This window comes from Chenopodium quinoa, unplaced genomic scaffold (assembly GCF_001683475.1).
Source record: "Chenopodium quinoa cultivar QQ74 unplaced genomic scaffold, ASM168347v1, whole genome shotgun sequence".
In the NCBI taxonomy this organism is placed as follows: Eukaryota; Viridiplantae; Streptophyta; class Magnoliopsida; order Caryophyllales; family Amaranthaceae; genus Chenopodium; species Chenopodium quinoa.
Genome location: NW_018744093.1, coordinates 2,167,685 through 2,239,773, shown reverse-complemented (window position 1 = coordinate 2,239,773; position 72,089 = coordinate 2,167,685). Strand labels below are relative to the sequence as shown.

Below are 72,089 nucleotides of genomic sequence, written 5' to 3'. Positions count from 1 at the left end.
TAATAAATCATTCAAGCAATCAAACATACCAATTTAATTCTTAAATAATTAGTGACCACATTTAATTTAATGTTGAACCCTTTTTAGACTACCTCGGCGTTAAATAACACCTTAAGCGCATAAAACACCACAAATCCTATCCCTCGGTGTTTAGAACACCTTAAGTGCACTAGGCACCGCAATATATTTTATTCCTGTGTACTAAGACACTTAATAGCTCAATTCCCATGCTTAAAGCATCAATAAAATTATATGAACCATCATAAAACTCCCTTTCAACATTCCAAACTCAATTAAACATTTAGTTTAATTAAACATGGTCTCAAACATGCCAATAATAAAAGTGTGGTTCATATTAAACATTCCAACATAATTAATTCCAATCATTTATTCACCTCAGATAATCCATACTTCACAAATCGATCACCAACATCAAATCAACCAACAATTCCAACCAATACCTATCATGATACTACCTTGGAATTAATTAAACAAAGCCTAGCATGCTACTACACACTTAAATAAATACCGAGTACGCGAACGTACCTCGAATATGATCTCAAAAACGCCATGACTACACGAAATCACTCACTTGGAAGTCTCCTACAACCAAAAATTACAAAGAGACATTAATACCTATTCATAATAAATTTCCAGCAATATATACACTCTTTAAATCACTTTTAAACCCTCTAAAACATACTGGAAATTAATTTAAACCACCTACTGTTATTCCCAATTAATGGGTAATTAAAAATCCTTTCAATAAACATAATTCTAATCTTTATATAAAAATTCCAACATTATAAAAACATATAAACTTGCTGTAATTTTGATTAAAAACATAAACTTCAATAGTTTTAATCAACTACAATCAAATTCCATCAATAAACATAAATTTAGAAACCTAGGGTTTTCAATTTGGGGCTTTTTAATTCAAAAACTAAATCTGAAAATTATATGCGTACTAATCATAATTAAAAATCATAAATCATCACACAACTCAAAAACAATAATTAAATCAAGGCTAGATTAAATTAAAACAAAGAAGAGTTTTTTTTTTTTGGTTGTTGTTATTGGAGTTGCGCACGCACACACCTCGGCAGGGCTGCTATCGCACGCCTACCGGTGCTGCTGCTACTGGCGCTCGCTGGTGGCAGTGGGCGTCCGGTGGGTGGCTGTGGTGGTGGACGTCCACGTGTGGGTGGCGTGGAGGTGAGAAAATAAAAGGGAAGGGGAAAAATTAAAGGGAAAAGAAAAATAAGAGGAGAGAGAGAGAGATTTTACCTTTGGGTATTCTCCACCTTGGGCAAAGTTTAATTTGCTCATATGATGGGTATTTATACCCTCTCTCAAAAGCCTCCTAACTTAAATTCTTTTCCTACCCTTAATGATTCCTAAATGACATTTGACTTTCTTTAAAACACTATTGACTTTAAAATTTCCTTTTATAAAATAAATATGCCCCAAAGTTTTTTAAATAAAAAAATAAAATATTTCCAAAGCAATTAAATAAATAAAAATGGACTTTCAATTAAAATAAACCTTTTTAAATTATTAAAATAGCATAAATAATTCATTTCGAATTATTTAAATACTTCATAAAATAATGTTTTAAATTAATATATGTCTAAAACTATGGGGTATTACATCAAATATTAACTCTCACACATTTTAAACTACTACTTATAATATTAAAAGCTTTTAGTGTATAATAATTTTAGTCACAATAATATGTACCCATCTAATCATCTATCACGGCATTTCGTATCATATTTTGAATTCAATGTTGAATGAAATGGTTTAGAAATAGTTATATGATAAAGGTTTACAACCTTTACAAATATCTTGGTCATGTTTTACCTATTTAAATCTAGTCATGCACTCTACATATCTTAATATAGTCACAGACTTTTTATAATTAAAATTTCGGTGTACAACATTAAATGTATTGGTTGAAACTTCGCCCTAAAATGATAGATCAAAATTTATCCAAAATAAATCAAGGTCATTCTCACATAGAAGTATATAAAAGTTATATATGCTTTACTAGTTTTGTGCCCCGGGCAATGCCCAGGTTGTATATTGAATTTTAAGATAATGTTTTTTTTTTTTAATCTTTATGCTAAATTTTAAAACAAATCATTGATACCAACAGTCTTATGTATTGGATTTAGGATATTTTGACATATGATACCTTTGATTTATATGTATTATAGAAATATACACTCTTTATAAGAAAAATATCTATGTTACTCAAATTTTTTGCTCATGGAATAATAATCACTTATAATCATACTTGTAATATATTAAAAAAATTACTACCGCTCAATAAAGCTGTGGGTGGTTTTGGGAAAGAGTTAGGGCTATCTGGTAGCTCTTGAAAGTGATGCAAGTAGCATAGCTAGAGCAATTAAAAGAAATCAGTTCGGAGTTGCAACTATTTGTATGTTATTGGATGATATTTCTAGGATAAACTGTCTTTAATGGTACATTTTGATAGACGGGTAATACGACTGCCGGCCATATGGTAGCTAATTGGGAGATTGATTTGAATTTGGAACACTTATGTATGACTAATTTTCCTCAAAAAATTTCAAACTTTGGCGAATTTGATTTAATTTAATAATATTTGCAACTTCTTTACAAAAAATTATAAAATACAATATAACAATTGCTTGTGAACTTTATACTCTTAGTACCATTGCAACGTATGTAGCTTCCTCCAACTCTCAAATTATACCCAGCTTTGCTACGAAAAAACCCAACATTTAAATTATAAATCCTCTCTGCATGAAATCTCCTTTTTGCATGAAATCTCCTTTTTGCCTCAAATCTCTCGGAGCTAAGCACTCCAATATCCTCCACCTATTGCCACTTCGTTAGTTATCTTTATCTTAGTAACTTACCTTTTTTTTTTTTTTTAATTTTGTTTGAAATTATATTTTGTTGACTTAACATTTTATACATAATAAGGTGTCACATTAATGCTTATTTGTCTTGTGCGACATGGTGAGAAGTTAAAGAATTTATAAAAGATTTATTGAAATTTATAATTTAATTTATACATATGAAATATTGGAATTTTATCGAAAATAAAACTTTAAACCAACCATTTTATCCTAAAAATCTATCCAATTTTATCGAAAATAAAACTCTGAACTAACTTTCTTATCTTATAAAATCTATCCAACATTTTTATCCTACATGTCAAACTAATAATTAATTATTTCCTACATGGCGCTACACTTGGCGATAAGTTGAAATGCCAAGTGTTGCTGTCTAGTGACTTGACTAAAGTGCCTCGTGAGATGCCTGAGTTGTATATGTAATTTTATGATAAACTATTTATCTATGTACCAAGTTTAAAATGTACTATTGATACAAAATTAGTTAGGAATTGATGTGATTTTGTGATGATTTAAATTATGTAGTAGGCAATGTAATAATTAAATATAATATTGGTGAAAGTGTTCGATTTAAAAAATTATAAAAAAATAGCAAAGTATCGTTGTCTCAGGGTCTGGCTAAACTTATAATTTATTTTGTACATATGAAATATTGGTATTTTATCAGAAATAACTAAACCAACAATTTTATCGTATAAATCTATCTTAATTTTATTGAAAATAAAACTCTAATCTAACTTTCTATCTTACATAATCTATCCATGATTTTATCCTAATAAAAAAATACAACTTTTTAATTAATAAAAAATTTATCCAAATAAATCCTACATGTCATATGAATATTTAATTGTTTCCTACATGGTGCGACACTTGGCGAAAAGTTGAAATGCCTTGTGTCTCTATTTCGTGGCATGGCTAAAAGTTTAGCTTTATATATATTAGTTATATGATTGATAAGGATACAATATTTAAATTATTGAAAACAAAATATGAGTGAGTAAAAGTAACTGCATTACCCTTATAAAACTTATTATCCCATTGTCTATTTACTTCAAAATCCTCAGGTTAAACATTACCCAAATAAACTTAAAAGTACATTATCCTATCATTGTTTTTTAAAGTGTTTCAAGAGCCACATTTGATGTACACTACTATTATTGTAAATCGAATGTACACAAAAGTGTATATAATATAGTTGACTTATTTATTGATAAATTTTATCAGGTCAAAGAAAGCATACAAAAAACTATTTTTAAATAATTATACATCTATAAACCTAGACCTGGCGATCCTGACCCAGATCCGATGACCCAACTTGTGACTCAAAATCGACCCAAAAACATCGCCCGAAATCGATCCGAAACCCGAAATTAACCCTACCCGACTCATACCAGACTCGAAAATGGAGTTGACCCAACACCCGAATTGACCGACCTAATTGTACTAGACTTGAAGTTGACCCTGTAACACCTCAATAATTCTCCCTTTTCCAAACCACTTACTTTGAATAAAATAGAGGAGAACTATTGACATGTTACTGCCACGTGTTAAAACGTTAAGGCTCTATCAAAGTACCGCATCGGAAAAACCAACTTAAGTCTTAATAATAATATTATAGTAAAGAAAACCAATAAGTCAAAGCTTGCAAACTGGAACCATAAAGGCCCTTATTTGAAACCAAACCAATATTTAAAACCCAAATCATAAATGAATAACAAAACATAAATAAATTCAACACAAAGAACGAATACTCTCAATCACACTAATCCCTTGACAACGTATGCCAAATCCCTAAACTTCACATCATCAACCTAACCTGTGCAATACTGCTCCCCAATAATACAAGTGTAATAATTGGATCATCACAGGATCATTGAAAGGTGAAGGCCATGACCAAAAGAAAACACACACAAAAATACGCAATCAACACAGCTGAGTACATACAAGCTACAACGCACCAACCTAGCAATGCTCAACTAATTAAAGTAAATAAACATACATCACGAATTCATAATCAAGACTCCTCACTTAATTAGTTCAATGAACTCTACATACTTACTAACCAATTCCAACCACTTGACTCTTCAAAATTAATTTAATTAATTTGGAGTAAGCAATAGACGAGGTTGTCCAATCAACCAAACAATTTTGGTCCCAAATGACCATTTAAAATAAAAATATAGCGCAATGTAAGAATAGGCGCGACTCCGTTCTCACAAAGTTAGTCTAGGATCCCATCTAACTTTCATTATAAAATAAAAATGTAAATACCAAAAGAAAAGATGACATGTTGATCAAACAAGCCTCAAAAGCCACGGGCTACTACCGTGTACCCCAACCCATATTTTCAATACTCTAAAAGTGCACCTTTTCCTGAGTTTTATTGCTCATCCACGTTTCACTTTACGTGATTACAAGTTTAATTAACAACCAACTCATTCAAGTAGACCCTACATAACAATCATACATACAATTCACTTTTAATCTTATTTAGGACAATGATGATCACATCACAAATTGACCTTTAATTCCTTTAAATTCCAAAATATCCAAAATTTGTTGAACATAGTCAACCCACCTAGCCATTTCGGCTTAATTAACCTTTACTCAACATATTAACAAGTCATGTTTGAGTAATAAATAAAATAATAATAATCTCATGGAATAATTAATAAATTCATTCCACTTAAACCATTCAATTCCATTCCTTCAATAAACCAAATGTGGTTAATAAACCAATCCAATAAAAATATGCTTGTATCAACATTCCATACAAATAATTAATCCAATTCAACATGCTTGCATCCATAATTCCATACAAACATAATCAATTCAGCAAAACATATCTCATAAACATAACTACATGAATTAATTCAATGTATAACCAACAATTTCCATCCAAGTGTTCTCTAAACATGAAACTAAGTTATTTCCTTTTGGTACCTAAACATGATACTACTTACAACGAAGTAGACATGTACGTATCTCATGTAAACAATTCTTTGTGCCAATTTTAATCACTTAAAAGTCTCCTAGGGAATAATCACCTTCTAGAAAATAATCAACAATCATAAATTAATTCCCAAACTAATTTCCAGCAATATAATTATATTTAAAACTCCTTAAAACTTCCTTTAAAACATGTTTTATGCTTAATTAATGATTAAAAATACATTAGGAATAAAAGCCCCAATTTAATTGTTCATAAGTACCCTAAAATCCCAATTTCAATAAAATTAAAACCCTAGGTTTATAAATTATAAAATATGAAAATTATACCAACACTAATAATCTGAAAATATGAATTTAAACTACCAAAATATAATTTTTCATACTAATAAAACTAATTTCAAACAATTAAAAACCAAAACCCTAAAATCAATTACATAAACATTATGAAAATAATAAGAAACAAAGGAGGAAGAAGAGGGAGCCACAGTGGGTGGCTAGTGGTGTTCGCCGGCGAGCAGGGAACGGCGACCAACAGGCGACGCCGGTAAGTCTGGGCGGTAGCAAGGGTAGGCAGTAGTAGTGAGTAGGAGGAAGGCTCACGTAGGAAGGAGGACAGAAAAAGAAAGAAAAGAGAAAAAAAGAAAAGGAAAAGAAAAAAAAGAAAAGGAAAAAGAAAAGAAAAAGGAAGGAAAGAAAAATAAAAGGGAAAAGAAAATAATACTAACCTTTTTGTGTGGAAAAAATTTGGGGATTCATAGGGTATTTATAGGAGAGAGTTGTAGGGTAAAATTAGGCCTCATGAAAATAGTGGGCCAATTAAATAAATAACAATGGACTAGCCAATCTCCAACGTGTCTGATTCCCATTGCCTTAACATGCTTGTTGTGTTTCACTTAAGGCAAAGGTTTAGTGAGTGGATCGGCTACATTGTCGTCCGTTCCAATCTTACAAATTCTGATTTCACCCTCGGACTTTCATTCCCTAATCATGTGAAATCGCCTCTTGACATGTTTGACCTTCTAATGTTCCATTAGATCCCTGGCCTGAGCAATAGCTCCATTGTTATGACATTAGAGGTCCATTAAACCCTTGATTGAGGGTACAACATCAAGTTCACCAATGAACTTAAGAATCCAAACTGCCTCCTTAATTAGCTGCTTCTGAAGTTGCCAAGTATTTGGCTTCAGTTGTAGAATCTGTAGTTTCACTTTGCTTAGCACTCTTCAAACTAAATGCTCCTTCATTTAGACAGAATATGTACCCTGATTGCAACTTGGAGTCATCTCTGTTAGTCTGGAAGCTTACGTCGGTATAACCTTCAACAACCGAATCATTATTTCCACAATAGTTCAGGGATTTATCCTTGTTTCTTTTCAGGTACTTTAGGATATTCTTTGCCGCAGTCCAATGCGCCTCTCCTGGGTTGATTGGTATCGGCTCGTACAACTCAAGGCATACGATACATTCGGCCCAGTATATCATGGCATACATGATCGATCCAATAAGCGAAGCATATAAAATTTGATTCATCCTCTCTCGCTCATCAGGTGTATGTGGACACTGCTTCTTGCTGAGAGTTATGCCATGTGACATGGGTAGGTGCCTTCTCTTGGCCCTTTCCATGTTGAATCGTGCCAGTACCTTATCAATATAAGTACTTTGGCTCAATCCAATAATCTTTTTAGATCTATCCCGATATATCTTGATGCCCAATATGTGCCGTGCCTCTCCCAAGTCCTTCATTGAAAAGCTTTTTCCAAGCCAGGCTTTTACGGACTCTAACATTGGAATTCTATTTCTAATGAGAAATATGTCATCGACATATAAGATGAGGAATGCGATGTCACTCCCACTGACCTTCTTGTAAACACAAGACTCATTTGGATTCTTGATAAAACTAAACTTACTAATGGCTTTATCGAATCGCAGATTCCAACTTCTGCTTACTTGCTTTAATCCATAAATGGACTTCTTAACTCAGCATTTCTTGGATCAACAAAACCTTCTGGCTATGTCATGTACACAATTTCTTCCAAAATTCCATTTAACATCCATTTGCCATATTTCATAATCATAATATGCAGCAATTGCTAGGATAATCCGAACGGACTTAAGCATGGCAACTGGCGAAAAGGTTTCATCATAATCAACGCCGTGAATTTTCCTGTAACCTTTTGCCACCAATCTAGCTTTGTATATAGATACATTTCCATCTTTGTTGGTTTTCAACTTGAAAATCCATTTGCAACCGATAGGTGTATAACCTTCGGGCAAATCAACCAAGTCCCAGACTTAATTTTCAAACATGGAGTTCATCTCGGATTTCATGGCCTCTTGCAATTTTGCAGAGTCGGGGCTCGTCATAGCTACGTTGCTGGCTCTTCTCCATCCATAATTAGGATGTCTTTTCTTCGGTTAAGACAACATCAAGGTATCTGTTTGGTTGAGATCTTGGCCGTTGCGACCTACGCAGGGTAATAGGTTGAGCATTTGCGTTGTCGGTTTGACTTTGACCAATGTCAACAGCTGCTTCTAAAGCACTTTGATTGTTAGTTTTGTCATGTTGACTTTGTTGCCCGTCCTTGTCATTTTGGAAAGGTGTTCCTTCTCCAAAAAGACACCATCACGAGCAACAAACACTTTGTTCTCGGATTTTTTGTAGAAGTAATACCCCTTAATTTCTTTTAGGTATCTCACAAAGAAACACTTGTCTGATTTTGGGTGAAGTTTGTCAGAAATTAATCTCTTGACATATACTTCGCAACCCCAAATCTTAAGAAAAGACAACCATGGAGGATTCTTCGTCCATAATTCATATGGAGTCTTTTCGACAGCTTTTGACGAAGCTCGGTTCAGGGTTAGTGCCGCGGTTAGAAGTGCGTGTCCCCAGAAAGAGATAGGAAGATCACTAAGACCCATCATTTATTGGACCATGTCTAACAAGGTTCGATTCCTCCTCTTGGACACTCCGTTCCATTATGGAGTTCCGGGAGGTGTTAATTATGAGAGAGTACCATTTTCTTTCATATGATTGTCGAATTCGTGGCTCAAATACTCGCCACCTAGATCAGATAGAAGCGCTTTGATTTTCTTGCCTAGCTGATTTTCCACGTCACTCTGAAACTCTTTGAATTTCTCAAAAGATTCAGATTTGTTCGACATAAGGTAGACATATCCATATCTACTATAGTCGTCCGTGAAGGTGATGAAATATCGATAACCATGCCTTGTGTGTGTACTCATTGGTCCACATACATCCGTATGTATAAGGCCCAATAAGTCACTAGCCCTTTCTCCTAACTTGGATAATGGTTACTTTATCATCTTTCCTAATAAACATCCTTCGCAATTTTCAAATGACTCTAAGTTGAATGAGACAAGAATACCTTCTTGAAGAAGTTTCTTGATGCATTTGATTAAATGTGGCCAAGATGATAATGCCACAAGTAGGTTTGATTCGACTCAACGGTCTTAGCTCTTTTGGCGGTATCATTAACATTTGTCTAATCATATATAAAATGTGTAATCTCGTAGAACATATAAACAAGACATTCAAAAAACAACCATTATTATAGTCTTGTGATCAAATAGCCCGGCGTTTAACGCCATAGATCAAAATATGTTCAAAAGCATGATCAACTAGAATTAGTTCATTACAAGCCAAAGACAAATAATGTGCCTACAAACACGACGGAAAGACCATCTTCATTGTCCGCTCGTAGTTGCACATCCACTTGTGAGACCCTCTCATCACTTGGTCCCTGAAAATGGGAGCATAAAGTGAGTCAACCATGGTATCCAATACCTATGAATAGCTTTATACATAAGTGTTAATGAAGATACCTGAGGTAGATGAAACATTTCTCTCCTCCTCATCCCTTTTGGAAGATCTTGCATTCCCTCTCTTGCCCACCACAATAGAAGCATCGCATCTTCGCTTTGTTCTTGAACTTCTTCTTCTTTGCTCTCAAGGGCCTTTTGGTTACTCCATAGTAACTGCACCACATCTCTTAAAGAGTGTGACTCCTTTCCCGCAGCTATATGCATCCTAAGTGCATCATAGCCTAAGTGGAGTGAGGCAAGCAAGATATGACCCGCCATCTCATTCTCCAACGGGATTCCGAGAAGCTCCATGTGCTTGAAGAGCCTAGTCATTCTAACCACATGAGGTTGGAGGGGTATACCGGGTCTCAATTTGGTATTGTAGAACCTTGACCAAAGCCGGTACCTCTCCTTAGCAAGGCAACCCTCTTCTGATGGCTTTATCTTCATATTTGAGAGTGACCTAGTCACATCAAACACGAGTCCATCATAGTTGCCATTGAGACTCTTGGTGACTCTCACATTGACAATGTCCTCAAGTGCTTTGAGGAACATGTTCGGAAAATAGGAGGAGAACTTTTCCTTCCATTCTTCCGGGATGGAATTAGCCATTACTCGTGAGACTTTCTTGCAATCGAAAGACCATGCATCATGAGCCTCATCACTCATGATTCCCTTAGAGAAGAAGCTTGGAATGGGATTATCAAGAATGTACTCCATGGAACAATTCTGAAGAGTTTTCCGAAGTTCCTCTTCCTATTCCTTGAAGTCGACCAAGCTTAGGCTAAAAGCCAACTTGTCGGGGAGTTCCGGGCACATAAGGTTGTTGTTCTTATTAGCAGATATGATTCTATAATTGAAAGATTTCGAAATGAAAAACCATTCATAAAACCAATAAGTTTGATATTTAAAGCATACATGCAAATTTTCAATCTTATTGAGCGTTTCATCCACGCATTAATATTTGTCCCTTTTAGGCGAGAATAAAACGACTCCAAGATCTAAAAATCAAAAAGTGATTAAGCATGCTTTGGCTTGTCTTAACACTTAATATTTAAGGGTAAGCAATCCAATTGCTAATAGCTCTAAGCTACTCTTGGTTCGATAAAACTTAACGTCGCATTTAATGCTTCCTTGACTCCTTACTAATATCGCTGAGCTTAACCAAGATTAACTTGTACCTTGTATACCTTACGTTGCTAGGGAAATAGTGATGCCTTGCTTTGGCATAGCCCATCACTATGCACATTAGTTCGGTAAGTGTTGTTCTTGGAATGACAAATTTTGCTCAATTTTATAGGGACCTAGGGTTTCTATGTTGGTTGATTTAAGTGAACTTAATAAATCATCGCAACATTTGAAATCCTAAACATGCATCTAACATACCATTCATTCATATATAAACATAATTATATATATAGAAAACATAAGTAAAATATGCATTTGGCAACTAGCATGACCCCTTAAGTCTTCAAGTCTTCAAGGGTCTTTGTTGCATCCTCTTGGCTTGTCTTCTTAGAAACGCTGTCTTCGAGACATCTCCACCAATTATGCAACTACTAGTATATTTACTAGGACTAATCTAAATATTAAGGTTAAAAAATACGCAACGGTACGCAGACCGTATTTAGATTTACAAAAATACATAACGGATAGCAGTTTGTATTTACTATCCTAATCGGGCCCCACTAGTTACCATTTTCACAAAACCTGTGAGATAATATACATTCCATTCATCCATTCACTATATGTGAATGACCCATGCATTTCACAACGTAAAACAAGTAATTAAAAATACTCATTATAATTTTTTATAAAACTCCCATAATAATAATATAATTAGTTAAGAGAAGAAAAGAAGAAGTAGAAAACCAAGGAAGAGGAGAATAAGAGGTGGCGGCAAGGGGCGGTATCCATCCGGCAGGTGGCTGGTGTCGGCGGCTGGCCGGGGAAGGTGGCAACCGGCGGTGGAGGTGGTGTTTGGTGGTGGCAGCCATGCAAGAACAAGAGAAAGAGAGGAGAGAATTAGAGAGAGATTAAGAGAAAAATTAGAGAGTTTTGGTGTGAGTGTTTAGCTATGATTCAAGGGGTATTTATCGGTTAGCTTATGCAAGAATTATGGTAGGAGAATATAAGAAGAATTATGGTAATTTTGGTTTAAGGAATTACTTGGAAAGGTGAGGTAAAAAATTAAGGAAAGTTTAGTTTTATGGTGATTAAGGAATAATTAATTATGGAAAGTATATTGTCATGAAAATAATATGGTAAATGGCTTTACTTGTGGAATAATCAAGAATGACTTAAGGTAGGAAAATAAGATGATCAAATATTTAGGGAGATGGAAAATAAGAATTAAGGAAAAATTATAGAATTAAGGAAGATAATTAAAAATACAAACTACCAAAAGAAATTGCACAAAATTAATCCAAAGTGGCCGAAAATTTTGAGCTTTCCTAAGCTCAAATTTTCGGACCTCTTGTCCAGATTTTAGGAAGTTATTTTGCTAGATTTTAAGGATTAAAAATGATTGTGTAAATAATATATATTGTATAAAATAATTAATTAAGAAAATACCAATTATTCACTAAATAAATTAACTAAGAAAATTAGATTTCCACACTAGGAAAATCCGAATTTCATATCTTATCAATTAGGAATTTTCAGAACTTTTTAATACATAATAAAATATAATTTTGTTTAATTATATATATATATATATATATATATATATATATATATATATATATATATATATATATATATATATATATATATATATAAGAGAGAGAGAGTGTAAAATGCATTTTTGGGGATTCATCTTCCGTACTTTTCTACGTTTAGGGACTCACCTTTCACTTTTCATCGTTTGGGGGTTATCGGTCAGCGGAATTCAAAAACCCAGTCACCTAATAAAAAATTCTCCCTAAATTTGTTGATTACACTGTCAAAGAGATAAAATCCTTAATATAAAAATAGTCCTTGACTCTATAAAAAAATATATTGCAGAAGAAAACCCTAAAATGTTATAAGATTTTGCAAAGCCCAAAATGTTAAAAATTGTAACTGGATAACCCCAAAATGTTATAAATTTCTCCAAAAAAAAAATAAAAAAAAAAATAAAAATGCATATGAGTAATGAGAATTTTTAAAAACAATGATATTTTGATTAAGGAAAAAAAAAACCATAGCATATTGTACAGAGCCGATGAGTTTACCTCATATTTGATTTATTTGAAACTTCTCATATCATTGATTGAGATTATGGTTGTAAGGTCCAATATTTTTGTTAGCCATATCCTTGCATTAAGAGAACAGATTATTAATTAGCATATAGTCTAGCTATTTATTTTACTTGAACTTTATACTGAATTGACATGAGTGGAGCAAAAAATAAGAAAATAGTACCTGTAGTGCTTGAGTTGTTATGTAATTTCTGCCATTGAGAGAAATGAAGCTACGGTTTGATGATGAAATGCTACCTTGAGTTGATTGTGATTGCTAGGTATTGTCATGTATTACTGTAGTTGACTCCACCATAATCAGTTCAGTAAGCAGCTTGCCTCCTTGGTTCACTAATCTGGGAAGAAAGACATAAATACAAGAACCATCAACATATTGTACATATACTTACAATTGAGTGGATTTATGAAGAAAACAAGCATATGAACTTACTGAGATTAACAACTAAATTTTTTTTAAAAAAAACTTACTGAGAATCCAGCAGCAGTTTGTAAGGGTTTTTGTTTCTTTCCTTTCTGTTGAAGTTGCGTGAGTGGTTGAGTTGAACTTGGTAATTCATCTCTCAAGCTTCAACTTATTTTGTTATGCCCTTGCTCTCCACATACACTACATTTCATAATCATGCCAGTCTTCCTCATTTTACCATTGCTAGTAACTTCTCCAACCTGTTTTTTCCTTGCCTTTATTTTGCGATCTACCTCTAACCTTTTTTAATGGAGGGGATGAAATTGATTCAATTTGTGAAATTGGCCATTCATTAGGTCCATTCAAAGGCTCCATAGGAAAATCATAAGCCTTCAAATATTCAGGTTTGGTAAAAGAGCTTGCAACATACTGCTTGGGATGTTCCACAGACTTCCAAATGGCAGAAATTGCATGTTTACATGGGATCCCACTAAGCTGACATGTATTGCAACTGCAAGTTCTATCTCTTAGATCAACGACATATTTCGTCTGAGTTATCCCATCTCTCACACCAAACTTAAACCTTCCATCCCTAAATGCAGACCACCCCCTTGACTTTAACTTATTATCTTCCAATTTTTGTTGAATTCTTGGACAAATGAAACACTCTTTCTTTTCAATAAAATCTCTTTTCTTAAATAATCTCTCCATTAAAGTCTCGCTTATGTCCTCCAACATAGTAATTATTGGTTTATGCCTAGAGTTAAGTGTATATGCATTGAAAACCTCACTCATATTATTGTCGATGCTATCAAAACAAGATTGTGGTGTGTAAAATGCTTTACACCATTTCTTGTAGTTCCTATTCAATAAGTCGTTTGCAGCAGCCTCTGAAACTTTTCTAAATGCTTCAATGTATGCTTGGAAAAAAATTTCAGTTGTGCTTTTGTCAATCCTCCAAAACCATTTCCTAAGTTCCTGCCCCCCACCAAATACATCCCTAAAATTACAATAAACGTGTCTAGCATAACACCTAACTTCTGCTTGATTCCATATCTCACTTACAGCTTGAATCAAACCTTTTTGTTGATCTGACATTATGGTATACCTAGCTCCACTAGTCGTACCTAGGTCTTGAGATATTAATTCCAAAAACCAACCCTAATTATCACCACTTTCAACCTCCACAATAGCCCATGCAATTGGAAACATTTGATTGTTTCCATCCCTCCCCACGACCACTAAAAGTTGTCCACCCAATGGACCTTTCAAAAACAACCGTCTAATGAAATAAATGGTCTACATCCAATAAGAAATCCCTTTCTCAGTGCTTCAAAACAAAAGTACAGACGTTAAAATTCTTGGTTTTTCAATTTCAAAATAACCGTGTTGTTAGAGTTTGCTCTTAAAATCTCTAGTGCATATCTATGTAATAACCCATATTGCTCTCTATACTCACCAAGAATTAAAGCATGTCCCTTTTTTCCAGCTCTTACTGCTAGCCACAATGAAATCTTTATCCCCCAATCACACCATACATGCTCTACAATTTCTCGTAATCTCATGTAAGGGTTAATCTTAAACTTACTTGCATAAGTTGAAGCAACCCATGAAGAGAAAATCAATGTCACCTTGTTCTTTCTACCGCAAATGTGCTCATCTAGATGTGTCTTTATCTGAAATGTTCTTTTACTAGCAGCGCCCAAAGTCTCCATTTGCAACCCTGTGATTTACATTCATCCCCAATCTTATCTTTTTTATTTTTACTGAAATGCACATCTCTCCCATGGAAAATACAGTAGTCTGTAATTGATTTTTTCAAATGTTGAGCGTTGTCAAACTCTTGTCCAATGTAAAACTTAGTATCTTGAGGTGTTGTCCCTTGTTTGTACATCTTGAAAGTAGAAGATTTTTTTATTTTAGTCGGAATAGGTATTATATACCGACAATCTTCCTCATCAGATGCATCATCAAGACTATCCAAGTCAGTAGAATCCTCATATTCACTATCTATTTCTTTAGGCTGCTTTCGTTTGTTCTCTACCACTCTTTTAATTTGTTTAAGTTCTTCTTCATAATCCTTATCAATATTCTTAGCCTTCTCCTACTTTTTCTATAGCATCAACAACCTCTTCCTCATCCATATCATTGCCATTTTCATCATAATCAATTGCATCATCTATTGTAGGCATGACATGACTCTTAAAAGTATCCTCATCATCATGTTGTAACAACACTGTAAAGCTCATTTTGCTTCCCACATATAACTCCTCATCAAAAATATAGTCAGCAACACAATTTGGTTCTAGAATAGCAGTTACTTCACGTTCACAATAAATATGAATCATACCATACTGAACCAAGAGACTGATGAAAGGATCAAAGGTAGTTTCATCATATCCAAGGTACCTAATACCATCAACCAAAGATTTTCTAGGAACCAAATAATGCAACTTGCTTAGATTAGTGTACCCAAATTTGATATTAACATCTTAAGATGTGATGCATTCAAATCTTCAGCCACATCGTTAAATATATTTGTAAACCCACCCTCGTATTCCATAACACCATGAACTAGCTTCCAACATCCACCATGATGAACAACAATGCAAGGTGTCAATCAGTATCTATTATTTACATAAGATAAATATAGTATATAGTTATGAATTAATTAAAACTTATAGATTATCAATATTGACATACGGAACAATTTTAGACCAAAGAAGCCCCTTTTAGAATAAAATTACTTTGTCAAGTATTTCAAAAAAAAGAAAAAAACCTAAATAAAAAATTCATAGCATAAACATTTTTAATTATACAAATTGCATATTCTAAGCCTATAAATTCATCTCTCCTTACTCTGTTTTGTTTTCAATTTTCTTTATCTAATACCATATTCAAGCAAACCACAGAACCCTATCCCACAAAAATTAGGGGATAAGCATATTAACTATCTTCAATCTATCATAATATCACACATGATCACTTATACATTGAACAATTTTGCCTAAAAAATTTCAAACATCTGAAAAAATACCCTAAACCCTTATCAATTGCATACACAATCAAAGATAAGAAAAAAGTCATCTAATTCCAAAAATAAATATCATTTAGATATAATACTTGTACTGAAGAGTAATGGATGTGTTGAAGAAGCCTTTTTGTCTACTATGGAAGCGTTGCTCATTTGAGAAATACAGGACTACAAGTTACAAGTTGCTTGACTTTAGTCTAATCTAGGTTATTTTAATTAGCAGTGTTTTATTTTACTAGGAGGATGAGTATGTGTCATTATTTTTATTTAGCTGTACAAGAAAAAAAAAATATTTACTTCACTGGAAAACTTTTAATACCTACCGGCAATCCCCAAATGATGAAAAGTGAAAGGTGAGTCCCCAAACGATGAAAAGTACAATAGGTGAATCCCCTAAAATGCATTTTACTTTATATATATATATATATATATATATATATATATATATATTATTCGGTTTTTAAATAAAATAAGTGGATAATAAATCTTATCCAAAATTCGAAAATAATAATCAAGTTTTAAAATGCTTTTGGCGCCAAAATTCAAATATCATTTTGGCCCCAAAATTTCAAATAGTAAAATAATTTACTAAAATAACCTTTTAAGAAAATATTAATTAATTAATTAGAAAATACATTTCAAAATACGGGGTATTACATTTTTTTTCATTTGTAGGGGTGTATGGAATTTGGAAGTAGTGGGTGGAAGACTCATCGGCTACAAGTCAAGCTCCTCCAATTCCAATTCCTCCTCCCGAGCCTTGGGAGTATGACCCTTGTCCAATGACGAAAAATAATGACCCCTTTGAGTGACAAAATCAATCAAACCAACCTTCTACAGATGCTGATGTTGTTGCCCTTTCTAGTGAAACTTTAAAAAAAAACACTAAAAAAAGGTGCTCTACTCATTGGGAGCATGTTATAAGGAAGGATGGAGAAAATAAGGCTGAATGTATCTATTGTCATACATTTATTGGTTGTGCATCACTTCAAGGTACCTCCGACATGAAGAACAACATAAAGCGGTGTAAGGACTACCCCCCAAATAATGATCAAAATCAGAAACTATTGTCCCTTAGTTAACAAACTCTTGATGGGAATCTTGTAGATCAAAAGAAAGGTAGACTTGAGTTATGGAAATTCAATCAAGAAGATAGTAGGAAAACTCTGGCAAAGATGGTGATTATGGATGAAATGTCTTTTAGAATGGTGGAGCATGAAGGTTTTTACAACTTTATGAAGGTAACACAACCCTTTTTCATCATTCCTTCTCGATGGACAGTGACTAGAGTTTGTTTTAGGATTTATTTGGTTGAGAAAAAAAGTTTGAAGAGTTTTTTTTAGCAAGCGCACTTCACGTATAAGTCTTACCACTGATACTTGGACTTCTTGCCAAAATAGGAATTACATGTGTTTAACCGCTCAGTTTATTGACCAAAATTGGAAATTGCACAAGAAAATAATAAACTTTTGTATAATTTCTGGTCATTCTGGTGAAACAATTGGTAAATCTATCCAAAAGTGTCTACTTGAATGGGGTATTTCTAGAGTAATGACTGTCACTGTAGATAATGCTGTTCAAATGATGTTGGCATTCAATATTTGAAAAGAAGGTTTTACAGTTGGAAGACTTTAGTTTTGGGCGGTCGGTTTTTACACATGAGATGTTGTGCTCACATATTAAGTTTAATCGTTAAAGAAGGATTGAAAGAAAGTGAGTGTCAATTAAAAAAATTCGTTGTGCTGTTAGGTATGTAAGATCATCGGGTGCTAGATTGCAAAAGTTTATGAGTTGTGTTAAACAAGAAAAGTTGGAGTCAAAACGTATTCTTTGTTTAGATGTGGATACTAGGTGCAATTCCACTTATTTAATGTTGGAAGGTGCTTTGGCATAACATAGGGCTTTTAATTTTCTTGAATGCTCTGATGGTGGTAAATTCAGGTATGAGTTAAATAAGTCAGATGGTGTGCCTGATTCTAGTGATTGGGATCATGTTGCCTCTTTTCTTCCTTTACTTAAAATATTTTATGACGCTGCTCTACGAGTGTATTTACAAGAACTTGTTGGGATTAGTGTGTTAATCAGAAAAAAAAGTGTTGAGTAATGATGTGGGGGTGAGTTTAATGGCTAGTGGATTGAAGAAAAAGCATGACAAGTATTGGGAGAATGTTGATGATGTGAATCTATTGTTGTATATTGCTTTCATTCTTGATCCTAGGCGGAAAATGGGATATACTAAATGGGCAATTAATCAATAATATGATTATGAAAAAGCTAAGTACTTGTGTGCTAAAGTGATGCAAACTCTGAACGACATGTATGAACTTTATGTTTCTGAGAACCCTCCAAAGGAGTCCATTCCCCAAAAAACTTCTGATTTTCCGGAGGAAGTAGAAGATATGGACTCTGATGTGGATGTTGCGGAATTAGAGTTTGATTGGGTTCAAGTGTTGGAGTACGAGGGAAAAATAAGTTAGCTAAGTATTTATAAGATGATAGATAAGTTAATTCTGTCAAAACTGTCAAAAAAAGTTTTGATTGTTTAGGGTGGTGGAAAAAATATGGTGAAAGGTAACCAACAATAGCTCTCATGGCTAGAGATGTACTTGCCATTCCCGTGTCAACAGTTGCTTTCGAATCAGCTTTTAGCACCGGTGGTCGAGTGCTTGATTCATTTCGCAGTTCACTTTCAACTAAGATGGTTGAAGCCTTGATTTGTGCACAAGATTGGTTACGTACATCTCAATATCCTCTTATACTTGAGGAGAGACTTGAAGATATGGAAAAAATTGAATCAGGTAACATTTAAATATTCTCTCTCTCTCTCTTTTTTTTTCTTAATCTGATTATATTCTTGTTAATTATTCCTTACCTTTTTTTTTAAAGAAATGTTGCTGCTTAGTGAGGAACAATCCCTCTTTGTTGATGATGATTAGAGGCAGGAGCTGTTATAAGCATGAAGGTTGATGTTGATGGTGATTGAACTATTGAAGGCTGAAGTCATTGAAGACTTAAGGCAGCAACTGTTATAAGAATCATAGACTTTTTTTTAAAAGGTTATGTATTAGGTTGTTATTTTTAAAAGTATGGACTTTTTTTAGGAGAAAACTGTATGTTTGTATCAGGTATTCAAGTTCTTTATCAGCCTATCAGGTTGTTATTTTTTAAATTCATGGACTATTTTTTTAGGTTCATTATCAGGTGGTTATATTTAAAATTATGGATTTTTGTAAGGTACTGTTCAGGTATTCAGGTTGAATTTTTATAGTTAAAAAAAAGAAGTTAAAAAAACTAAAAAAAATCAAGTAAAAGTCAATTGTAAAGCAGGTGTTAAATAAAAAGACCCAAAAAAAGAGTCAGCTTATTGGTTCGGTTCAGATATTTGGTTCGGGTACCCGTATTTTCGGGTATTCGAATTTTCGGGTACCCGAACCTTATCGGATTGGTTTCGGGTATCGGTTTTAGCCTTAATGGTTATCGGGTAACCGAACCGATAACGTTATTGGTACAGGTACCCGTCCCATGCTCTCTCCAATATACATACTACTCTTCCCTAACTTCTTTCTCCTTTATTCTCACTCTTCACTAACATTGTATCATTCACTCTCTCTACTTCTCTCTCTTCTATTTCTCCTTCTTCTCATCCTCTCATTTTTCCATCAAGATTTTCAGCTTCAAATACAAAAGAAATATGAGAGCGAAGTAAAGAGAGTTTGAGGCCATGATAGAGCTGCCTTCTTTGCGGATTTTTGGGACTAGCTTCCACAAAATTGTCTTTTTCCGGAATTCTAACCGTTGGATCGTTTTGAAACTTGGCCAACCTCTTGAGGGCACTTACAGCTTCAAATTCAATGGTTGGATTGTTCAATTGAGCTCATAGTTGTTCGAAATTTTAGCTGCACAGAACCTTACGTTTTGGAGTTTTGGGATCCAATTTGATGGGTTGTTGATTGTTTGTTTTCAAGTTGTTATTTTGGTTTTTAATTGTATTTTGATGTGTTTTATTTTGTCAAATTGTACATAATCGTTTAGATCTGGTTTAGTTAAGATCTAGTTTTTTCATTTTAGCTTTTAACATTGTTTTTTTTTTTTTTTTGTGATATCCATATTTTAAATTTATATAATTTAAATTCTTATTTTGATCTAATATTCATAATGTTTAACTATATGATTTATTTTTTCAATTGGTTTTTTGAATGAGAAATTGAAATCAAATATCATTCTCTGTTTCAGTTTATAAAAAAACAAAAAAATATAAATAAAATCAGAATTTTCTATAATTCTATTAAAAAATCGTCGGATACTATCCAGTATCCGATCCAAAAATTTCGGATATCCGTATATCAGATATCCGAAATTTTTGGATAGGATATCGAATATCAAATTTTCTAACTTTCGGATCAGATATTCGATCCATGCTCATCCCTAACACACACGAAAGCATGTAATCAGCGAAGCTGAGTACATATAAGCTACAATACACCAAACCTAGCCTGCTCAACTAATTAATTAAAATAAATTAACATTCAATATGAATTCAATAATCAAGATTCTTCACTTAAATAGTTTAATTAATTCAACATATCACCAACCAATCCAAATCACTTGACTCTCTATGTTTAATTCAATTTAATTTAATTTGGAATAAGCAACAGACAAGATTGTCCAACCCACCAAATCATTTTGGTCCCAATTGACCATTTAAAATAAAAATAGCATGGCTGTAAGAATGGGGGCGACTCAATTCTCACAAAGTTAGATTAGGATCCCATCTAACTCTTTTTATAAAATAAATTGTAAATACCAAAAGAAAAGAGGACATGTTGATCAAACAAGTCTTGAAAAGTTACGTGCTACCACCGTTAGTGATGGCAATCCAGTCCGGATCCGACCCTACTCCGCCCCAATCCGAGGAAAAAAAATTTGCTCCGAGTCCGAATCCATTAAAATAATCCGACTCCGAGTTGGAGAAGGGTAGTAGTCGGATTCCACAAAAAATCTGAGGAAAAAATCCGACTCCGATATAATCTGACCTGTAATCAGACTTCAACTCCGACTTATATATAGTTTTTTTTATTTTTCTTATTTTATTGGGGTTATGATGGGGCGTTAGAACGGTCGCACATTCCACACTCAATCAAATAAATTTATAAATCCTAAAACTAACCCCTAAACAAGTCTAGTGGTAAGTTCGGAGTCGAACCACAAGGAACGGTAATGCTAGATTGTTCTTAATCTAATGCCTAAGCTATGCCGAAGTCGGTTTATGGATAGTGGACACTACAACTACACTAACACACATATAAAGATCAAGATATTACAAAGTCTACTAGGGGCAAAGATCCACTTTGAACAATTAACAAGTTAATGGGAATCGATCTGATAATCAATCATGCAAAGAAAGAATTAAAATGGGAATTAATTACCATCAAGAGAAATCTCTCAAATTCCTAGCCTAGATCCCTCATTGACTAGGTGCATAGAAGAAATTTACCCAAAATGCAATCAAATATAAAAATTCTAATTCACAATCCCTTGTCAAACTAGAACTAACATGCAATTAAGTTTGCTATCTTGGGAGATCAATCCAATTTAAAACAAACAACATGCCATCATCAATTCAATCAATTTAATCACACAATTATCATCAAATTTATCTCAAATAACTCAATTAACCATAACAAAGCTTCACTCAACACCTAGTAGAAGGAAATCTACTCAAACATGATTAACAAAGAAATTAATAAAGCATAAAGAGAGAAGAGAGTAAGAAATGCTCATTGATATAAAATGGAGATCTTCAAATCATCAAATTCCTCCTTTGATTATCCAAAATCCATGAAAACCATTGTTTCTCTCACTTTCTCTCTCTAAAATTTTGAGAGTTTCTCTCTCTAAAACCTAAAACTAACCTAAAATCTATTCTAAACTGAATTAATCCTCCTTCTTTAATGAGCAAAAAAAACTATTTATACCCCTTACAAAATTGCTTAGGAAGCTCCGCAAAAAGTCAGCTGAAACGGGAAAAGGTCCGACCGAACTCTGGATAGGTTCGGTCGGACTCAGAGTAGGTTCGGCCGAACTCAGGGTAGGTTCGGTCGAACCTCCCTGATCCTTGTTTGGTCGAACTTTCCTGGTTCGACCCCTCCTGTAAACATGCTGAAAACTTGGTTGAAACTGCCTTGGAGGTTCGGTCGAACTTTTCAAAAGTTTGACCACACCTTGGTTCGACCGAACCTCTTAGAGGTTCGGCCACACCTCCTCTTGAACTTCCTCTTCTTGCTTCCTCTTCTTCCCTTTTGCTCCTCTTGTCTTTGTCCATGCCTCCATACTTGGCCAAGGGGCCTCCTACCGTGCTTAGGACCGTCATGGAACCTGCAAAAGATAGCAAAGATCACGAGAGCATGGGGATGATAAAATTATGCATAAAGATTATCAAAACAAGCGCAATTAAGCATACTTTTCATCCATAAAAGAAAAGGAAGCCATAAGAGGAGAAAAGAGGTAGAAAACCTAAGAAAAACAGGAGAAAAGAGACCAATACACTACCCCTAAGGGTAACATAAATGTCACTCATCAGGTTATGTGTAATTTTATACTTCAATTGTGGAGTCAATTAGTGTTTTATTTTTATGATCCGTAGTGTGGGTTGTAAAGGCCCAAATAACCCAATTTCTAAAAATACATTGATTAACCGAAAAAACTCGGAGTCGGGTCGGATCGGAGTCGGAGGACGGATATTGAAGTCGGTGTCGGAGTCTTGGAGTCGGATGTCGGAGTCGGAGTCAGATTTAAACTTCGACTTCCTGCATGATCGGAGTCGGATTTAGCATAATCCGCTTCGAGTCTGACATGTTGACATCCCTAACCATCGTGCACCCCAACCCATAATTGTCAATACTCTAGAAGTGCACACTTTCTAGTGTTTTATTGCTCATCCATGTTTCACTTACGTGATAACAAATTTAATTAATAGTTGACTCAATCAATTAAATCATACACAATAATCATATATATAAATCCACTTTTAATCTTATTTAAGACAATAATGATCACCTTACAAATTGGTCTTCAATCCATTTTAAATTCCAAAATATCCATAATTATTGAACATAGTCAATCCACCTAGCCATTTCGGCTTAAACTACCTTTACTCAACATACGAACAAGTCATGCTTGAGTAATAAATAAAATAATAATATTCTCATGGAATAATTAATAAATTCATTCCACTTAAACCATTCAATTTCAATCCTTCAATTAATCCAAGTATGGTCAATAAACCAATCCAATTAAAATATGTTTGTATCAACATTCCATACAAACAATTAATCTAATCCAATATGCTTGCATCCATAAATCTATATGAACATAATCAATAATTCACCAAGATATGTCTCATAAACATAAGCAATGCATTAAATTAAATAATGTATAACCAAACAATTTCCATTTAAGAGTTCTCTAAACATGAAACTAAGTTCTTCTCATTCGATACTTAAACTGATACTACTTACAACGAAATAGACATGTACGTACCTCGTATAAATTAATTGATTCTTTGTGCCACTTTTAACCACTTAAAACTCTCCTAGCAAAAAATCTCCTTCTATAACCAAGAATTTAATATTAATAACCAAACTAATTTCCAGCAATGTAATATAATTAAAACCCTCTTAAAATTTCATTAAAACATATATATTTATGCTTAATTAAGAATTAAAAATACAATAGGTACAAAAGCCCCGATTTGATTGCTCATAATTAAAAACCTTAAATCCCAATTTCAATAATTAAAACCCTAGGTTTTAACATTTACAAATTCTGAAAATTAAAATCGACAATAATAATTTGAAATTATAAGTTTTCGGATAAATTATCAAGAATAATATGACCTTTTACCAGTCTTCCAAAAATAGAACAACTTTTTAATTATTCCGGAATAAAACGACCTTTGACACGGATCTGCTCTAAATAGAACGTGACCGGTTGGTAACCCGTTTAATAAGTTAATTGTGACACATGTCAAATTGTAATTAGTAGTTTTTTTTAACATTTTTCTTTTTTAAAAATTTGATTTTATAATTTACAAAATAAAAATACCCAAACAATCTCCCACCCCATCAATAGACCCCCAACCTCGTTAACTAACACTATTACCACCTCATCCCCCACCCTCACTCCCACCAGGTCTTTCTCATCGAGTCTTTCACCAAAAACCGTCATTGTCTCCCCTTCCAACTCCCTATACTTATGAAGATAAACCTTCAATGGCTCAACGTACTCCTCCAATCCAAGCGTCTTCATCGCCCATAAAAGATCGTCGCCATTAATCGTCTTCCTCTTCTCTTTTTGACACTTATCAGAAGTTTCTCCGGTGATGAAACTGATAAACTCTAACACACACTCTTGAATAGTTGCCACCAGCGCTTTCTTCATGATTCCACTGACGTTTGCAATTGGGAGAAAACAGTCTTGTTCTCGAGAGGAGTGTTCGCGGTTTCATCTGCCGCCGAATTTGTGGTCGGAATCCGTCACTGGAAAACGTTGAATGGTTTAAGAGGAGAAAGAGTTGTGTTGCCGGTGTTTTTGCTGTGTTGCATGGAGGAAGATGGTTGGAGATGGCTGACTTAGTGGTGGTGGTGCTGCTGGGACGGGTTGAAGGGGGGTCTGAACATAAGGTTGAATGGGAAGGGGAGTAGGAAGGGAAAGGGAAAGGATTCTTTTTAAAAAAAATTACATTTTCTTAAAAAAATAAAATCATTTTCTTAAAAAGAAAAATGTTAAAATTAAAAATAAAAATCCTAACCAATTAAATTGTGACACGTGTCCGGTTTAACCTGTAAAATAGGTTACCGATTATTTATTCTATTTATAGAATATGCATGTTAAAAGTTGTTTTATTTTGGAATAATCAAAAGACCGTTTTATTTTTGGAAGACTAGTGAAAGGTCGTATTATTCCTAATTATTTTCCCTAAGTTTAAAAAAGTCAAAATGTAGTTTTGATAATAAATAAATAAACTTTAAACAATAAAAATCAAAACCAAATAATTACATATATAATTAAAATAAGATAATAAAAAAACAAAGGAGGAAAAAGAGGGTAGCCACGGTGACCGCGGTTGGGCCGATTGGTGGGTCGCCAGTGGTCTGGGCGGTGACCGGTGACTGGCGGGAGTGGTGGCAGCAACAAATAGTGGGCGGCAACAGGGGGTTCACGCAAGGGAAGAAGGAAGAAGAAAGGAAAAAGAAAGAAAAAGCAAAGGAAAATAAAGAAAAGAAAAATAAAGGCCATGAAAAAGTAAAGATCTGACCTTTGACTATAGGAGAAGGAATTGTAGGGTTAGAAGAAATAGTTTAAGTTGGGCCTCATGGATGAAATAATGGGCTTAATTGATTGTTAAATTGGGTTGAACTTGGGTTTTATGGGCATAATTTGTAAAATAGGAGTACCTAAAATTCTTTGTAACATGTCCACCCAAATTATAATTTAAAACTCTTTTAAATAAAAATATGAAATATACAAACAAATATTATAAATAAAATAAAATTTCTGTTATAAAATATTTTAAAATACGGAGGATTTCATCCTCTCCAACAACTTTAAGACATTGTATATAGTTTCAAATTCTTCTTCCAATATTATGTGTTCCCTTATTATCTCTTGATTATCACTTGTAGGTTGCAACTTATCACAGGAGGAAGGGATCTTGAAACAATCATTATGCAACAACACCTGAAATATATGACAACATAGTATACCCTAAAATTCAAAAATTTTGCAACTACATTACATTGTCGTTCCATCCCAAAAAATTCTATGATATATACTCTTTTTCCCTTCAAAACATCTTACAATGCATATATTACCTATTGTAGGCGTCGAATTGACATTGTACGATAAGAGACATTAAAAGTAGGGAGCCGCCAACAAGTTTTTTTAAGGAACTTGTAAACCGTTCACAAATCATTAAAAAGCAACCACAATAAGGGACAACGAAAGGCAACAAATAACGATTGACACGTGAAGGTTACACCCCATTCATAATCCATGAGATTACTAACTCCATATGGTCTAGAACCACGAAAGGAGGATCATAATGATGGTACGAAGTGAGTCATGGAAGCCACTGTGCCCGTATTGGCCTCTACTCGATTCTTATTGTGAAAAGTATTTCCTACGATCTCAAAGGCACACAAACAAAGATTAATTTACTCCAAACTAAATTAGGTTAAATTGGTTGAATATTAATGCACACATAATTTAAATATTTGTGACCACTTCGATAAAACAACAAGATTTAAAAGGAACCTAAACCGGTTGTCCAAATTCGTTATTTTAATAACATATTCCCTTTAAACATGCAATATGGTGATCAACAAAACAATAGAATAGAAATAATATTGGAAGCAATTTAATCATAACATCGTTAGTCAAATCATTAAAAGTATAATGATAAACCTAAACATGATACTAGCAATAAAATAAAAGTAATAAATTACTCACATTGCGCGCTTCTTTAAATTGCTACATCATGAATAAAGCGTTAGTAACTTCAACGAATAATAAATCAAATTGAAATCAAATTAAATTAAAGTAGATTTGATTTGGTCCAAACTCTCAGACAGGTTTACCTTTCACGCCTTGATTTAAGTATGGAACTTTGGGTATAGGACGGACTCCTTGGAGTGCTTAGGGGAATGTATGGTGAAAGTATAATAATTGTTTAATGTGAGGGAGGGAAGAGAGAATTCGTGTTTGTTGCCCCAAAACTCGTAAATGAGCCTCGTATTTATAGAGAAAATGATGGAGTGAGGTCCGGAACCCTAGAAACAAGGCGGCGTTGAGGGGAAAAGGTATCATCACACGGTGTACTGTGTCGCGGCATAGGTGCCATGACACGGTACTTGTGACGTGGCACGGTACCAAATGTTATCATTTTTAAAAGAGAAAACGCGTGTAAAGATGAAGATCGGGAATTTGAGGTATCGTGTCACAGCATACCGTGTCATGGCACTTTTTACCGTGTCACGGTACATGTGACAGTTTTTACGCATTTTTAAAACTTTCATAACTTTTGATCCGTAACTCGGAATAATTCATATAATATATCGTTGGAAAGATCTTTAAGTTAACTTTAAAACCCAATTAGAATTAGGTGAATCTTATTGGTAGATGTTAAAATATGGCCGTTTTAGTGCAAGGGTGTTAGTTTTGGGCCGAATTTTAGTGATTTGCTCATATCTTTTTCGTTTTAAATTGGAATTGGGCTTATGATATATCATTGGAAAGCTTTATCAAGGCTTCTCCAACTAAATAATATTTAGATCAAAGTTATGGGGCCAAAAAAATTAATTTTGCTCGATTTTAGGTTGTAGTCACGAAAAGAGAAAAATAAGTCATGGTTTACGGATATGGGCTAGGAATTGGGTTGGTTTAGGAAAATTAAATGGAAATGTGTTGGGCTATGGCTATAGTTTTAAGCACTCCACGAATTCAATACGCAATCGGACCAATAACGGCGATAAAAGGTTGTTCATAATTGGGTTTTGTTTTGGAGAGATATTTTTAGGTGTCTACACCTTCTAGTTGGATTATAGAATATTGACTTGCTCTTAATCACCTTGAAACTTTTTGAAAGCAAATAGAGTAAAGACTTCAAAATCCTGAACTTCCAATGGTGACTTTGTTTTCACAATAATTGGTCTGAGAGTAGCAAGTACGCTCTATCCTTGGCAAATTTCTTGAATAGCTAGCAAAGGCTACCTGAAAATGACTAGTTGTAACATGTACTATTAGAAAGAGTTAAAATACTATTGAAATAGTTTGAAGAAGAAGAATATGAATCTTTTTCACAAAGTATGTCAAATATACATGAGAGGAAACAAATCTCTTTATAAAGGCGTTTATACTCTTTGATCTTCCGGTAGTCACCATGCCTCCGAAAAAATAATCCCTATGATGAAATTTTTTGTCATAGTCATCTTATACAAATAAATTGTAAAAATCAGCACACCATTTTTTATAATCCTTTCATAAAAGTGTTGCAAACAAACAACTATATTTTGATGTGATATGTCATATACAATAACTATGTTTTGTAATTGGTATTTCGATTGTAATTGCACATCTAAGGATCTTGATCAATGATGATAGTCTTTGGGAAACTCTTCATTATTCCATCAAAAGTCTATTTTACAAATGATAAAATAGATAATGAAGTCAATAAGTAATACACTTTGTTAATATGAGCTTCTTTCCTACGTCAAGTGTTAAACTACATTGGCAAAATTATACACGAATAGTCATTATTATCTATAAGCAATTATACATACAAATAATATATAAAAATAAATCCAAGTTATTATACCAACTTAACAATATTAATTAACGTTGTAAGCAAAAAAAAAAAAAAAAAAAAAACCTACATATATTAAGTTCATACCTTCATTAACCATGAAAAAGTAGGAGTTGTTTCATTGCAGAGGAGTGCACAGCCAAATAAAATAGTCTTCCCATGATTGTCAACTGTACTCCAACAAAAAATCCACGTAGCATGTCATATGCATTAACTTTGTAAGTAGTGTTAAACACAACTACATCACCATACTTTTGATATCAATCAAAACTTTGAGCCGAACACCAAAATGTATTTTCTAACCTCCTTTCTTCATCAACTGTAAAAGCATATTGAAACTTATTATTCTCATCACAGGTAGATTTCATATACTCTAAAAGACTCTTCGAATCATGTCTCCAAGCAACCTCTTAACTTGATCAAACAAATTTCGAACACCTTTCTACATAATTGGTAGTTCACCATGTCCAACATTTTTTTCTAGCTCCAAGACTCGTATTATTTATCTAACGGATAGTCTTGTTTCCTTAAAAACAAAATTTTCTTCTCATCTTCAAGGCTAATGTTTCTATTTGACGGGAGAAAACACATCGCTACGAGAGGTAACATTATATGATTGTGTTGCTTGGAAAACTTAGTGACATGTCATTCTTCTGAAAATATATCGAAACTTCTTTTTAATGTAATTCGCACATGAGCCTTGCAATCACATTTTAATGATTCTTTATTTCTTTGAGGTTGAGACAATTCAACTACCTACAAAGGCTTTTTCCCTCCGCAATGACAATAAAAATCACGTCTGGTAGTCTTCCCGTGTCTAATGTCCAAACGATCTTTACGAACAACAAAACAATGTTGTTTAATATACTTGTTATAAAAGACGAATGCCACTTCTTGAATATGAAAGGTTTGGCCAATAAAAGATTCATCATCATTATTTTCCTCCTAAATCAAAGGATCATTCAACTCAAAATCAAGCATTGTGAATTCTGTAAACAAAGTCATTCAAGCAAGCAATAAACATGAAAAGAATTAGCCTTTTATAAAAAAATAAAAATAAAACATACCTTACTTCATATTAATTAGAAATATCTCAAACAAAAGCTGTAGCATCTACTTTGGAACTAAGAAAATGACCACAATGGCATATATATATTACTAAGATAAACTAAAAAATATTTCAGCCTAAACTAATAAACCTAAGAAATTTTGTCCAAATTTCCATGTTAAATATCATGTGGGTGTTATTTGTTATACTATAAGAAATAAAACAGTAATTACTTTTCTCGATGTTGCGTGAACAAAACAGACAATAGTCGTGTCGTGGTGAACCATTGACCTAAAAGACGATTTTGTGCTACCTCTCGATGCAATAGACATGAAGGGGTCGCCCTCTAGGATAAGCGTGGGCGCCGGAATTTATGTGCACTCACAAACCCGACTAGAACTCGAAATACTTGCCCAGAAAATAGAACGAAAATTAGTAGTGTTTTGTGTTCAGAGAAGAGGGAAAATACGAGAGTTGTGTATTTTCTGAAGAAGAGAAGGATGGTATATATATATGTATATATAACAAAACAGAAGGCAACGACTAGCATAAAAAGGGAGAAAAAACGGCTAGAAAATAAGGCCGAAGCTTAAGCGATTAAGGAGAAAACGATCATTCAAAATAACGGAAAACGCTTGCAACAGTAAGCTATTTAAACCTCCACAATTAAGGAGTAATAGTATAGTAAAAAAAAAAATAGGGCCCACAGCCCACCCACGCTCACGCATTTCATTCCCCAATACCCAAGTCCCGAGTCCCGACCCGGCTTGGTGCACGCGTGTGGAATTAAAAACCCACCTCCCACTCACTCAACTAAGTAGTACTAAAGTACTATTATACATAAACAAGGGAGAACATTTATATTCTTCCAATGTGGGACTATTTCCTTTCCTTCGTTTCTCTCTCTTTTCTTTATTTTGTATCATCAAGAACTTCCAACATTATTTAATTTGGCAAAAAAGCTAATTAAATGTCCCAATTCGTCCAAATTTTAACTTCATCTCTTACCCTCCAAATCAATCACTTTTCATCCCAATTTCATGTGGGTGTCATTTAATTGGGATTTAACTTCAGTGCTTTTCTCCAGCTTTTTTATTTTAATTGTTTTGTTTTAATGTTAAAAATTTTTGTTTTTAGTTTTTTTTTTGGCATTATTTTCTACTAGTAGAGTACCTTTAGCATGGTTGTTATATAATAATTCGTATAGTACTAGATACATCATATATGTGATATTCAAATACTACTTTGTAGTATGTGATAAGGATGAAGTAACAAACTTTATGGATTCCTACGTATTACAAGTATATTGGAATTTTTCAACCCTTTTTTTTCAAAAGTAATAGATTTTTTCAACTTTATCAATTATAGTACACATTTTTTCAACTTTATCGACTATAATACACATTTCTTCAAAAGTAGTGGATTTTTTTTTTTCATTTTTTCAATTATAATGGATTTTAAAAGTAATGGACTTTTTCAACTCTATCAATTATATCAAAAGTATGGGATTTGAGCTGAGCTATTAAACAATAAATATATGTACATATTAATAACACAGTACATCTTCCCACATACATTTTATTTTCGTTATAGTGCTTGATATTGAGAATTGTACGTTTTTGATGTAATAGTGTATTTAATCTAATAGATTTAAGATTTTCAAATGGATTATGACTATATTCACCCCATATTACAATTGATTAGGGGATTTTGCTCCCACCAATCGGAATGCGCCACGTGGGCAAATCAGGTCCTGCCAAGTGTCCCCCAGTTGGAACTGTCAGGGCTTGCCACGTGGCACGCGCTTATTCGTCCACCTTGGACCTATTATGTCATGACATGTGGCATACTCCATGCCTAATGGAGAAACCGGCCACCCAGACCCAACTTCCGAGGGAAGCCCAATCAGCCCTAGGTTAACCTAAACCTAGGATGGGCACGTTTCCCAAGGTTATAAATACCTCCCTTAATCCTCATTAAGGGGGATTACGAAAAAACACATTAATTACACACAGTAATAACCGGCTGATCTCGCTAACAAAGCAGATTACCTACATTAAACACTCTCACCTAGAGAGACCCAATCACTTTAATTTCCGCATTAATTACTCCTTAATCAAGTACTAACTTGACCGTTGGAGGCGGAGCTCCCACCACCAGGAGTCTCCGTTATTTTGCAGGTACAGGCGTCCGGTTCCAGTCTCGGAATTGTAACTCTCCCGCAGGACATCAGAAAACCCCGAAACATTTGGCGCCGTCTGTGGGAAGAGTACTTCTGAGATGGCATCCAAGTTTGTACCGACTCCTGAAGAGAGGCGTCCCCTAGACGACCCTCAAGTTCAGTCGGACCATGATACCGAGAGTGAATTTGAAGTTGAAGCTCACACAGCTTCAGACGGGACCCTAAGGGCCCGACGTACCCGTCATACCGAAAGGAGGGAACGGGAATATCTTCAAACTAGAAGTGAGCCAGCAGGCGCACCGCCTGTTCGGCAACAGCCGACTGATGGGTCTGCTCCCATCACAAGGAACGAACTCATGACCTTCATGAGGAACTTCAAGGGAGAGATTCAAGAGTTGATCAACAAGAAGCCGCCTGCTCCAGTCAAGGAGCAGTCGGCTAAGAAACCCTCCACTTCACTGAAGAGGAAGCCAGTTCAAGGGCGAGAGGCGACTCCTCATCCTAAATCTAGGAAGCGGGAGCCACCTGCCCTTGATTTCACAAAATTCCGTTTTCCTACAGGAAATAGGAAACCTGTTCGTCATATTCAGGCGGACGGGTCGAAGCAAACATTCACAGACGCTCGGCTACTGCTAGAGCAGAAGAAGAGTGACCGATTGTCAGAGTCGGCCTCTACTTCAAACTTTCTGGTACCTCTACTACTCAATCTAGAGTGTGACGGAGACTAAGTAACTCCTATGGTAACTTATAGTCACTCCCTCAAACTTAGTATGGAGCCTAAAAGGTATGAGTCGTCCGCCTGTTTTTAGCAAACAGGGGCTCTCAACCACTACTCCTGCTAGGTTAACAAATTATGAGTTAAAAGCCAACAAACATTGGCGAATAAAGGGAAACAACCGGTACCCGCCGCTTGTTATCTCTATTACTCAGTTCCTTGGCGACTAGGTAATACTCATGTTTACTTGGTCAGACACTTTCCTACTTGGTTAAATTTACAAATGACAGGACCGCCTGCCTAAAAAGGATCCAGACCTTAAAATAGTTCGAATACCGATTGGATAAATGGCCGACTGATCGTCTATCCTGGAAACAGACAACCAGTCGTCCAGGGGCATAGGCGGCGTGACTAACTATCCGTACCTGTCTGCAACTATCGGTTATGTAAAACAGTCGGTCTAGTGAACAATTGGATATTAGAATATGGAATACTTAGACAAATTTGAGGCAAAACAAAAATTCATTAAAAAGAAGCCGGTCATTAAAGACCGGCAAAATATTCAAAGCCCCGGCCCCCTGGCCGGGTAAATACAAAACAAACGGCACGCAGGCCGTGGAAAGAATACATAAAGCTTAAGAAGGGGGCAGATCTTCAATATTAGCAGCTGCCGCCTGGTCAGCACTCTTCTTGCTGGACTCGGCTTCAACTGCATCCTTTTTTGATGCATTACCCCAAGCGGCACAAGCGCCACTACCGGCTCCTCCTCCTCCAACGCTTCCTCCAACGCCTCTTCCTCAGCAGCCGCCAGGATCTCTTGATTATATGTATCAGAACACTGGCGGTACATTTTTTCCCAAGAGGCAAAGTCGGCATTGGGGAAGAGGCGGCCCCAAGTCATGCGCTGGATTTGAGCGGAGTCTTCCATCATCTCCCGGACCAGCTCTTTCTTCTCTTGCTCGGCCTTTTCCGAGAGCTCCTGAGTAAGACTCTTCTCCTGGGTCACCAGGCGTTCCTTTACGTTGGCCAAGGATTTCTCCAAGGCTTCGTATGAGTACATTTTTAGGCGAAGAGGTTTCAGCTCGGCCTTGAGATTGGTGATGGTCGCCTCCAGCTCGCCATTCCTCTTCTGGGCCGCCTCTAACTAAGCCCGAACAGCGGCGGTAGCCTGCGCCTGATAATAAAGAATATCAATGGTCAGAACTTCATTTTGGGCAATTTGAAACATTGCCTTATCACAGTCAGAGGCAGCCATAGCTTTTGCAGCCTTTACCTCTTTGTTCTTCCGGTCAAGCGGCTTGCGAAGGCCGTTCACTCGGAGCAGGGCCTAAGTACAAAGGAACAGGCGTCAGTTTCCAAACAAAAAGAAAACAGGCGTCCAGAAATTCAAATACTCAAAAATATGCTAAGTATACCTCAGCAAGGACCCCTGCAATCCCGTCTAGGTCAAGGGTGCCAACACCCCTGACCGCCTCCCTTTCAGCTGGAGGAACTGCCCCGATCATAGACTTGGCCATCTCTACCAAGTTAGGCTCCTGAGGGCCGGCTGCATCAAGCATAAACAAACGGATTAGACCTAGTAAAAAAGGGAGCAAGTCTAAAATTTACAAGGACAACTTCATACTTCTAGGCGGCCGAGTTGGAGTTTTAGAAGAAGTGGCCGGCTGTTTCTCAGCCGCCACCTGTTTCCTGGCAGAACCAGGAGAGCTCGCAACAGTCGTCCTCCGGGCCTTGGGGTCTGGCTGTTGGGAAGATGAAGCTCTTGGAGCACCCGTCTAAAAAAAAAAAAAAAAAAAAAAAAAGTCAGTATATGCATAAACTCAACTCCAAAAAGAGGGTGAAAGGTTCGGAGCTCACCAAGGGTGCCCCCTTCTTGGGGGAGTCGGTTGAAGCTTGTTGCATGATGGAGGCCCGCAACATGGCCGCCGCAGTCTTGGAGGCGGTGATTTTGCTCATGGCGTCAGCTGCAAAAACAAAGCAAAGTTAATAAAAGTCATAACAAGAAATGTATGGAACAACAGAGTATTCGACAGGCCGACTACCTCTTGAGCACCGACTGCTGAGGCCACAGGCGGCCAAAAAGTACTCGTCGTAGAGCCATTTGAAGCTCGGGACGCAGTGCAGGGGTACTTGCTCTCGTACCCCTGAAGTAGAGTCGACCCTCGACTCTACTTTAAAGAGTCCTTTATCAAGGATCTCTTTCTTAGCCTTGGGGGGAACAGGCGGCATGCTACGGCCGCCTGCAAGAAGGGGCGGATTCATGTTCCACCTATTGAAGCGCTTGTTCAGCTCAGTGTCTGAACTCTCAATGATGAGGAAGGTTCTCCGCCAGTCCTTCCACTTGTTTGCTTTACCTCTCGTCATGAGGTAGCCCCTGTGGCTTGTCAATTGATACCAGCCGGTACCGCCTGCCTTAGGGGTCCGGCTGAGATAGTTCATATGGGCGAAAGCCTCAAAGCTCGGCTCCACCCCGTGCAGTTCGCACCCGGCCACATAGCCGAGTACGTTGACCCAGGAGTTTGGGGCTAACTGCCATAACCCCAACTCATACCCATCCAAGATCCGCTGAACAGCCGGATGTAATGGGAAGCGCAGCTCTGCCTTGATGGCCGCCTCGTAGCAGCCAAAGCAGGCGCTATCATAACTGGTACCAGCCGGCCAGACGACTGTGTCTTCTGGATCCGGCACAAACACTAGAAAGTCGGGGCCCATGGTGTGGTTTGCAATAAAGCTCTCCACTTTCTCTTGCATGGATGTGATCCGGCCCCGAGGTACCGTGCAGTAATAGGGGGTATTTAGCTCTCGGTAAGAGGCGGATGGCTCCGCCCAATTGTCCCCCTTCTCAACTGCGTGAGAAAGTCTCGCCTCTTGCAGGCGGCTGTTTTTCTCTTCTATGTCCAAAGAAGCATGGCCAGAAGAGCTTGACTCGGAATCGTCCTCTGACGAGTCCGAAGAGGACGACTCCTCCCCTCTCCCGGAGGGGCCCGCCTCCTCTCTTTGAAAAGGAGCAGAATTGTTAACTGTTAAATGGGAAGGGGTCACTATGACTCCTCCCTCAGAATTGTCGGCTTTCAGGCCGCCTTGTTTCATTTCCACATCTGGCGCCTGGTCAGATGTTTCACTAAGCGACACCCTGTGGGAGGAGCCGTCTGAATTTGAGATCCTAGCAGTCTTTTTCGTTCTGGCCATCCTGCTCTGCATAGACACAGATACAGTCGGACTTTGTATAAAGGGCAAAGATGGGTTCGGAAAAGGGCAGGCGGCACTCCTAGTCCTAGATTCAGCCGTCCCCGGTGACCGGCTGATCACTAACCTAGGTCGTGTCGTGTGCTTCCGTGGTGCCATTTCAAAAAATAAAAAGAAAATTAAGAGTAAGAGAACCGACAGTTACCTGAACGAGTGATGATTGATGAAGTGCTGAAAATCCTGTGCAGTCGGCTTGTCAGAACAGGCGGTAGGCAGAAAAGGTCCAAAATGTCAGAGCAAGTTCAGGGGTCCGAATGTTCTCTCTCAAAGTTCTCAAGTGTGAAAATGACTCAAGACAATCCTCCCTTATATAGGCGAAGTGAGAAGGCAAAGGGTCACTTTCAGAATTCAAAATTTGGGCGGGAAAATCTCTCGGCCTTTCGCCGACTGACACCTGTAGAAGGTCGTCGCCTGTTACAGTGCGACACCTGTCACAGGTAACACGTGACCAGTCACGTGCCACCTGTGAGGGGCAAATGATTAGGGGATTTTGCTCCCACCAATCGTAATGCGCCACGTGGGCCAATCAGGTCCTGCCAAGTGTCCCCCAGTTGGAACTGTCAGGGCTTGCCATGTGGCACGCGCTTATTCGTCCACCTTGGACCTATTATGTCATGACATGTGGCATACTCCATGCCTAATGGAGAAACCGGCCACCCAGGCCCAACTTCCGAGGGAAGCCCAATCAGCCCTAGGTTAACCTAAACCTAGGATGGGCACGTTTCCCAAGGTTATAAATACCTCCCTTAATCCTCATTAAGGGGGATTACGAAAAAACACATTAATTACACACAGTAATAACCGGCTGATCTCGCTAACAAAGCAGATTACCTACATTAAACACTCTCACCTAGAGAGACCCAATCACTTTAATTTCCGCATTAATTACTCCTTAATCAAGTACTAACTTGACCGTTGGAGGCGGAGCTCCCACCACCAGGAGTCTCCGTTATTTTGCAGGTACAGGCGTCCGGTTCCAGTCTCGGAATTGTAACTCTCCCGCAGGACATCAGAAAACCCCGAAACAACAATTGTTTAAGAAATTCTCAAGACATTGGAATTCAAAACCATCAATCAACACCTTCAAATTCATCAAATCCTGAGACTTCTCCAATCCGACCAGCTCACCCTAATAATACAATAAATTTTAATCAACACAATGACATTCCTTACAACTAGAGGTGGGCATGGGTCGTGCGGGCCCGCGGGCGGCACGAAGGTGACACGGCCCGGCACGAGCCCGCCTGACACGGCACGGTGACCGAGGAGTAGGCCGTGGCTGTGCCATGAACACAATTTTGAAAAATTGGCACGAGTACGGCACGGGCACGGTTGGCGGCACGGTAATTTGGCCCGCCGGCACGACCCTCCAGCACTGCACGCGACACGCCAGGCACGGCACGGCACGACCCGTGCAAAACGACTATATTTCGCTGCTTTCAACAGGCATAAAACGGCTATAATAATAAATTAATAATAAAATTAACATAAATAATAATAAAGAGTAAAAGAATTATAATAATAAAAATAAGAATAGTAAAAAGAACAATAATAATATAATAATACAAAAATATAAATATAAATTAATAAAATTATTTAAATATACTCATTTTAAAAGTTGCTAAAAAAAATATATATCGATTTTTTTAAAAAAAAAAAAAAAATTAAAAATTCTGGGCGGCCCGCTACCCGGCCTGGCATAGCACGCCACGCACGTGGGATGTGCCGTGGGCTTGGGTGTGCAAAATGGTGGCCCGACACAGCACGACCCGCCAAGTTGCAGGCACGGCACAACCCGGCACGAGCCACCACCAGGCACGGCCCGCGGTGGCTTGGTACGGCATGCTGCCCACCTCTACTTACAACCCAAGCTTTTAAATGAATTATCATTTTAACTGTTACGGTTCTCTAAGGCCGGGTATTCATCCAACTCATCCAATTTATACTTCTTGTCCGTTACATTTAAGTGAGTCTTTTATTACTTATGAAAATTTAAGAAGGGATAACATAGGGGGGTTGAGCACACAAGAAGAGTCTCTTACTTCTAGGTTGGGTGCTGAATCTCAATCTTCTCAAAATGAAGTAGACTCGAAAGAGACCAATAATCAATCCAAGTACAAAATTGGTAAGTTGAAGTGGACCCAAGTAAAAGATGTTGATTTATGCAGAAGTTGGATAGCAATTTCGAAAGATTCGGTGAAGGGAAACGATCATAATATTGGTAAATACTATAACAATTGGAGAAGAGAAGATCTAGAGATACCCATTGAAAAAGCTGCTAAACATTGGTTCAAAATGAGTGGTGATGTTAATAAGTTTAATGGGTGCTACATACAAATAAAGGACAGTCACCCGTGTGGTCATAACGAAGAAGAAATTACAAACAAGGCCATGGGACTATTCTCAAATGTTAAGGAAAATAGAAAATTTCCTTATTTACATGTTTGGCAAATCCTTCGGAATGATCCAAAGTGGCAAGAATTTGCTCGAAAACAAGGTAGTCCGTCCATGAAATCTAAAGTTGTTAGATCATGTGCTAGTATATCTTCCTTCACTCACCATGATAAAAACAACCACTGAAGATGTAGAAGTGCTCGATGGACGCTGAATTGGTCAAAAGGCTGCTAAAGAAGAAGCAAGAAGGAAGAAAAATAAGAAAAAGGTAAATGAAAATATTGACCATAATTGGACAAAATTTGAAGATCTACTGAAGAAGAGACTATCACTAATTGAAAATCACATTCGTTAAAGTGATTTTAAGATACTGTGTAGATATACTTCGAATATGGATGAAAGAACAAGGAAAAATCAAGAACAAGTATGGAAAGTCTTAATAATAACTAACAAAGTAGTTTATATATTTTTAGTGTGGGTTAATAATCTCATTTAGAAAATTTAAATTTATTGATATTTTAGAGAATAATTATAGAGATTTGTCTATGTAGTCAGAGGCGGATGTAGTGTGCAACGAGGGTATTCAAGTGCATATCCCTCGCAAAAAAAAAAATTAACGCATCTTATAAAAAAAAAGTTTAACAACTCATTATGTGAAATTTGGTAAAAGGAATTTGAAACAAATTAAATATTAAGTACGATAAATGCTTTTGGACTTTTTCCCTAAGAACACAATACCCTAGGTTAGGCTAGGTTTTAGTTTTTTAAAACCTATCAAATTCCTTTTACTTCCTAATAATAAAAAACAACCATTGATTTTAATAGTAATTGAATTATTCTTGGACAATACGGAGTAGTTACATTATGAGCTAGACGATCAGTTGCAGCTGAATTTTATACTTCGTATCATTCAAGTGCGAGTATGATTCGTACGAAGTATTTTTTATTTTATTTTTTTATTGCTTGAATTGTATAATTTGGGATTTGGAAATTTGTTAATTAGTAGGAGCAATTGTTAATTATTTATCTGCTTTCGATGTATGGCCTATCATTACAGACTATTTCTCACCAAAATTCAATTGAAATTTTAAAAATTATAATGTCGACACAAAAACTTATATGCGAAATTAACGTGTTATTTTATGAAAGCACTAATTGAATACCAATTTAAGTTCCTTATAAATCTATTAGAGTGAAAATTTATATTAGATTATCTTTTTACAAAAAAAAACTTAATATTGAAAATTTACAGTTGCTATAATGAATGAGAATAATCAATTAATGAAGAAAAAAGTGAGGATTAGTACTTTGGAGTCGTACTTTCAGAAGAAAACAAGGACTCAAGAAGGTTCTACTTCATCCCCGATTGCACCACAAGTACATACGGAGGATGAGTCTCCTCCTCAAAATACAGTCCCTCCAACTCGGGAAAGAGTAAACTTAATTTGATGTTAATTCTCTTCCACATGATCCGAGAAGAAGGAGAAGGATTCTTGACTATCATCAATCAGACCAAGAAACTGTTAGGAGAGAGTATATTCTTAAAGGGCCTTTCCAACCATATGAGCACAATTTTCCTCAAACATCTATTGGAGGTAAAATGCGTCGCTTTAATTTTGAATTGTTTGATACACACAAAAAAGGGCTTGAATATAGTATTACAAAAGATGTTACTTTTTGTTTTGTTTGTTACTTATTCAAACATGATGTTGATGTGCTCAATGCTGCTAGCCAAGGTCATAATGCTTTCACTAACAATGGGTTTAGGAGTTGGAATAGACCAGGTGCTCTAGTTAAGCATGTTGGTCAAGTTAGTAGTGTCCACAATAAATGGCTAGAGAAGTTTGAGGCTAAAACTAATCCAAAAACTTGCATTCAAAATGTACTTAACCCACTTACTTCCCAAGCCATGAAGGAATATGGAATTTGTTTAATGACTTCACTTTATTGTTTGAAGTTTCTTTTACTTCAAGGTCTGGCAATTCAGGGTCATGATGAGAGTGAAAAACCTAATAATTAAGGAAATTTTCGTGAACTTTTAAAGTGGTTTGCTCAAAGAAAAGAAAAGGTATGAAATGTTGTTTTCAAAAATGCTCCAGGAAATAGTCAAGTTTGATTCAGAAAGATCTCATCAATGCTTGCTCAAGAGAAACAATCAAGTTTATTATTGACGAATTAGGGGATGACAACTTTAGTATATTGGCCAATGAATCAAGAGATGGGTTTTTTAAAGAACAAATGGAATTTTGTTTGCGTTATGTTACTAACAGGGGAGTAGTGGTAGAACGATTTCTTGGTGTTGTGCGTGTTATGGACACTACTGCTATGACTCTTAAGAATGCCCTTTATTCTATACTTGCTGAGTACTCAAGTCCCTCTAGAATTTGTAGGCAAGGCTATGATGGGGCTAGCAATATAAAGCTAAGGGTGACATAAATGGGCTTAAAACTTTAATAAAGAATGAAAATCAATGGGCATACTACATTCATTGTTTTGCACATCAACTACAATTGCACTTGTTCTTTCCGTAAAAAAATGTTGATTGCGGTTGGCTTTTTGATATTCTTTCTATTATAATGAATGTGATTAGTGGTTTGTGTAAGAGACAAGAAATTTTAAAGGAGTCTCACGCTAAAAAATTGGCCAAAGCATTTGATAATGATGAGCTAAATACAGGGGAAGGATTGATTCAAGAGTTGGGTTTGGGGAGACCTGGTGATACTCGTTGGGTTCCCACTTATTTCGAGGCTTTTTGGAGTCCCTCGGAATACAAGTTGTGAATATGTCCAGACGACTGCAGACACCTGCAAAATAACGAATATTCCGATTGACGGAATACTTGCCTCCAACGGTCAAGTTAGTAACCGAAAAACGAAAATATTTAGATAGAGAAAGTAAAGAGAAGTTAGAGCACTTTGTATGCCTTTTCTATGCTATGTATCAATCCACCCCTCCCATCATTAATGATTAAGGTATTTATAGGGGTGAAAAGGTGTGCATTCTAAGGTAGGTGCCCTAAAAAGGAGTGCACTGATTGGCGGCGCAATCAGGTAAGTATACGTGCCCGTTGGGGGCGCCGTTTTGGCGCTTCTCTCGAGAATTAGGCCTCCTAATGTAATGGAGGTCTTTTCTCATTCAGGTGCTCTTATGTTTTTTCAACGTGTTATCTTCTTATTGGGACACGTGTCGCCTCTTCATTGAGCCACGTGTCACCATAGGATTGGACCACGTGGTGGGGGTTTTTTACCCTAAACATTTGCCCCTCATAGGGGGTGGCTCGTACCATATGTTCCGCCTCCTCTGAATTTCATGCGTACACTAATGTCCGAGTGCTCAAATGCTTTTGGCAGTCAGGTGGAAGGGGCTGACTTTATTGTCTGTCTGAATTCAGGAAGCACCCCTTTTGGGGCAGTTGTCAATGATTGTTTAACTGATTTCTATTTTGGCTTGAGCCTTGAAATCCGATGGACAGAGGGTGCTGCTTGATATCAGGTAAGACACCTGTGCTCCGTATTCTTCGACCCAATGGTTTAAGTTCGTGACCTGCCCGTTTCTTTTAACGTGTCGTTATGTTAACCGTACGCCTTTGGTCTTTATTGACGGAACGGTTTAATAACTGTTTGGGCTTCTTAGGTTAATTTTTGAAAAAAGAGACGCTTAGTCTCTTGCGCGGGAAAGGTAATCTTACCATTTTGCCCCCCATAAATTTTTCCTATAAATAGGACTTGTTTGACTTCACAAAATCACATTAGATATTGTGTTTTCTAGAGAGAAGTTAGAGATTTTAGAGAGAGAAAGTGGTTTTCCCCCTTAATCTTCGAGAGCTCCGCCGCGTAGTTTGAAGATTTTGTACGATAGTTTGAGTTTTCTGGTCAAGTTCTTGGTGTTGAAAATTTGACCTTTCAAGACCTTCAAACTTCAAATTTTTCTCCATTTTTTCACTCGTACAAAGGTAACCGCCTGTTTTTTCTTTTACTTCTTTCCTTTTTCCTTTCATATACTTGTTTTATTTTTAAAACACGAACTAGCACAACATTCGGATTCGTCCGTCTCTCCTCACGAGGTCAGTCGTTCGTCTGGGACTGAGGAGTCTACAATGGACGGGGCCGACTCCTCTTATTTGTGGAGTGGGTCCATTTCTAGAGCATACCAACTCACCCCCCTATTCTTCTCTGTCCCTGCAGTCGAATATGGCACGTAAACGAGCTACGTATGACCGTTATGCGGCAAGGAATCCGGACGACACCCCCGTCAACCCCTTAGTGCCCATCAACCCAAATAACACGGACGTGGATGACACGGACGTGGACTTCAACGGGAATGCCTGCTCGGTCATGGAGGTAATTGCCTCCTTGTCCGGGAAAAATGTACAACAAAATCCCTCCTCTCGGTCTTCCACTAGAGAGACTAGGGAAAGAGAAATGAGGGCGTCCAACTAAAATCTGGAACAACACCCTCCACGACACCATCTAAGCTACAATCTTCTCGTTTCACGATTCGGGCGAACGCTAGGTCTAGTAGGGGAAGGTCGTCCAACCAGAATCCAAGACAACACTCAACCCAACACATCAGCTCGACTAGGCCGTCCGGGCTGCGTATCTCTAACAGGCCTTCTTTTTATAATCGGGCGGACGCTGCTGTTGATGTGACCACCAAAAATACTGACGGAGGGTCCTCCCTTCATACCAATTCAACAGCTGCGGTCGAGCTGATTTTTCGTGATGGTCCTCCTTCGGGAGTTCAGGCGGACCTAGAGACGAGAAGAAAACAGGGGAAGGGACCCTTGGTGCCAAAGGGCACCGTACTTTCTAAGCTTGGCCAAGGGTAAAAAAAAGGTAGCTCGGCCGAGGCTGGTGAGCTCGACACTATTCTTTCCTCCGAATTTGGCTTGGATAGGAACCTCGAGCCACAAGATGTAAAGGAGGTGGCGGATGTTGTGGTGCAGGCGCCCAAGGGGGCCAAGGTTCATATTAAGGCGGTCGATTTTAACGACCTGTTTTATTGCCCGATCGGTGACATCACCCTCGGCTTCCTACATTCAAACTTTGAGGAATTCAAAAAAATTCCTCATGGTGGGAAGGGTTTTCCATATCCAACCTCCTAAAAGGTCCAACTTAGTGGCTGCCTGGGAAGGCGAAAGGCCCCGAAGCCGAAGCTTCAACGTCTATCATGCCGCTCTGGAGGTGGGCCTCCGCTTCCCTCTTCATCCGTTCGTCTAGGAGGTGCTGGACGAATACAACATCGCCATCTTTCAACTAGTGTCGTACAGCTAGGCGATCATCTTTGGGTACTTGGTGACTTGCCTTAGGTAGGGCTTCACTCACAACTTCCCGGTCTTTTGCGAGATGCACTATATGATACGAATGAATGCCAAGACGGACGGTTGGTTCATTCTCAATACTTGCCATGACTACCTGGTGGTCATGTACAACCCGTCCAAGTGGTGTGACTGGAATCATCGACTCTACCGCATCAAGACCAGGGACACAAACTTCAACTTGCGGATAAATCAGTTCAATGCCGAGCCTATTTAGCTTGGCCATGGGGACATCAAACCCACCAAGTCGCCCGTCCTCCCGGACCATGCCCATCAACTTGAATATTTTAAAGTTAAAAAAAGTGCATAGGGATGGGAAGTTGGTGATTGTGCCCTCCAACTGGATCCCGCTGGCCGACTGGCTTAGGGACCCAGTGTTCATGTTGGCCTGTGGCTTGTAATAGAACCATTCCTAAGGTGGAAATTCATGTCTCAAACGTTTGAATGACTTTTAATTCAAACATAATCTAACTCTTTATTTTTCTTGTTAATAGAGGAAGCTATGTCGGAGGTGGACAAGGAATAGAAAGGAGAGACGGACATATCCGAGTTCGTCCTTGAACGCTACAAGCTGCTCAAGCAGAGTTATGAAGCGGCCAAGGAGGTACTTAGCCTTTTTCCCCGTCCGTTCTGCTATGCAAGGAAGGTCCTTCCTTGTTTTACTTGGCCATGACTTTATTGTTTTTCTTTCTCTCTCTCTCTCTCTCTCTCTCTCTCTCTCTCTCTCTCTCTTTTTTTACTATGCTTGGAAGGGCGTTCTTTCCACTTTCACTCGAACAATAAATATTTCTTACTTTGTCTTTTCTACCTCACTTTCAAACGGATCCAAGCCTTCTAGGAAGCGGTCGACATCTGCTTCTAAGGACGGCCAGGCCTCAAAGGCCCGCAAGACTACTGCTTTGAAAACCAAGTCTTTGTCGCAGGCGATCACGACCACGCCGCAGGCTGTTGGCAAACGGCCTAAAGGAGAGCAACCCCAACCGGCATCTAGTGGGGTCTTCAAGTCCTTGAAGCCACAGATGGAGAAAGCGGCCCAAGAGGAACCTGTCCGAAATGACGATGAGGGAGTATCGTCCTTTGATTAGACGGCCGGCAACGATGCCTCGAATTTGCATGTCGAGGGCTTGACTTTGACGGGGGAGCAGTAGCAAGATCCCTAGGCAACCAGGGAATCGCAGCCGCAGCCCCGGGAAACCGGGGAGCAGCCTCGACTCTCTCAGTCTTCTGAGAGGCATCCGCAACCACCCCCATCTTCTATGGAAGGTACGGAGCCTGATCTCCAACTTGGCTTTTATATCTTAACTTTGACATTTATCTAACTTGTTTTGTTAGTTATGTAGACATCACCAAAGAGATGAATGTTCGAGCGCCCGACAAATCACTGACCAGGGCCAAACGAAAGACTATCCGAGAAGCTGTGGTTAGGGTCGTCCTAGCAGAACAACAAGAAAAGTTCCAAGGAATCTATTAGGGGTTCCTCGGCCCGATGCTAAACCGTAGCGCGAGGTAATCCGGCTTCACCCAAGCTTTGATACTTAGTTTATTTTTACACTTAATTCCTTTCACTGACTTATTTTTATCTATCTGCAGCTCTTCCTTAGGCTCAATGCCTTTCAGGATTGGCGCGCCAACGAATGATGTCAAATTCGGGCAGCCTGGGATGACATCAAAATGATTCCTGATGTCAACACCGGGACGCTTTCCATTTAGGTGGCCAAGCAAGCGGATGCCATCAGCGCCCTCAATGAGAAGTTGGCCAAGCAAACCGACGAAATAGTGATAATGGGGCGATCCCTTGAGCAGGAGAGACTTGCTCGCGAAGCCGCGGAGAAGGAAAGGGATGATGCCCTCTCCAATACCACAGTATGGAAAGAGGGGCTTAGAGGAGTCTGAGGCGCTTAAGGCTAAGCTAGAAACTGGTCGTTAGGCCCTTAATGCCGCACTGAAGAAGACAGACGCTCTCAGTCAAAAGGTTGAACATCATAAGAAGGTCATTAAGGACCTGAACGAGCAACTCCAAGCGCCTAAGCAGATCACTCCCCAAGAGATGGTTCGGAAAGAACAGGCAGCCAAGGCGAAGCTTAAGAGCCGGTTTGAGGAAGCCTTCACCATGATGTTCGACATTAGTGAAGTGTCATATTACCTCGAGCACTTCGTCAGGCGGTTGGATCACGTCTCTTTTAAAGAGGAGTCCACTGCTGTTGGGGAGGCCGCCCTCCATTTTTCGCTACACCCTCTCCTCCTCAAAGTGAAGATGAAGCTGATGATGATGAAGAAGAGGAGGAGGAGGAGGAGCCGACCAAGGGAGATGGTGAAAAAGGGCTGGACGAGTAAAGAGCTTGGTGTCTTCTGATGCTGCTGCTTATCTGTTGTTGCTTTGTTTTTATTTTTATTCAGACTTATCTGTTTCTGCCGCCATTTTGAGCGATATTGTAATCAACTATTTTTAATTTTGGCTGCCTGTTTGAGCGACTTTGTTTTATGAAAGTTTTTCACTTTACTTCATTCATACTTAGCATATTTTTGCAATTTCATGCTTTTATTCAAATGCTTCTTCGCGTACGAATTAATTATTCTTGGGGTATGCCCCTTTATTCGACACTTTGTCTAGTCCATATTCAAGAGGTTAAATTAACTTAGTAGATTATACCTTGAAGGGTATGATGACTACTAAGTTGATCAAATCATAATAATGATTGCCCTTGGACTAGGCAAATGCCAAATGAATTTGAATATGCGACCGCTTATTTATTTTTAGCCTTGCATTTATCTGTGCCGAGTCATCCGTTGATACTATCTCTCAGACGTACTCATGAAATTTCAGATATGATCTCAATTTGATAATTTCCAAGTATTTAGGGGGCTTTTGGAAGCTTAAGCATGCCCTTGCCCTTAGGCTTAGAATGTCTTAGGCAATTTTGGACTGCCTATAATCTATTCGTCCGTCCACTATTGTGGCCGAATGAATTTATTCCTTGGGGCCTTATGGATTAGGAAATTGGCCAATGCGGTCGAATGCCTCTATGGTCATGCCCTTTTTTCCTAGCCAAATTGCTTGGCTGGGAGAGACCTTTTTAGGATTTTCTCCCGGCCTTTCTTGCCCTATTCGAGGGCCGAGTTGCTACGTTGTGAGCAACCATTGTTTCCCTTTTGAAAGGCATTCTGCTTGGCATTAGTCAGCCAAACGCAATAAAATTTTGCAATAAAATGAAAGTAAATAATTAAATAACAATATTTGACCTTTCATCAATTTCGTCAAAATTACATTGTTTTGGCCGTACAACTTTTAATTATATGGCTCGGTTGCTTGACCTAAGATGTAATTACAAATTTTTGGCTAAGTATAAAAAACTTTATACATAATATTTTTTAAGGTTGTCAGTATTCCACGTACAAGGAATCGGACGGCAATCTAAGGCTTCGAGACGATAAGTACCATCTCGTACTTCTTCACTGACTCGGTAGGGCCCTTCCCCGTCTTCTTTACCTCGACCTAGCACTTCCATTTTTCTCAATACCAGGTCCCCCATCTTAAGCAGCCGCTTAGACACTTTTCGATTATATGCCCTTGTCATCCTTATACAATATATTTCATGTCTAAGAGCTGCATTGCCCTTAGCTTCCGGAAGAAAGTCTAGGGCAGTCTTCATGGCCTCCTAATTAGCCAATTCATCATATAGCATCACTTGAAGAGTGGGTTCGTTACATTTCAATTAGGAGCACAGCCTCAGCACCATGACAAGAAAGAATGGGGTTTCTCCTGTTGACCCTTTCACAGTTGTTCAAATGGACCATAGCACATTAACCAACTCATCCGCCCACAGGCCGCCTACCTTCTCAAGCTTTCGCTTGATACCATTGGATATCAACTTGTTATAAGCCTTAACCTAGCCATTGGCTTTTGGACGACCGACCAAAGCAAATTAGTGTGATATGCCTTGGTCGATGCGCCAATCTCTGAGATGGTCGGTCTCAAACTAAGGCCCATTATCGAACACCATAGGTTGTGGAACACCAAAGTGTGTGATTATGTTCTTCCAAATGAAGACGGACACACCTTTCCATTTAATGCCTCGGACGGCCTCTGCTTCCACCCACTTGGTAAAGTAATCAACTACTACCAAGATATACCGCCATTGCCCTGATCCTGGAGTATAAGGCCTTAAGATGTCCATGCCCCATTTAGCAAGAGGGAGTAGACTACTTATGGCCGACAAGCTGTTTTCTAGGCGATGTATGAGGGTTACAAATCTTTGGCACTTATCACATTTTTTCACCATTTCCATGGCGTCCGAATTCATGCTCGGCCAGAAATACCCAAGGTGGACCACTTTTTCAGCTAAGGCTCGTCCGCCTATATGTGATCCGCAATGCCCCTGATAGAGGTCATCTAAGACTTCATGCTCCCGCTTGGGCGTGATACACTTCAGATATGGCTTGACGAATGATTTTTTGAACAAGTCCTCTCCTTTCATCTCAAATCGTGCTACCTTTTTCTTCATCATCCAACTTTCCTTTGGATCGTCCGGATGAACTCCATCTTTGAGGTAGGAGATAATTCTGTCCATCCATGTAGAACTCCGGTCAATGGTTTAAATACATTCGGCATCAATGCTCCGCTTTTCCTTAACTTTCCAAAACCAAACACGATGATGAACAACCTTTCACCGCCATTATTGGTCGGGTCCAGTATTTAATCTCGGGAGTGCTTAAAATCCATAATTAATCCAACACAACATACAGATCAGTCCATAAATCAGTCCAAGTATTTAGTCAAAGCATTGTCCAATTCTCATTTCTACCCAAAACCATTTTAATCCATTTCATTTATTTATTAATCGAGCCCAATTAATAAATATTATAAAACCTTAAACCTAACATGAGTCCGGAATAGCTGAAATGGCGCCCAATTGTCACGTGCTTAATTTAAAAATAAGATAAAAATAAATTTAAAAGAATTTTCCAGAAAGGCATTTTCTGCCGCGCCACGACAATTCTTTTGACCCGATTTTATCTATTTACGCGTTTTAACCTTCAGCAATGATAGAATTGACTGTCTCTCTATGGTACACAACCGTGCCACGGCAGATATGCCGTGCCATGGTGCTTTATTCTTCTGCGGCGCCTTATTTCTAGTGTTCCGGACTTCACCCCTCACATTTCCTCTATAAATACGAGGCTAATTTCACTATTTCGGGGCACCAATTCGTACTCTCTTTCTCTCTTATGCTTTAGCCTAAATACTTTCCTTCCCTATTCTCAAAATTCATCCCTAAGCACTCCTTAGAGTCTGTACTTTACCCGAAGTTCTATACTTAAACCAAGGTGTGAAAGATAGAACTGTTTGAGGGTTTGGCCCCAAATCAACTTTACTTTCATTTGAATTAAATTCCATTTTTATTATTTATTTTCCTTGAAGTTACTAACGTGTTTATTGCTTTATAATTTCAAGCAAACGCAATCAAAATAAGGAATCATGTTCCTTTTGTTCCTATTATATTTCTAACGATTTTTATCATGTTTGTCATACATTAATCGTTGTTGTTATGGTTAAATTGCTTCCAATGTTATTGCTATTCTATTGGTATTGTTGATCACCATATTGCATGTTAAAGGGAATATGTAATTGAATATAACGCCTAATAAGATAATTTGGGCGACCGGTAAGAATCCTTTTTAATCTTGTTGTTAATTGAAGTGACCACGATATTTAGAATTATGTGTTGCATTAACATTTAACTAATTTATCCTAATTTAGTTTGGAGCAAATTCAATCTTTGTTTGTGTGCCTTTGAGATCGCAGGAATTACTTTTCACAATAAGAATCGAGTAGAGACCATGCGGGCAACTATGACTCCATGACTCACTTCGTACCATCATCCCATATCCTCCTTTAGTGGTTCCAAACCATATGGAGTTAGTAATCTCATAGATTATGAATGGGGTGTAACCTTCACAGGTTAATCGTTGTTGCCTATCATTGTCCCTTATTTGTGGTTGCCTTAAATGATCCGTGAAAGGTTTACAAGTTCCTTAAAAACTTATTGGCGGCTCCCTATTCCTTGTCGCTAATAGTATAATGTCAATTCCCACTTCCTAAGGGAAAGAGCGCGCGAAACTACCGCATTCTACCCCCCTTAAAGAAAACGAGTTATGTCCCCGTAACTCACCATACCTTAAACAACTCAGGATATTTCTTTTTCATCTCATCCTTAGCTTCCTAGGTTGCTTCTTCTTTTTCTTGATTAGATAATAGCACTTTAACAATCTTAACTTCCTTATTGCGTGTCCTACGCACTTTACTGTCAAGGATCTTGACAGGTCTTTCCTCATAAGTTAAGCTTTGATCTAACTCGATGGTTTCATGTTGTAGCACATGTGACTTATCAGGGATATACCTTCTTAACTGCGATAAATGAAATACATCATGCACTTTACTTAGTTCCATAGGTAAGGCCAACCTATAAGCCACTTTGCCTATCCTTTGCAGTACTTCATATGGACCAATATTCTTTGGGCTAAGCTTTCCTTTCTTTCCAAATCTCATTACACCTTTCATTGGTGACACCTTTAACAATACTTTGTCACCGACCTCAAATTCCTCCTCTCTACGCTTCAAGTCTGCGTAGCTCTTTTGGCGATCTTGCGCTGCTTGAATCTCCCTTACCTTCTTAATTGTATCCTCGGTCATTTGAGGCCCTAAAATCATTGTTTCATTTATGTCGTTCTAACAGATCAGACTGCGACACTTCCTTCTATATAATGCCTCAAATGGAGCCATGCCAATACTTGCATGGTAGCTATTATTATAGGAAAATTCATTTCAGTCCAAGCTATCTTCTCATCCCCCTTGGAAATCTATAACACAAGCCCTTAACATGTCTTCCAAGGTTTGAATAGTTCTCTCAGTTTGCCCATCTGTGACAGGGTGAAATGTTGTACTCATCTTAAGTGTTGTACCAAAGTTTTCCTGCATACTCTTCCAGAATCTTGAAAGAAACCTAGAATCTCTGCCTGACACAATATCTTTTGGAACTCCATGTAACCTCACCACATTTTTAATGTAAGCTTTTGCAAGTTGCTCCATCTTCCAGGTGTCCCTTATTGGTATAAACACTGCAGATTTTGTTAGTCTATCCACCACTACCCAAATGGTTTCATTTTCACTCTTCGACTTTGGGAAGGTAAGTCACAAAGTCCATTGAAATACAATCCCATTTCCATCCAAGAATTTCCAATGATTGCACAGTTCCTTGTGGTCTTTTGTGCTCTATCTTCACTTTTTGACAAGTTAGACACTTTAACACAAATTCTGCAACCTCATTCTTCATTCTGGGCCACCAATACATCTTTTTTAGGTCCTTATATAGCTTATCCCCTCCTAGGTGTACTGAATACGGTGTTATGGCCTTCTTCCATCAACTTTCTCTTTGCCTCCTCACATTTTTATGGTACACACCAACGACCCTTGTACCTTAAACTCCCATCTTCATGAATTTTGAAATCTGTAGCTTTTCCTTGCTTTATTTTCTCACGAATCCTATCCAACTTTACATCTCCTACTTGATTTTTCCTTATCTCATCAAATATTGTTGGTTGAATACTTAGGTTCGCAAGTATGCCTGTTGGCACTCCCCATTCTACCACTTCTAGATTCAATTTCCTCATTTCTCTACATAACTCATCAGCCACTATCAAAGTATTCAGTCCATGACTGGTGATTAGGGGATTTTTATCCACCAATCACCGTCAGACAAGTGGACCAACCAGGTTCCGCCACGTGTCCTTCACGAAGGCCAACGGGAGCCTGCCACGTGTCAATCACAGATACGTCCTCTACGGACCAATTAAGACACGCCACGTGTCCACCCATGCCAAATGGGAAAACCGGCCATCAAGGCCCAATCCAGTTTAGAGGCCCGATCAGCCCTAGGTTTACTTTAAACCTAGAGAGTTGCACGCTTCTTAAGGCTATAAATACTTAATTAATCCTCATTAGTTAGGTGATTGAACAAATCAAAAGAACTCAAGCAGAGAAGAACAGAGTTATTACGGAACATTGACAACCGGCTAATCTCGCTAACGACGCAGAGTACCAACACTGAGCACTCTCACCTAGAGAGATCTTATTACTGTAATTTCCGTATTAATTACTCCTTAATCAGGTACTAACTTGACCGTTGGAGGCGGAGCTCTCAGGAGTCTCCGTTATTTTGCAGGTACAGGCGTCCGGTTCCAGTCTCGGAATTGTAACTCTCCCGCAGGACATCAGAAAACCCCGAAACATTTGGCGCCGTCTGTGGGGAGAGTACTTCAGAGATGGCATCCAAGTCTGTACCGACTCCAGAAGAGAGGCGTCCCCTAGACGACCCTCAAGTTCAGTCGGACCATGATACCGAAAGTGAATTTGAAGTTGAAACTCATACAGCTCCAGACGGGACCCTAAGGGCCCGACGTACCCGTCATACCGAAATGAGGGAACGGGAGCATCTTCAAACAGGAAGCGAGCCAGCAGGCGCACCGCTTGCTCGGCAACAGCCGACTGATGGGTCTGCTCCCATCACAAGGAACGAACTCATGACCTTCATGAGGGACTTCAAGGGAGAGATTCAAGAGTTGATCAACAAAAAACCGCCTGCTTCAGTCAAAGAGCAGTCGGCCAAGAAACCTTCCACTTCACTGAAGAGGAAGCCAGTTCAAGGGCGAGAGGCGACTCCCCATCCTAAATCCAAGAAGCGGGAGCCACCTGCTCTTGATTTCACAAAACTCCGTTATCCTACGGGAAATAGGAAACCGGTTCGTCATATTCAGGCGGACGGGTCAAAGCAAACGTTCACAGATGCTCGGCACCTGCTAGAGCAGAAGAAGAGTGACCGATTATCAGAGTCGGCTTCTACTTCAAATTTTCAGGACAGTTTGCGAAATGCCTCGATGAGGCATACTCAGTCGTACCATGAGAGTCAGTCAGGCGGCACCTCCCGTCAGTCCGGCTTTCATAGTGCCCAGGCGGTACCAAACTTACCATTTGTGCCGCAACAACAGTATTTTATGCAGCCACCTCCATTTGGTGGACCTGCAGCAAAAAACGTCCAACCTATGGACTGGCAGCTACGGCTGCTTAGACTTGGTGAACAGCCGTCGGCCTTCTCCAAGGAAATTACTGAAGCCGCTCAGCCGGCCAAAGTAAAAAATGTTCTAGTAGGCGCCTATGACGGCACTACTAACCCAGAAGACCATCTGATGGCATTCACCAACCTGATGTACCTTCAAGGGTTGGATGATCCCACTTGGTGCAAGTGTTTCCCAGCGACTCTCAAGGGAATTGCACAGCAATGGTTCGGCAACCTGCCGACTGGTTGTGTAAACAGCTTCAGGACGCTTGCTTACTTATTTGCCTCCAACTTCGCTATGAACATCCTTGCGAAGAAAACGACCCTTGATTTGGGAACAATTCAGCAGGGCGAGAAGGAGGGGCTTCGTTCTTACATCAGGCGGTTCAACCTGATGAGAATACAGATTCAAGGGTTACCGGATAAGGTAGCTTATACTGACTTTTTTAGAGGTCTCAAAGACGGGTCTACCTTCAAATTTGATTTAGTTCGAAAAAGGGTGGCGACTCTTCAAGAGGCCTTGATTGAAGCAGAAGCCTATATACAGGCGACTGATCTGTGTACGATAAAACAGTCGGACGGGAAGAGGTTCGACAAAAGAGAGGGACGACAGAAACAGTCGTCCAACAAAGATGAGAAAAGGAAAGAGGTCTGGGCTGCTGACTCCTCTAAACAGCCGGCCCAGAAAAAGAAAAAAGAATTCAAACCATACTCCCCAAAGTATGTGTTTAACAAGGATAACCAGTTTATCCTAAAAGAAATAAAGGGACGGTTCTCAATTGAGAAGCCGCTCCCCATGAAGGGTTCTGCGAGCAACCAGAACCAAGACAAAATCTGTGCTTATCATGATGACGTTGGTCATCACACCAATGACTGCATCAGTCTCATGCGGTACCTAGACCGCTTGGCTGATCAAGGTGATCTTGACACTTATGTCAAGAAATCTACGGGGAACGCTTCCTCAAAAAAGCAGTCGGCCAAAAAGAATCAACAGGCCGACAGTTCCGATACAGATGATGCAGTCGTCTACACCATTGCAGGCGGCTTCTCAGGAGGCGGCCCCACTATTAGGGGCAACAAAGATAATATAAGGCGGTTAGATGTAAACTCCGTTCACCAAGAACGGCCGTCCAAATATACATTTCCTGAGATTGTCATCACTGAAGAGGATCTAGGAGGAATAAGGGGGCCGCATGACGACCCTCTCGTTATTGAATGTAAAGTGGCCAACCAGAGAGTTGGCCGAATCCTCATAGATACCGGGAGTTCCTCAGATCTCATCAGCAGCAAATGTCTGTCAAAACTGAAATATCAGACGGACTGCATACATCCGGCCTCCCACCCTTTAATAGGGTTTGGAGGAGGAGTCGTCCACCCACTGGGACGAGTAGATCTACCCATTCGCCTGGGCGAAAAAGGGGAAGGACGACACATGGTAGTCCGGTTCCTAGTAGTAGAGGAACTCTCGGCCTACAACATGATTCTGGGTCGACCAACCCTGAATAATTCCAAGGCTGTTATAATCCCGTCACTTATGCTGCTTAAGTTTGAAAGGGATAATGGAACAGTCGGCTCCCTGAGGGGAGATCAGAGGATGGCCCGAGAGTGCTATCTCTCGGATGTCAAGCCCACTGTTATGGCCACTGGGTCAAGTGGAGAAAAAACAGACCTTGACAATGTCAAGGAGAGTACGCCTGTTCAAGAAACAGGCGACAAAAAGAGAAAGGCGTCCCAGACAGAGTCCGCAAGAAAAGCAAGAAAATAGCATTCATTGGCAGAGGAGCGGCCGGATGAGTTCCGCCCTCAGCCGGCTGGTGAGCATGCGGACCTGATCTTAGACGACTCACGTCCTGACCGAACAGTCAAAGTTGGGACGACTGCTCTGAGAAACCTTGGTGACGACTTTCACAATCTGTTGAAAGAATACAAGGACATCTTTGCATTTGAAGTCCATGAAATGCCAGGCATTAGTCCTGATCTGGCAGTACATAAACTCGCTGCGGATCCGAAAAAGAAGCCGGTACGGCAAAAGAAGCGGAACCATGGTGAAGAAAGAGGTCAGGCGGCAGCCGCCGAAGTCAAAAAATTACTTGATGCAGGGTTCATTCGGCAATGTTACTTCCCAGATTGGGTTGCAAATGTGGTGCTTGTTAAAAAGCCGAATGGCACCTGGCGAATGTGTGTAGACTACACAGACTTGAACAAGGCGTGCCCCAAAGACAGTTACCCTCTGCCTAAAATTGATAACCTGGTCGACTCAACAGCCGGCCATGCCTTGATGAGTTTTATGGACGCTTATTCTGGTTTCCATCAAATTCCTTTATGGAAGAAAGATCAGGAGAAGACGGCCTTCGTCACTGATCAGGGATTGTACTGTTACACGGTCATGCCGTTTGGTCTTAAGAATGCCCCGGCTACCTTCCAACGAATGATAAACACAGTGTTCTTTGATCAGATTGGGAGAAACGTCGAGGCATATATTGATGATATGATTGTCAAGACTAAACTTCAGAAAGATCATCTGACGGACCTCCGAGAAACTTTCGCCACACTCAGGCGGCACCATGTCATGCTCAATCCCAAGAAATGTGTATTTGGAGTTGAGTCTGGGAAATTTCTCGGATTCCTTATCAATCAGAGAGGAATAGAGGCGAACCCTGAGAAGGTACAGGCGGTCATTGACATGCAGTCGCCTCGTACCGTCCGAGAGGTTCAGAAGTTAACGGGTTGTCTGGCGGCCTTGGGGAGATTCCTAAGCCGATCAGGCGACAAATGCCTATACTTTTTCCAGGCAATTAAGAAAAAGGCAAGGTTCGAATGGGGGCCGGATGCTGAGGCCGCCTTCCAGAAATTAAAGGTTCACTTGCATTCCTTGCCGAGGCTGGTCAGCCCTTTGCCCAAAGAAGATCTCTACATGTACCTGGCCGTCTCTGATCATGCGTTAAGCGCGGTGCTTCTTGCTGAAAGGGACGGCTGTCAGCTCCCGGTCTACTTTGTCAGTCACGTACTGAAAAATGCCAAGTTGAGGTATCCCCTAGTGGAGAAATTTGGTCTTGCACTCTTCATGGCTGTTAAAAAATTGAAGCCCTACTTTTTGGCACATGCAGTCGTCGTGTATACCGACCAACCAATCAAGCGGCCCCTTACCATCATGGAGTCGTCAGGACGAATGATCAAATGGGCCATAGAAATACAGAGCCTCGAAATTACTTTCGAGCCTAGAAAAGCAGTGAAGGGGCAAGCCTTTGCTGACTTTATTGTAGAGATGACTCGTCCTCCTGACTCTCAAGTTCCAGACCAAGTCTGGAAGGTATATGTGGACGGAAGCTCTACTTCAAATGGTTGTGGAGCAGGCGTTGTATGTCAATCTCCAGAGGGCGACAGGTTCGAGTATGCCCTACGCTTCAGTTTTCAGGCTTCAAACAATGAGGCAGAATATGAAGCTTTACTAGCCGGGATCCGCATGTGTAAGGCGGCAGGGGCAAGAAAAATAGACGCCTGTTCTGATTCACAATTGATAGTGAGTCAGTACAATGGCGAATACGAAGCAACCCATCCGGCCATGATCAAGTATTTACAGGCGGTTCGACAAGCAGTCGGCTCCCTTGAGGATTTCCACCTAATCCAAGTGCCGAGGTCAGAAAACAACCAGGCAGATGCACTGTCAAAATTAGCATCATCCGCCTCCTCCGATACTCCTCGAACTGTTTTTTGGGAAGTGATGGAGAAGAGAAGCATCGAGGAAAACCCTATTGGAATCCTAGACAGAAGCTCAACCTGGATGGATTCAATCAGGGCATATCTGACAAACGGTACACTGTCGGATGATCCTCAACAGGCGGCAGCACTGAAAAAACGAGCCTCCTGTTTTGAAATGATACAGGGAGAACTTCACAAGAGGGGGTACCTTCAACCCTTCTTAAAGTGTGTTACTCCTGAAAAGGGACGAGAGATACTAGATGATCTTCACTCTGGTTTCTGTGCTTCCCATATAGGTGGTAGGATGCTTGCTCAAAGGGCAAGGCGCCAGGGCTACTTTTGGCCTACTTTGGAAGCAGATGCAATGGAGATGGTGAAAAAATGTGACAAGTGCCAAAGGTTTGGCAAATTAATTCACCGTCCGGCTACTGACCTCACTACCATTCACAGCCCACTACCGTTTGCTAAGTGGGGCATGGACATTCTGGGTCCATATACGCCTGCTACAGGCGGCAGAAGGTATATACTTGTTGCCGTTGACTACTTCACTAAATGGGTAGAGGCGGAGGCTGTAAAGGGAATCAAGACGAAAGATGTAATTTCATTCATTTGGAAAAACGTCATCACCCGGTTCGGGGTTCCCATGTCTATGGTTTTTGATAATGGTCCCCAATTTGAGACGCCTGTTCTCAAAAGCTGGTTGGGTGACCAAGGAATTGCACACTACTTTGCATCTGTCGGCCGTCCACAAGCAAACGGCCAGGTAGAAGCCTTTAATAAAATCATCTCAGACGGTCTCAAGAAAAAGATTGAACGAGCAGGCGGCCTATGGGCGGATGAACTACCACATGTTCTCTGGGCCATTAGGACGACTGAAAAAGGGGCGACTGGAGAAACTCCATTCCTCCTAACTTATGGTGCGGAAGCTGTTCTTCCAATAGAACACTACGAGCCGACTCTTCGAGTAATGCTATATGACGAAGAGGCAAACTGGGAAGCCATGCGCCTGGCATTAGACTCACTTCCTGAAAAGAGGGGCAATGCTGTTTTGCGCCATGAGATCTATCGCCTGAGAATGACTAGATCATACAACAAAAAAGTACACAGGCGTCCACTCAAAGTAGGGGACTTTGTACTTAGAAAAATGGAAGCAGTAGGTAGGGCTAATGAGTCTGGCAAACTAACTCCCAACTGGGAAGGACCCTACCGAATCTATGAGGAAGTCAGGGACGGTACCTACCGTCTGGAAACACCAGACGGACAACCGTTGCCTCGAACTTGGAATGTAGATAACCTTAAAAAATATTTCTTCTGAGAGATGTAAAGTAAAGAGCTACTTAATAAAGTTTGCACTTACTATTTAATTGTATTACGAGGGGCATGCCGTCTGTACCTTTACAGTCGGCTACTCTCCATTGAGTTTTTCACTCTATCTCCTGAGGGGCATGCCGTCTGTTCCTTTACAGTCGGCTACTCTCCATTGAGTATTTTACTCAAACACTTAGCTAAAAAGATTAGGGCCTGGCCGACCCTGTGCCTAACAGGCGGCTACCCTTCTCTCACTTAGCACCTACGTTCACCAAGAACTTACAAAGGCCACCGGCCGAATGATCAGACCAGGCGCCAAGCCAACTGATCAAATCTACAAAACTAATTCGACCTGTCCCAACATCATAGCAGGCGTCCGACGGCATCCCTCCGGATGAAATTCGTCGCAGAGAGCAGCTCCCTTTTGGGTGGAACATTGTTCTATAAACTAATTACACGGCACCTATACGACTGTCCCCAAGGGCAACCGCGTAGCCGTTTTTGAGACAAGGATAACTCTATCACTAACCAAATCAGTGGTAGCAGTCGACATCTGAGTCAGATGACCGCCTGTATTACTTGGGATAGATGCAGGGGGTACCTATAGAGATGATAGCCAACAAACATTGGCGAATCAAGGGGTCTAGCCGGCCTACGCCGCCTGGTACCTCTACTTCTCAAACAAAAGTGACGGCGACTGAGTAACTTCAACGTTAACTCATAGTCACTCCCTCAAATTTGGTATGGAATCTAAAAAGTTTGAGTCGTCTGCCTGTTTTAAACAAACAAGGGCACTCGAACCCCTATTCCTACTAAGTAACCTATTGAGTTAATAGCCAACCAACATTGGCGAATCAAGGGGTCTAGCCGGCCTACGCCGTCTGGTACCTCTACTACTCAATCTAGATTGCGACAAAGACTAAGTAACTCCTAAGTTAATAGTCACTCAAACTTAGTATGGAGCCTAAAAGGTATGAGTCGTCCACTTGTTTTTAATAAACAAGGGCTCTAAACCAATACTCTTGCTAGGTTAACAAATTACGAGTTAAAAGCCAACATTGGCAATATAGGGAAACAACCGGTACCCACCGCTTGTTCCTTGGCGACTAGGTAATTCTATTTACTTGGTCAGACAAATTGAATAAATAGTTCGAATACCGATTGAATAAATGGCCGACTGATCATCTACCCTGGAAACAGACCACCAGTCGTCCAGGGGCATAGGCGGCATACTTACTATTTGTACCTGTCTTAACGTTCGGCCATACACAACAGTCGGTCTAGTGAACAAATTAAAAATACTTAGACAAATTTGAACCAAAACAAAAATTTGATAAATGAGCCGGCCATTAAAGACCAGCAGAATATTCAAAACCCCGGCCCCCTGGCCGGGTAATTACAAAGCAAACGGCACACAGGCCGTGAAAAAAAAAAAAAAAAAAATACTTAAAGCTTAAGAAGGGGGCAGTTCAGTATCAGCAGCCGCCGCCTGGTCAGCACTCTTCTTGCTGGACTCGGCCTTAGCTGCACTCTCTTTTGATGCCTTACCCCCAAGTGGCACAAGCGCCACGACCGGCTCTTCCTCCTCCAACGCACCGTCCAACGCCTCTTCTTCAGCAGCCGCCAGGATCTGTTGATTATATATTTCCGAACACTGGCGGTACGTTCTTTCCCATGAGGCAAAGTCGGCACTGGGGAATAGTCGTTCCCAGGTCATGCGCTGGATTTGAGCGGAGTCTTCCACCATCTCCCGGACGAGCTCTTGTTTCTCTTGCTCGGCCTTATTCGAGAGCTCTTGGGTAAGACTCTTCTCTTGGTTCACCAGGCGTTCTTTTACGTTGGCCAAAGATTTCTCCATGGCTTCGTAAGAGTGCATTTTTTGGCGAAGAGGTTTCAGCTCGGCCTTAAGGTTGGTGACGGTCCCCTCCAGCTCGTCAACCTTCTTTTGGGCCGCCTCTAACTGAGCCCGAACAGCGGCGGTAGCCTGCGCCTGATAATAAAGAAGATCAATGGTCAGTACTTCATTTTGGGCAATTTGAAACATTGCCTTATCACAGCTGGAGGCGGCCATAGCCTTTGCGGCCTTTACCTCTTTGTTTTTCCGATCAATCGGCTTGCGAAGGCTGTTGACTCGGAGCAGGGCCTAAGTACAAAGAAAAACAGGCGTCAGTTTCCAAACAGAAAAGTTAACAGGCGTCCTGGAACTCAAAAGCTCAAAAATATGCTAAGTGTACCTCAGCAAGGACCCCTGAAATCCCATCAAGGTCAAGGGTGCCGGCACCCCTGACCGCCTCCCTGTCAGATGGAGGAACTACTTTAACCATTGACTTGGCTACCTCAACCAAGTCAAGCCCTTGGGGGCCGGCTGCATTAAGTGAAAGGAAAAAACAAGTTAGACCTAGTCAAGGAGGAAGCAAGGGTGAGTTTTTTACAAGTGAGTATTCATACATCTAGGCGGCCCCGCCTGGGTTTTTGAAGAAGTGGCCGGCTGCTTCTCAGCCGCCACTGTTTTCCTGGAAGACCCAGGAGAGCTTGCAACAGTCGTCCTCCGGGCCTTGGGGTCCGGCTGTTGCGAGGAAGAAGCCCTTGGAGTGCCAGACTAAAAACAAAAAGAGTTAGTATATGCATAAGACAACTAAAAGAGGAAGAGTTTTCGAAGCTTACCAAGGGTGCCTCCTTGTTGGGGGAGTCGGCATACGACTGTTTCATGAGCGAGGCCCGCAACATGGCCGCCGCAGTCTTGGATGCTGTTATTTTACTCATGGCGTCAGCTGCAAGAAATAAACAACAAAGTTAGTAAAAGTCCCAAGTAAACAAGGCGTGAAAAAACAGAGTATTTGTCAGGCCGGCTACCTCTAGAGCACCGACTGCCGAGGCCACAAGCGGCCAAGAAGTACTCGTCATAGAGCCACTTGAAGCTCGGGACGCAGTTTAGGGGTACTTGCTCTCGTACCCCTGAAGTAGAGTTCACCCTAGTCTCTACTTTGAAGAGTCCTTTGTCTAGGATCTCTTTTTTAGCCTTTGGGGGAACAGGCGGCATGCTGCGGCCGCCTGCGAGGAGAGGAGGATCCCTATTCCACTTGTTAAAACGTTTGTTCAGTTCCGTGTCTGAACTCTTAATGATAAGGAAGGTGTTCCGCCAATCCTTCCATTTGTTCGCCTTACCTCTCGTCATGAGGTAACCCCTATGGCTTGTTAATTGGTACCAGCCGGTACCTCCCGACTTAGGGGTCCGGCTGAGATAGTTCATGTGGGCGAAAGCCTCAAAGCTTGGCTCCACCCCGTACATTTCGCACCCGGCCACATAGCCGAGTACGTTTATGCAAGAGTTGGGGGCTAACTGCCATAACCCCAGATCATACCCATCTAAAATCCGCTGAACAGCCGGATGTAATGGGAAGCGCAGTCCAGCTTTGATGGCCGCCACATAGCAGCCAAAGCAGCCGTCACCATAGCTGGTACCAGCCGGCCAGACGACAGTGTCTTCTGGATCCGGCACAAACAGTAAAAATTCCGGGCCCATTTTGTGGTTAGCAATAAAGCTCGCCATGTTGTCTTGCATGGTTGCAATCCGGCCCCGGGGTACCCTGCAGTAGTAGGGGGCGTTTTCCTCTCTGTAAGAGGCGGATGGCTCCGCCCAATTGTCCCCCTTCTCAACTGCATGAGAAAGTCTCGCCTCTTGTAGGCGGCTATGTTTTTCTTCTGAGCCTGGAGAACTGTGGCCAGAAGAGCTGGACTCAGACTCGTCCTCTGACGAGTCCGAGGAGGACGACTCCTCCCCTCTCCTAGAGGGGCCCGCCTCCTCTCCCTTAGAAGGAGCAGGAGGAAAATTAGACATGTCAACAGTAAGATGGGAAGGGAACACCTTGGCCCCTCTCTCAGAACTGTCGGCTTGACAGTCGCCTCGTTCTACATCTGGCGCCTGGTCAGATGTTTCACTAAGGAGCACCCTTTGGGAAGAGCCGTCTGAGTTTGATATCATAGCAGTCTGTTTCGTTCTGGCCATCACGTTCTGCATAGACACAGATACAGTCGGACTTTGTATAAAGGGCAAAGATGGGTCCAGAAAAGGGCAGGCGGCACTCCTAGTCCTAGATTCAGCCGTCCCCGGTGACCGGCTGATCACTAACTTAGGTCGTGTCGTGTGCTTCCATGGTGCCATTTCAAAAAATAAAAAGAAAATTAAGAGTAAGAGAACTGAGTTACCTGAACGAGTGACGGTTGATGAAGTCCTGGAAGTTCGGGTCAGTCGGCTTGTCAGAACAGGCGGTAGGCAGAAAAGGTCCGAAATGTCAGAGCAAGTTCAGGGGTCCGAATGTTCTCGCAAAGTTCTCAAATGTGAAAATGACCGAAGTCAGCACTTCCTTTTATAGGCAAAGTGAGAAGGCGAAGGGTCGCTTCCAAATTCAAAATTTGGGCGGGAAAATCTCTCGGCCGTTTGCAAGGTGACACCTGTAGCAGACCGTCGCCTGTCACCGTGCGACACCTGTCACAGGCGACACGTGACCAGTCACGTGCCACCTGTGAGGGGCAAATGATTAGGGGATTTTTATCCACCAATCACCGTCAGACAAGTGGACCAACCAGGTTCCGCCACGTGTCCTTCACGAAGGCCAACGGGAGCCTGCCACGTGTCAATCACAGATACGTCCTCTACGGACCAATTAAGACACGCCACGTGTCCACCCATGCCAAATGGGAAAACCGGCCATCAAGGCCCAATCCAGTTTAGAGGCCCGATCAGCCCTAGGTTTACTTTAAACCTAGAGAGTTGCACGCTTCTCAAGGCTATAAATACTTAATTAATCCTCATTAGTTAGGTGATTGAACAAATCAAAAGAACTCAAGCAGAGAAGAACAGAGTTATTACGGAACATTGACAACCGGCTAATCTCGCTAACGACGCAGAGTACCAACACTGAGCACTCTCACCTAGAGAGATCTTATTACTGTAATTTCCGTATTAATTACTCCTTAATCAGGTACTAACTTGACCGTTGGAGGCGGAGCTCTCAGGAGTCTCCGTTATTTTGCAGGTACAGGCGTCCGGTTCCAGTCTCGGAATTGTAACTCTCCCGCAGGACATCAGAAAACCCCGAAACAACTGGTTTTATGACTTAAAGCATCTGCGACTACATTTGCTTTCCCCTCATGATATTGTATGTCTAAGTCATAATCCATCGTATACTCTAACCATCTCCTTTGGCGTGAGTTTAAATCCCTTTGAGTGAAAATGTATTTCAAACTCTTATGGTTTGTATAAATCCTACATTTTTACTCCATACAAGTAGTGCCTCCAAATCTTTAGCGCAAAAATAATTGCAGCTAGTTCTAAGTCATGAGTAGGGTAATTCACTTCATGAGTCTTTAGCTGTCTTGATGCATACGCAATCACCTTCCCATTTTGCATAAGTACACATCCTAGACCATTCTTGGATGCGTCATTATATACATCATAAACTCCACTATCGTCTAGCATTGTAAGCACTAGCGCTATGATTAGCTTTTGTTTCAAGAGATGGAATGCTTCCTCACACTTGTCATCCCACTCAAACTTCTTGTCCTTCTTCATTAGAGAGGTCATAGGTTTAGCAATCTTCGAGAAATATTTAATAAAACGCTTATAATACCCGCTAAACCTAAGAAACTCCTAACGTCAGACACTGTTTTTGGCGTAGGCCAACCTTTCACTGCCTCGATCTTTGCTGGATCTACTTCTACTCCATCTTTTCTACTCCATCTTTTGACACAAAATGACCTAGAAATGCCAATTTCTCCAACAAAAACTCACACTTAGAGAACTTGCGTAAAGCTTGTTTTCCCTTAGTGTTTGTAGAATTGCCTTCAGATGTTCTACATGTTCTTCTTTACTCTTCGAATACACCAATATATCATCTATGAACACTACCACAAACTTGTCCATAAATGGATGAAACACCCTATTCATCAAATCCATAAAGATTGTTGGAGCATTTGTCAATCCAAATGGCATTATTGTGAACTCATAATGTCCATACCTTGTTCTAAATGCAGTCTTGGGAATATCTTCATCTGCAATCCTAAGTTGATGGTATCTAGACCTTAAATCAATCTTAGAAAACACAGTTGCGCCTCTCAACTGGTCAAATAGGTTATCAATCCTTGCTAATGGGTACTTGTTCTTTATGGTGACCTTATTTAACTCCCTATAGTCAATACATAACCTCATACTTCCATCTTTCTTCTTCACAAATAACATTGGCGCTGCCCAAGGGGATGCAATTGGTCTTATGTATCCCTTTTCTAACAAATCTTGTAATTGCTCCTTTAACTCACTCATCTCTGCAGGTGCCATTCAATATGGTGCTTGGAAATTGGTGTTGTTCCTAGAACTAGATCTATTGTGAAATCAATTGCCCTTTTGGGTGGCATTCCAGGAATCTCTTCTGGAAACACCTCCAAAACTCATTTACTACTTCTATATCTTCAGGCTTAGTTGTCTCTACATGTTCCATATTCCTCACACTATAATAATACACTGGATGCCCCTTCTTAATATACTTTGCCAATTTTAATACAAATATGATCCTTGGGCACTTGGTTTCACCATGCATCCAATACGTCACTAACTCATTATCAACTGTAGTCATTTTTACTTTATGTGATCAACAACTAATCTCTACACAGTACTTGCTCAACCAATCCATTCCCAAAATGACATCGAAGTCACTCAACCCAAAATTGATGAGATCTGATAGAAACATTTTTCCTTTGATTTCTAAAGGTACATCTTTAAAGGTCTTGTTACACTTTACTACCCTACCCATAGGAATAACTATAGGCAAATCTACCTCATCTACGGTTTTCAAACAGTTTGATAACTTTGAAACAATGTCCTTTGAAATGAAAGAAAAAGTTGCACTAGAATCAAACAAGACTTTAACAGGAATAAAGTTGATAGAAAAAGTACCAGTGATGACATCTTTCATGGAATCAGCCTCATGCCTACTCATCACATTCAGTTTCCCTAGAGCTCCTTCTGTTAGTTATTTCCATTATTATTGTTGGTTTTCGCCGTATTCTGTTGTGCTCCCTTGTTCTTAGTATAGTTGTTGCTTCCATGAAAGTTTCTCTTAGCCCCTCCTTGATTATTGCCCTGTTTATTTCAATTAGGATCCTTGGAGAAACATTCATACTCCATGTGTCCTAACTTGTTGCAAGCACGGCAAGTAACCAAATTTCCATCACAATCCCTACTAGGGTGGTTATTCTTGCACCTTTTGCAAAAATAGCTCCTTCCATCCTTATTATTTCCCTGGTTAGAGTTCTTAGCTCCACCATTAAAGTTCCGTCCTCCGTGACGATTGTTGCCTTGAAAATTATTGTTTTTGTGGAAGTTATTGTTATTATGATGGTACTTCTGTTTCTTGAAGTTGTTTTGGTTACCTTGCGGGTTTCCAAAGTTCTGTCCCATCTCTTTTCTCTTTTCCTTTCCTTCCACTCCGGCTATCTCTTTCCTCTTCTTTAATTCTAAGGCATATAGGTGTGCAACTCTCCCATACACTTCATCTAAGGTTTCAAATACTTGCCCACATAGCTTTAACTGCAAATCAATAGTCAATCCACTCTCAAACTTCCTAGTCTTAGACTTTTCTGTAGAAACAGACTCTTTAGCAAATCGTGACAGCTCAATAAACTTGGTGTAGTATTCAGTGACCGATATATTCCCCATTATAAGGTTAGAAAATTCCTCAGATTTTTGTGAAGCTAGGGTAAAACTTGTCCCTAACCTTCTCGTGAAACATAGTCCAATTAAATCCAGGTAATGCCTCAATGGTAGCCTTATTTTGCTGCCACCAAAGGTCAGCTTCACCCCTGAGGTAATAGGTAGCACAGCCTACTTTTGAGTTCTCTGGACACCCTACTACTCCAAACAGTTTCACAAACTCCCTCAACCAGTTTTCCAGTACATTTGGATTAGGCTCTCCTTGATAGGTTGGTGGCTTGCTCTACGCCACCTTCTTAAATAGCTTTCCCTGAGCATCTACGTTATTGGTTGAGTTCCTTGCTAATTATTGGGCAATAGCTGCCAACTGCCTCACAACTTCGCTCAACTCTCCTCCATCGTTGTTGTTACCACTCCCTCCTGTCATCTTTCTTCGCCTGAATTAACACAAAGGGGTCTTTATTAAATACGGTCTTGGCTAGCTCTCAAGTTAGACACCCACCTAACTATTTAACACCCTTGAAGCATACACGTTAAATTTTAAGCTAACAAATTAGGATTTAAAACTCCCAAAATTTGTAGTTTTTCAACCAAATATTGATTGCTAACCAACTACACATTTAATAAAGCATCACATTAATAAATAAAAATAATTCCCATGGATTCCCAGAGTTTAGAAATGCATTATTGGAATATTTGTGAGTAAGAAATGGCTTTTTAAAGTAGTGATACGAAATAAATGATTTGGGAACAAAATGAATGATTTGTGAATAAAATGAATTAATTGACAAGGAAATAAATGGAATTTTATTGCCGAGTAAGCAAATGAATGGAATACCGAAATAAAATGAGTTTAAATAACTTATGCAACTACATAAGTTTACTAACTCATTATTGACATAGCCACTTATTGCTTTACTAGAACTGAAATGATTAAAATGCGGAAATAAATCTAAGAATCCTAAAGAAATGAAACTACAAAAATCTAGTCCTTTCGAACTTTATCCTTCTTGTAGGTAGATTGTTTGTAGCTTCCAAGATCGAATTTAGGGTCATCTTCTTCTTCCATTGGTTCAGGTGACTCTAGTTCTTGCTCTACTTGGACAAACTCCTCATCTTCCTCATCATCAAATGAAATATCAATTATAATTGGAGTTAGAGGTGGATTTGGATTTGGAATCTCCATAATGGAACTATCAATAGTATGGTTACTCTCGTCCATCATCTCTCCTTCTTCCTGCCCTCCCTCTGACTTTACTTGATAACCCTGAGTGAAAGAAGAACTTCCTGACTGATGACTAGTGGAAGGGGAATTATTCCCTGCCGGATTATTATAGTAGTAGCTGGGATATGGAATGTGTAAGTGCTGACAATGCTCTTTCTCAATTCTAACAAGGTAAGAAATCAAGTACCTATAGTCAGGGTACCACTGTTCATAGAAATTTTTATATTTAGAGTAGTTTGGGATGTCCCCAAGTAAATAGAAATCAGAGAACTTTGATTTAACAGCAAGATATGGGAGTTCATCTGGAAGACAGTGAATAATCATAGCAGAAACACGATCAGGAAGATCATAGTGCTTGTCTCTTAAGACATCGCTCATGTGGGAACATTAGAATTGGATTTTCTTGACATAATCAAACGGATGTTCATAGTCTTTCTTAACTAGAGTACCAATTTGAGAAAGTTTGTTAGGAAGAATCGGCATCCTGTAAAGGAAAAGGCTTAGAAAAGAATTCCCTTCTCAAAGAAAATAAAATAATTCAGTTCTTGTATGAATTAGGTTCAATGTTCAATCAAACAATTTCACTATTTCTAATCATATAATCACATGCTTTCAATTAATCAATCCTCATGATCAAACATCACAACCTAAAATATTAATGCATATAAGAACATGATTATTTCTAACTTATATGCCCAAATTCTTTCCTACCCAAGCTCACCTACATGCTTTTAAAAGCTTTTAACACATAATACTTACCTCAATCCTTGCTTTCCTGCAAAATGAACAAACTAAAAATATTTTTGACTCCTCTTTTTAAAATTAATTTTCAAAAATAAGCCTCGAAAAAGACAAAAATATTCGGCCAATCATAAAAACATTCAGACACCCAAAATAATAAAAAAAAATTGGATGTCCTTAATAAAAAAAATTGGATTTTTCAAAAAAAAAAAAAAAAAAACGGATATTTTTTTTAAAAAAATAAATAAATAAATTTTTCAATTTCCAAAAATTAAAATTAGTGAAAATAACCCTCTTTTAAAATAACTTAATTAAATAAGCACTTGGCCAAGTTTAAAACAAAACATTTTAAAACAAGTTTTTGGCTTTAGTGGTGATAAAAATTTCAACCTGGCTCTGATACCACTTTGTAACATTCTAGAAATTTCTTTCCTTTAAAATACATGTTTTGCCCTTTAAATATACGAAATAGGAAAATCTAAGACATTACCATAACCATGAAAACGGCTAAGGCAAATATCAAAGACACACACAGCGGAAGACTATCTTTAAAAACCATTTAAAACAAGTCAACTTAAAAAGTCAAACCAAACGAAAGTAAAATCAAACCAAGTCAAACAAAGTCAACCTACAACTTGGAACTATTGTAGGCCCTTAAAATCAAACAATGCTGAAAATCTTTGTTTTAGTCTCATGAGCAAAATAAAACAAATATTATTCAAAGCAAATAAAACAAATCATATTCCTATGAGAACTAAGCATGAATTGCTCTTCACTCAAGCCCATCATGAAAATGCTTCATCACCTGAAAAGCTTCTCTCTACTTGTCACCACTACCCGCCATTAGAAATGGGTCGTCGTAGGGCCAAGGTAAAGACAAGGTCAAACAAACATACAACACATAATCAGCAATGCAGAGTACATAAGCGTAATAAAACACACTAACATGCTTTCATCCTATCATCACACAACTTATCTTGTTGCACCTGTAAACAAGCATACAAGACATACCAAACGACCAACCAATAAATAAATGAATTGTTTATTTAATTGATTACGCATCGAATGGGTTTCCCACCAAAATCCCTGCCTCAAATAAATTGAGGTAAACTACATCGGGAGTTAACCGGGTAGGCAAATGTCACATGAAATGACTGGACGTCCTGCGCATAAAATAAATTAAAAAGAAAATACAGCGTCCTGTACTCCCAGTAGAAGTTATGGTCAAATATAAAGTCGCATAACTCCCCCCATATGTTCATACTCAAGGTATATATGTTCTAAGAGTTTTGGTGCGTAATCTCTTTCACTTTACGTTATTTACATATTATTAGACTTGGTGATGACTCTCAACCATAACACAATCAAAAGTTATACTTCTTTTAAGCAATCAAACATACCAATTTAATTCTTGAATAATTAGTGACCACATAATTTAATTATTGGACCCTTTTTAATCTACCTCGGCTTCAAAGACACCTCAAACGCATAATGCGCCACAAATCCTATCCCTTAGTGTTAGAAACACCTTAAGTGCACAAAGGCACCGCAATATATTTTATTTCTGTGTACTAAGACACTTAAATAGCTCAATTCCCATGTTTAAAGCATCCATAAAAATTATATGAACCATAATAAAATTCCCTTTTCATATTCCAAACCAAATTAAACCTTTAGTTTAATTAAACATGCTCTCTATCATGCCAATAATAAAATTGTGGTTCATAATTAACATGCCAACATAATTAATTCCAACCACCAATTCATCATAGATAATTCGTACAACACAAATCATTTACCAACATCAATCCAATCAACAAATTTCAACCAACACCTATCATGATACTACTTGGAATTAATTAAACAGATCCTAGCATGCCTCTACATATTCAAGTAATTACCAAGTATGCAAACGTACCTTGAATATGATCTCAAAATCGCCACGACCAAATAAAATCACTCACTTGGAAGTCTCCTACAAACCAAAATTAAAAAGAAGTATTAATACCTCTTCCACAGAAATTTCCAGCAATATATACACTCTTTAAATCACTCAAAACCCTCTAAAACAAGCTAAAATTTAATTTAAAACCCTTACTTTTATTCCCAATTAATGGGTAATTAAAAATCCTTTCAAGAAACATAATTATAGCTTATATATAAAAATTTCAGCTTTATTAAATCATTTAAAATTGTTGTAATTGTGTTTTAAAACACTAATTTCAATGGTTTTAACCAACTACAATCAAATTCCATCAATAAACATTAATTTAGAAACCTAGCGTTTTCAATTAGGGGCTTTTTAATTAAAAACCAAATCTGAAAATTTATATACAAAATACTTATTATCAAACATCATAAAATCATCACAAAACCCAAAAACAATAATTATATTAAGGGTAGATTTAATTAAAAACAAAAAGAATAAAAAAAAAATTCGAACACCACCGGCGCACAACCACTAAGGCCAGCTGTTGCCGCGCCCGCCTGGTGGCTGCTGTTGCCGGCGAGTATTGGTGGTGGTTGCTGCCGGTCGGTGGGTAGCCGTGGTGGTGGTCGGTGGTGGTGGTGTGTGTGTGGGTGGTGATTGAAGCAAAAATAAAATAAAATAAAGGGGAAGGGGAAAAATTAAGGGGAAAAGAAAATAAGAGGAGAGAGAGAGTTTACCTTTGGCTGCACTCCACCTTAGGCATATGATGGGTATTTATACCCTCTCTTAATAACCCTCCTACTTAAAATTCATTTACTACCCTTAATGATCCATTTCCTAGTCAAACTAGTATTTTGACTTTCTTTAAAAGCTCATTGACATTAAAATTTCCTTTTATAAAATAATTTGCCCCAATATTTCCAATCATGAAATAAAATATTTTCAAGATTATTAAATAATTAAAAATAAAATTTTAATTAAAATAATTCTTTTTAAATTCATGAAAAAACCATAAATAATTCATTTCGAATTATTTAAATACTTTAAGAAATACTTATTTAAATTAAAATGCGTATAAAAATACGGGATATTACAACCTTAGCTTGTTACTACGTATAATTTCATATTCGTCCAAATAAATGTCTTTATATTTTATGTTATAAGCATGTCAGTCATATTATAAATTTTCTCCCAAAACACCCATAGAAATTACCAAACTTAATTGTTGCCTATAAAATAGGAAACAAATTTTGATTCTTACCATAATTTGTTAGATAAGATAAGTGTCCCACCTAACTTTGTATATTGATTGCACTATAAAGCTAAATAACTAAAATCACTAGTTAATCATAAAAGCAAAAATTAAATAGATATCTTCATGCATATTGACTTGGTTTAGGGTTTTGGGGTAATTTATCTTTTATGTAATTCAACCAAGAAAAACTAGCCGTTATTATTTATTTTACTTTTTTTTCAAAAAGAAAATACAAGCCATGTAGTTTAGTATAAATCTATATTAATTTAGAGTAACACTCTTTTTTACTTATATATAACACCATCAATTAATGTTTAATTATTGTTTTCAACTTTCAAATCCAAATTAAATATAATATGTCTACAAATTTCAATATATCAAACAACATTGATTGGAAGAAATTTTGGTCAGAGAAATTTTTTGATGACTCACATTGATCTATATCAAGATTACTTCTCTACTAATCCTATATACCAAGAGCACTTATTCCGTAGAAGGTTTCGGATGAGGAGAGAATTGTTTAACCGTATTGTGGATCGGAGGCCCTTGAAAATCAATCGAAATAGTTTACACAGAGATTTGATGCTACAAAAAGAATGGGATGGTCTCCCCTTCATAAATGCACAGCTGGTATTCACATTTTAGACTATGGAACCCCCGCTGATGTTGATGAATGCATTAAAATTGGTGAAAGTACTATAATAATATATTGTTTATTTAAATTTTGGCATGCAGTAATCGAGGTATTTGGAGATGTTTACATGAGAAGCGGCTTACAAATGAAGATGTGCAGTGGTGGCTTAAAATGCATGAGGAGTGTCATGGTTTTCCCCCTGGAATGCTTGGTAGTCTTAATTCCATGCATTGGGCATTGAAAAATTGCCCATCCCAACTGTGTGGAAAGGTTGTATACTCGAGGTGATTATGGGTAACCAGAATTATGCTTAAAGCAGTTGCCTTAGTGGATCTTTGGATATGGACGCGTATGTTGGTGTTGCGGGATTAAATAATGAGCTTAATGTTTTGAGTAGATCAAATTTATTCCAAGAGACGTTGCAAGGACAATTAGCTCTAGAGGTTCATTTTACCATCAAAGAAACAATGTACAACATGGGGTATTATCTTATACATGATATATATCCCGAGTTGGCAACATTTGTTAAGACATTCTCACATCCCCAAGACCCTAAGAGGTTGTTATTTGTTCATTATCCTCCTATATACTAAAAAAAATTGTTCATTCTCATATCCATAAGACCTTTGAGGATGCTATATGTTTATTTCCCTCTTCTACACTATAAAAATTTGTTCATTCTCACATCCCCAAGACCCTAAGAAGCTGCTATTTTGTAACACCCTAGAAATTTCTTTCCTTTAATATACCCATTTTGCCCTTTTAAAGTACGGAATAGGAAAACTTGAGACATTACCGCCACCGTGAAAAATGGCTAAGGCAAATATCAAAGACTCACACGCAGCGGAAGACTATCT

At 38.8% G+C, this 72,089-nt stretch overlaps 3 protein-coding genes across 3 annotated transcripts; 1 reads left to right on the top strand and 2 right to left on the bottom strand.

Annotated features, from left to right (window-relative positions):
- Window positions 1–9,514: 9,514 nt before the first annotated feature.
- LOC110692207 lies at window positions 9,515–14,426 on the bottom strand. Its single transcript, XM_021869207.1, has 2 exons — window positions 13,629–14,426; window positions 9,515–9,622 (listed from the first exon to the last, which is right to left on the bottom strand). The coding sequence occupies exons 1-2, from the start codon at window positions 14,424–14,426 to the stop codon at window positions 9,515–9,517; spliced, it is 906 nt and encodes a 301-aa protein (XP_021724899.1).
- Window positions 14,427–37,792: 23,366 nt separating this feature from the next.
- On the top strand, window positions 37,793–38,494 carry LOC110692206. Its single transcript, XM_021869206.1, has one exon. The coding sequence runs from the start codon at window positions 37,793–37,795 to the stop codon at window positions 38,492–38,494; it is 702 nt and encodes a 233-aa protein (XP_021724898.1).
- A 25,892-nt stretch (window positions 38,495–64,386) lies between these two features.
- Window positions 64,387–64,734, bottom strand: LOC110692205. Its single transcript, XM_021869205.1, has one exon. It carries the CDS (start codon window positions 64,732–64,734, stop codon window positions 64,387–64,389), a length of 348 nt encoding a protein of 115 aa, XP_021724897.1.
- Between the last annotated feature and the right edge of the window lie 7,355 nt (window positions 64,735–72,089).

What these genes read in the sequence shown, in the direction of transcription:
- LOC110692205 (XM_021869205.1), bottom strand. Translation starts at nt 64,734, where the DNA reads ATGAGTAGGCATGAGGCTGATTCCATGAAAGATGTCATCACTGGTACT.
- LOC110692206 (XM_021869206.1), top strand. Translation starts at nt 37,793, where the DNA reads ATGAATTATCATTTTAACTGTTACGGTTCTCTAAGGCCGGGTATTCAT.
- LOC110692207 (XM_021869207.1), bottom strand. Translation starts at nt 14,426, where the DNA reads ATGTCAGATCAACAAAAAGGTTTGATTCAAGCTGTAAGTGAGATATGG. An exon ending in CATCCCCTCCATTAAAAAAG is followed by an intron (nt 9,623 to 13,628) that starts GTTAGAGGTAGA and finishes TCCCATTTTCAG; the next exon opens with GGACCAAGTGATGAGAGGGT.